Source organism: Podarcis pityusensis, assembly GCF_964106645.2.
Source record: "Podarcis pityusensis genome assembly, chromosome: 1".
NCBI classification, from domain to species: Eukaryota; Metazoa; Chordata; class Lepidosauria; order Squamata; family Lacertidae; genus Podarcis; species Podarcis pityusensis.
In genome coordinates, this window is record NC_138028.1 from 59,136,827 (window position 1) to 59,208,915 (window position 72,089).

A 72,089-nucleotide genomic window follows, 5' to 3' on the forward strand; every position below is an offset into this window, starting at 1 on the left:
AAGCAGGGAATTCCATCGCCCATCCCTTATATTTTATTCTTCCCCACCCTCCATTGCTACTAAATGTTCCGTGACTACTGAGCAATCTCAGTCCTCAAAGGGCTTTTTTCAGGATTTTTTTTTTTTTAAATAATTGTATTTCCGCAAACCTTAACATGTTATTATCATATTGTTATCATTTATTAAATTTGTATATTGCCCTTCATCTGTAGATCTCAGGGCACTTCACAACATAAAAGTACAAGATGAAAAAACACAAAATACATGAAAAACAAGAACAAGCCAATAACCCTCTCCACATCTCTCACCTTCCTCTTGTCTCCAGTCCTTTTAGCACTCGAATTAGAGGGAGTGACTGCAAGTATTCAAAGATACAAACAACAAACTGTAATAATGATTGTAAACAGAAACACAGAAATATAATAGATGATAAGTTGGAAATCACCATAAATCACAACAGATGGAATGTACAGTGGTACCTAGGGTTACAGACACTTCAGGTTACAGACTCTACTAACCCAGAAATAGTACCTCGGGTTAAGAACTTTGCTTCAGGATGAGAACAGAAATCACGCGGCGGCAGCGGGAGGCCCCATTAGCTAAAGTAGTACCTCAGGTTAAGAAGTTTCAGGTTAAGAACGGACCTCCAGAACGAATTAAGTTCTTAACCCGAGGTAGCACTGTATGTGCCACATCAGCTGCTGAGCATGGTTTCCTTGGGGGAACATAGAAAATGGCTTTATACAGAGTTAGGTCCATCTTGCTGTCTACACTGATTGGCAATGGCTTTCTGGAATTTCAGACAGGGAACATTCCCAACTCTACCTGGGGCATTCTGCGTTGAAGACAGATGCTGTAGTACTGACCTATGGCCCTTTCCCAATACTCAATGAATACCAACCATTTCATTTTGATTGTTTTTTCTTATGCAAATATAGTTTGTAAGTTTTTTGTTTTTAAAAATTGTTAATTAACACTTTCCAATTCAGGCATCAAAGCCAGTATCTTGTACTTCTTGGTACGTGTTGCTTGCATCTAGGTAGGAGGCTGCAAGAGAATCAACTAAATTGGACCTTGCTCTTTGCTCAGTGTCACCCTGTGAAAGTTACTAGTTCTCCCAGTTTCCCCATAAACAATGTGTTTTAGCAGCTGAAATGACTGTTTACAGAAGGAAATTTTGACTGATAACTTTGGATGGAATTGCTCTGTTGTTTTAGCAGGGAAGATTAGATGGATGTCTCAGCGCTGCACTTGAATGACCATGTCTGGGTCACTCAGTACTTGAAAAACTGCTCAAAAATTGTCCAAAATCTTTGTCAATTTTTAACCAGCCAGGAAAAGAAAAAGAACTCATACATTTCACTATAGAATATTTCTAATCCAACACTCTCATATACTTCCAAACTATTATACTCTAACCACAGCAACCCTGCCAGGGTAGTAGAACACAGTAAAAGACACCAATGCAGTTCAAAATGTCGCAATTTGTTTTCACATTTTGTGCCATTTTTGAAAGAGCAAAAACATGCATGAATATTGGTAGCACAAGTTTTTAACCAACCACAGATGAGAAGAGATGGAGGCGGCTTGCGGTTTTTGTTGTTTTGTTTAGAAAGGGGAATTTGTGCAAAACGAAATTAAACCAAATGCAACATATGCAGTTTCTAAAAATAAAAATGCGTCGGATAGTTCTCAATAAACTCAAGCAGTACGATAATTAAATTGGAATGTCTCATATTATATATCAGAGAAAAAGAACTCCGGAAAGCAGAAAGTTCGCCTCCTTCCTTGCGCGTCACGTGTGAAAACGCCCGACGCGTCACAGCGAAAGGGGAAGCCCTTATCCTCGTGATAAACTGTAGTCAAAGGCGGCGCGCTCAGATTCAGCTTCTCTAAAGAGACGAGGCGTTTTCGCGAAGAATACCGGCGCCCTCTAGCGGCTGACCTGGGAAGGAGCAAAGAAACGCGGCGCTGGAGGAAAACGGCCCAAAACTACACCGTGAGCGCGGCGCTCCAGCCAGTCGGGCTGTGACGTCACGAGGGAAAGCCCGAGTCCTTTGGAGCATGCGCGACGAGGGCGATCGCGTTTGGCCCCGCCGGCTTGCCGTCCGTTGCCCCCTTACGTCGCCGCACGGTGAGAGAACCAGTCGGTGGCTGGGAGCCGGTGAGGCAGGAGCCGTCGTAGGCCATGGAGGCTGACGCAGGCGGGTCGGACGCCTTCGATACCATTGTCATGGCGGAGACGAGGTAGGGCCGGATGGTGTTCCCGGGTCTGCCTTGGGCGTCCTTCGGGGGGAGCTTTGCCCGCGTCCTTCGCCTCCGCATCGGGCAGAGAGGCGCGGCGTCCCTGGGGCCTCCCGTTTCCTGGGCCCCGTTGGGCTCGTTTGCGGCTCTGAGCCTGGCTTTATAGGCCCCTCGGGGAGGAACCCGGTGCTGAGGCTGCTGCTTCTCTCTGGGAAATTGCTTTCGCTTTCGGAGATCAGGGCCCAAACTCGGCCCCATAAAAAGAGCCCTTCTGGATGATGCCTTCGGTCCATCTCGCCCAGCATCCTGTTCTCACAGCGGCCAAGCAGCATCCAAGCTCCCCTGCAGCGGTTTCCAGCAACTGGTCTTCGGAAGCATTGCTGCCTCGCAGCTGCGTTCGTCGACAGCCCTCTCTCCTCCCATCCATTTGTCTAGTCCTCTTTTGAAGCCGTCCGCGTTGGGGGCCATCGCTGCCTCCCGGGGGTGAGTTTCGTGGGTTGAGGAGGTGCTTTCTTTTGCCCCTCCTGAAACTTCCAACATTCAGCTTCGTTGGCTGCCCACGAGGTCTAGTGTTATATGAGAGAGTTTAGAATGTCATAAACTTATATTATGCCCCCCATGGCTGCTGTCATTTTAACACCTGTGTGTTAGAAATGCAGTTTCTCATCCTCCCAGAGATGCAATACGAGAGGAAAGTTTAACCTGCTAGATTTCTGCCTGTTGTGTCACTGTTAAAAAAATGAGATTGCACAGAGAATGATGAGGTGGTGGTAGTTCTGTCTCTCTCTCTCTCTCTCACACACACACACACACACACAGAGAGAGAGAGCGCACCAAGCTCATTGGTAGCCTGGCCAGTTTTTACTTTTCCTCCATTCTCTAGTCTGTAAAATAGGAGTAAACGTGACCTGCCTTAGAAGGGCAGTTCTGTGTGATTGTATTGTTTCTTTTCACTTTAATGTTGCAATTGCTTCCCCTAGAACCCTTAATGAGAATAGTAGCTTTTACAAAGTATGTTCATATTCACTAGCGTTAAGAGCACTATGCTAGTCAGTCAAGTTTCACTGTATGTCCATATATCAAGAAAATAGTAATGCATATATTCTGGCTCATCGTCATCGCTTTATTTGTATGCTGCCTTTCCATAGTTAAAACCATGCTCAAGGCTGCTTACAGCATGAAACCATTTATGTGAATGCAAACACAGCAAAAGCAAGTAAACGATACATATAAAACACATTAAAAAGTATACAACCAGATTGAAACAATTTCCACATAAATCATAAGAACTATAAGTAGAGATACTCCCCAAACAAATAACAGCAGCAGCAATGACCCCGCCCCTAAATAATACTCCAGCTCAAGAGTCTGTTCCGCAGCCTCAGCTTTTGCAGCTTTTTGCAGAGTCAGGGCCCTGCTCTGTCAGGCCAGATGGGAAAAGACCTGGAAGGCTGGTCTTCCAGTACTCACAGGCTCATATCTGCCATACCAGTTCATCTGCCTTACAACTTAGAAAATTTAAATCTATAAAACCATTTATAACCTTGGCAGTTTGAACACTTTTTGTGTGACCTGAATCAGTTTGGGCTAAAAGTGAAACCCTGTCGCCTAAAGAGCATCTAACAGCTTTAGAACGTAGCATGGTATAACTTCAGCCACCTCTCTGCCCATGGACAAGTACTTTCAAAGTGTGGGAAATTAGTAAAGTGCCTATGCATTACCATAGACTCAACACCACCTAAAATAAATACTTGACTTAAACTAAGGGAATTCAATTGCAATATAATTTGCTTGCTGGGGGAACTGCTTCAAGGAAGCTTAAGATGACTTTCTGAAAGTATGGCTTGCTGCTGGATCCCCTTGAAGCTCTTTTTCCAGAAGTTCTGTCCTGTCCTTAGGTTTTATGAATACAACAAAATATGAGTTCTTGTTGTTGTTTAGTTGTGTCCAACTCTTCATGACCCCATGGACCAGAGCATGCCAGACACTGCTGTCTTCCACTGCCTTCCGCAGTTTGGTCAAACTCACGTTTGTAGCTTCGAAAACACTCTCCAACCATCTTGTCCTCTGTTGTCCCCTTCTCCTAGTGCCCTCAATCTTTCCCAACATCAGGGTCTTTTCCAGGTAGTCTTCTCTTCTCATGAGGTGGCCAAAGTATTGGAGCCTCAGCTTTAGGATCTGTCCTTCCAGTGAGCGTTGCCGTGGCGAAGGGGCTTGAATAACTCAGAGAAAGCTATGAGCTACGCCGTGCAGGGCCACCCAAGATGGACAAGTCATAGTGGAGAGTTTTGACCAAACGTGATCCACCTGGAGTAGGAACTGGCAAGCCACTCCAGTATCCCTGCCAAGAAAACTCCATGGACAAAGAATAAGTTTTTACCGGGGGGGGGGGGACCGATATAACTAGATGACTTTACTTAACTGTATAACTGTTTGTATAACTTTATTTTCTTATTTGCCTTATTTGTATGCCACCTAGTAAAAAGTATGTAGCACTAAGATGATGTAGCAAAGTTTGGTCATACTTGAAGAAATCAACTGCACATAGTTAATCCCATTGAAGCTGGTTGACACTCAGTGGGACTCCTTTTGAAGTTAACATGCATAGGATTGGGCTGTTAGCCTCCAAGGTGCAAGCACTCTTTTGCTGCTTCAGCCTAACGGCTCTTTCAAAATCTTTCTCTCATTTCAGATTTCATGGTGAAGGCTATCAGGAAGGATATGCTGAAGGAACACGTGTTGGACTCCTTGAAGGAAGGCAATATGGCATACAACAAGGTGCAAAGATTGGTTTAGAAGTATGTGTTAAAAAATAAATTGAGCATTTTGATCAAAAAAAGCAACATGACAATCTATGTTTCTTGGGGCCTGAATTTATATTGATCTATAAAGTGAGCATCACTGTTTCTGCTGCTCTGTTACTGGACATATCCAAGTTCTATGCAAAATTCATATTGTAATAATAATCCTAGATTCAAACCGGTTTTTTTAGGCTTCATTCTTAAGTATGTTTACATGGAAGTAAGTCCCGTTAAATACATATCTAAGATTTTCTTAAATGAAAAAGACATAATTGGCATAACAAGGAAAATTAAATGATCTCTTTCCAAATTTGTAGATTGGATCATATCTTGGTTTTGCAATGACATGGCAGAAATTGCTTCATAAAGGCTCTGATGAGAAAAACAGGTAGGTTTTTAAAAATAAAGCCAGCGTATCATGCATTGGTTCTCCTTGTTTCCTTCAGATTAAAAAGAGAAAGAGAGAGAGAGAGAGAGAGAGCAGATAATATCACAGTAGAAGGAGGAGAGAGAACGTAACACCATAAGACCATAACACCAACAATAAAATAACTGGGGAGGTAGCAGCGCTGGTCACTAAGAGTGACCAGGATTTAAGCATCAAATATCTATTAATTTTATTTCATGAAATTTATACACTGCTTGGTTGTGTAAAAAAAACACACCCTCAAAACATTTTACAAAAAGATAGAACCATAAAGTGAGGGAAAAATTACAATATATTAAAACATACAAGAAGTTAAAATACTAAAACGGTTTAAAATTCACATCAGCTTTTCTAAGCATCTGGGTAGGCTTGAGTAAACAAGAACATTTTTAGCTGGCGCCAAAAATAATATAGTTCCAAAGTGTAGATGCTGCCACACTAAGTGATTGGGTTCTGACAAATGTGGAGCGAGTATTATGTGCGCCTGTAATATTATATCATACCAATAACTCTTAGCACAGTATTGTACATTGTGCCATTTTAGTTGTGTTCAGCAACATTACATCTATATCAGGATTCAGAAAACATGATTCTGAACGCTTGGCTTTGCAAATTTAGCAGTGCTCAAGCATGGTATTTGGTTGATTTTCACTGGGCAGTACAGGTGCTTTTACCTTCTGAAACAAAGGGATGTAAGTTAAACCATGTGCTCTGCTCTTTCTACCACCTCTTTATAACATGCTTTCATGCTGGTCTGGCTGGATTACCTCTGTATTTTTAGGTGTTTTGGCAATGACCACCACTAAATATCATGTGGATGCAGTTTCCATTCCTCCTTCAGATACAGAGGTGACTGTTAACTGGCAGGAATCCACTGCTAGACATTGAGAGATGAGGTCATGTGTAGGATATCAGGGTTTTTTTTATATATAGACAGCATTTCTGGGCTCAATGCCTGGCAAATGGATGCCTCTCTGACCCAGCAAGTGCCAGATTGCTAAATAGGGGTGTTTATTTATAAGTTTTGATTGCATTGCTAGTTCGTACTCTGAAAAACAACTGAAATGTAGTAATTTTTGTCCAATGCACGGCATACACGATGTAAGCTGTGGCCCTAACCCGTGTCATTTGTTCTGCTGCATTTAAGCATCTGTTGCTGAATTGCCTTCACTAAGCATGTTGAAAACCTGTGTTTACATGAATTCCTTAAGATGTATATGAAATTTTTTTCTGAGCTAGTGTTGTTCCGCATACAGGTAGAAGATATGGGTGTGGAACATCTTTGTTCAAATTCCATTTGTTCAAACATCTTTTTTAGTTACTGACTGTTCCCTTCTATGGAACAGGAAATAATTTAGGGTTGTCATTTGATTTAAGGAATCAGTTAGTTGATTAAGCTTCTCTTGGGGGGCCCATGGGCCCATATGCAAACTGGAGAAAATGAACTCTCTTACCTATTCTGTTGGCTACAGTAGAATGCTTACTTCAAACCTATTTTCAGTGGAGAGGAGACCCTATGCGCTCATGGGCACCATGTTGTGAGCACAAAGCAGGAAGGCTTTTTCTGACCAAGATCCTGTGCAAAATAGACAAAATGGAAATGCAGACATATTTGCAAAGCATTTCACTGGAGGTGAGGAAAGGTACTCTCTTCACACATTCAATTTGAATGTCCAAAGTGTGCTACTATCTATATATGTTTTGAAGATATTTCAGAAGAACAGGTTTTCAAATGGATTTCTACATATAATTCTAGGGTAGCATGGCTGCATCTCATGCTGGTCTAATAAGGGGGGCAAAAATAAATTCTGTGGATTGGTTAAATGGCAAGGCTCCTCTGTTGCAATCCCTTAGAAAGAGGCAATGCTGGTCTGGGTATCACAGTCTGACTTGCGTGATTTGCCTTTACAGGTATTATTGATGCCAAGGCGTAAAGGGCCATTGTCAAAGTGGGTCCCACATCTCAGTGGTAGATATTTGTGAACATAGCTTTGATTTTGGTGAGTTGTCCCTGGTATGATGCTGAAACGAACAACAGTAGCAAAATACATTTGAAGGGATTGTGTGACCAAAGTCTGTATTTCAATACATCAAATTCTTAAATACTGTTTGTAAAATAAAATGGTCTTATTTTTTCAGTAAAAAGATAAAAGCTCTAGAGTCATTAATAGAGATGATTCGGACATTTCCTTGTGAGGATCCAGCCTATGAAAAACTTCAGGAAGACCTGGAGAAAATCAGAGGACGGTTTAAACAGGTTGGAAACTGATTTTAGTGTTGGAATAAAAGGAGTATTCATTTCAGCTGTATTCAAATTGTATGCTATTCCCATGGAACAATAATGTAATCATCATAGCTGATATCCAGTGTTGCATGAGCAGACCCGCCCCCCCCCCCAATTCCCACCCCCCCTCCATACCTTCCCATGTCTCCCAAAATCTGCTTTGGAGAATATGGAACAGATTTTGGAGGTGTGCAGGGTGCTGTAGCTCAGAGGGAAAGATGGGAAAGTCCCACTGCATGTGCAAAAAGCCATTCCTGAGGTGTATGGACACAGTAAGATTAGTGCTTTTTGTCAGGGGGCACTCAAGGGGCACGCAGTACCGACACCTCTTTTGTTGCTGTTAAAAATGTGGCCCTTACTGTAACAACACGGCACCTATGTTTCTAGAAAAAAAAGCACTGAGTAAGATGTCACCCAATGTAACTTAACTAACGGGTAACATCCAACTAAATCATACTAAGTAAGCTTAGGTTCATTGGCTTTAATGGATCTGTTCTGAGTGTGACTGACATTGTATATCACTTGAGGATAATGCACAGTATAACTATAAAAACCATTGTTTACAATTTCTGTTTTTCATTTTAGGTTTGTTCATTGCTGCATATTCCTTCTAGTGTTAGACTTGGTGCTGAAGGATCTGCACTTACATTCTGAAAAGGACCACAAATGGAGAAAAGAACTCCCATCAGGCTACTAAAGAGGTGGTGAAATCTTGAGTGGAGAGAATGAGGCTAGAAATTAATATTGGAAATTGGACTACGACACAGTGGCTTGTTAATATACTGGTGTCATTTGTATTGAGTAGGTAACTTTGAAATGACTTCAGGTACTGTGATCTGGGTCTTGTAAACACTTTCAAAATTTCATTTGTAAACCTGACATTCTCCTGGCAATGTGTGTAAAGATATATCGCACTATATTAGTGCAAGAAATGCAGCAACCTAATCTGTAAAACAGATGTTATCCGTATATGTAGTTGTGTCCCCCTCCTGGCATGCTGTGCAGTCTAAGCTGATATTACTATAGTGATATAGTTCACAGATGAAAGCATACTTTTTAATAGATATCTGGCCTGCTGGCCCTCAAAGAATGTTTCATTCCAAAACACCACTTTTCCTTTGAAATATCTCACACACTAAGATGAGAAATATCTTCAGCACTGAGATGTGGAAATGACTTAGCCTGGCTTTAATACATTTTCTAGAAAATGCAATTAGTCTCTCATCAAAATAAGGAAACAGAAGTGGGAGCCTTTGCAGAACATTTCAAGTGCCTTTGTGGGCCAACACATACACACACACACACACCCCTGCCCCGGCTGTGGTTCTTTAAGCTTTTTAAAGGATCTATTTGGGAAGGGAACAAATTGGCCCAGTGTACCCCTTTTCCTCCTACCTGTGCCCTTAACTGGTTGCAGTTAAGGGTAAGTAAAGTAAGTACCAGTTTAACTCTCAGCTCTGGGTAGGAAAATCTACCCAGCTCTGTTCTTTGTTGCCGCATTACTTGACAACATGAGACCAGCATACATGCTCAGTTAAAGGAAGTTGGATGGTTTGCTTTCAAAAGCCAGTGTTTCCTTGCAGTTTTTGGGATTCCCACTGACAGTGTTGACTCTTTCTGCCCTACCCATTTTTAATCTCAGCATCTCTGCACTTGGAATATTCACTTTTTAAATGGAGGGGGTAATATTCCTGGTGCCTGTGAACATGATTATGTAATAACTAAGTTTAGGTGTGATTCCCCCCAAAACAACAACAACAACAAAACCCATGCATGTTCGCTGGGGACAGGGCAAAGAAGAAGCTGACCCATAGCTCTGGTTTCCCCCTATTATCTTGCTCTATATACATGTGCTGCATCCATGCAAGGAGAAAGGTATCCTTTCTGTCTTAGCTACCAAATAGATCTCCGTAAGCAAGCTGCTAGTTTAGGGCCACCTAGTGGGAAAAGTAAATATATCATCTAGGAAATAAAGATGTAAAACTGTTTTTGTGTTTCACTGGAAATTCCAAAGGCGGTTGATAATTTTTCAAGAGATCCTTTTTTCATATACAGTGGTACCTCAGGTTACATACGCTTCAGGTTACATATGCTTCAGGTTACAGACCCTGCTAACCCAGAAATAGTGCTTCAGGTTAAGAACTTTACTTCAGGATGAGAACAGAAATTGTGCTCCGGCAGTGCGGCGGCAGCAGGAGGCCCCATTAGCTAAAGTGGTGCTTCAGGTTAAGAACAGTTTCGGGTTAAGTACGGACCTCCGGAACGAATTAAGTACTTAACCCAAGGTACCACTGTATAGACATGTAATCCTCAAAACCTAAACTCCAAATTGAATGGAACGTTGTATGCTTAAACTGCTTTGGGAAAATAAAATACGGAAACCAGCCCCCCCCCCCCGAAGACCCATTTTGATGTTACGCAGCTTTCCATGTTTTTACAGCTTCATTGTATCGTGCAGTACAGTGATTTCCAGCTTTGCCTTTTCATTTCAATGAGATTTCAGGATTTTTTCCATTGCAGACAAGCAAATATTCTTCTCCCTGACATTTGTTCTGATGCAGGATAATCTTCATTCATGTCCTCTAAGTTCCATGGTGGATTGTTTAGTTGTAACCATTTACTCATGTTTTGTTCAGAACTACACCTCTTAATATTGTTTGTAATGCTGATCGTGGAACTCAAATGTACTGCATGAGATGGTCACATCCACAGCCTGTTTTGTATTGTGTCCCCCGTCTGGTGTTGGATGTCATTTTGGAATATCCTTTTCTTTGTATTAAAACCTTTTTCTTCATATTTTCTCTTGTGGCAGTCCAGTTCACTGTCTAAACTGCAGACTCATGAGAATTTATTAACCCACTTAATTTAGTCAGATTTTTGTGAGGGGACACAAATTAGCTAAAATAAACTAATGTGGGAGCACAATCAAGGGGGGGGAGGAGTCTCTAGCAAGGGGACCGGAAGTAATTTAGCTATATGCCCCATTAAGTAAAATTGAGAAAAACAGTATACATGAGCCTCCTTCAAAAGTTACAATAGGCTAATGCAACCAGGTTGTAGGCTGGTAGCATGTTTGCTTTCTCCCACCCCATCACCAGTCTTCTAATTTCCCAATTCATAGAGGCTCCCCCATCACTACCTGTTTTAAAATCCTGGTTTTTCTAGGGTTCTAAACCACATGGGAATCCTCCACAGGTACAAAAGGTTCCCCGCTACAGAGGCATGCCAGCTCTGAGTAGGAAAGCAATGAAAATGGCAATGGGGGAATGGAGCTAGAGCATTTGTTCATGTGTTTACATTTACCTATAATGGCTGAGAAGGGTGAAATAATATTGCAGATTTGCAGTCAAGGGCATGGATTAGCCAGTGTTCAGAGTTGATGGGCTTTAGAGCCCACAAACAACATGTTGCTCATTCCCAACCTAGCTAGATGTGCACCAGTGGAACTGCATCCTCCTATGCCTCTGAGAGCCAGTGTGGTGTAGTGGTTAAGAGCGGTAGTCACGTAATCTGGGGAACTGGGTTTGCGTCTCCACTCCTCCACATGCAGCTGCTGGGTGACCCTGGGCCAGTCACACTTCTTTGAAGTCTCTCAGCCCCACTCACCTCACAGAGTGTTTGTTGTGGGGGAGGAAGGGAAAGGAGAATGTTAGCCGCTTTGAGACTCCTGAAGGGGAGTGAAAGGCGGGATATCAAATCCAAACTCTTCTTCTCACCCTTGCCACTCTGGAGATGCTCCAACCCCACACGAGAATATTTTTGGCTGGTGCAACAGACTGATGTGGGGAAGAACAGACACACAAGTTCCTTTGACTTTCCAGTTGCACATTTCTGAACCCAAGCATGTATGTGTGCAATAAAAGAGACAGGCCATTTGTTGCCCAGAGACTTAATTTTCAGTTTTATAAAATATGCTTGGCTAAAATACCTTGCATTATATATGGCAGCTATCTCTTTGTTTTTCTAGAAATGGCCAACTGCAGAGACTTCTCTGCCTCCTTGACAGAAATCTGTATTGCTTCAACAGGTGAGAAGGGACTATAGGTTGGAGCACCAACATGAGAGGGCTTAGAAGGGATCCTCTGGCAGTTCCTTCCCCCACCTAATCAGGACCATTATACCAGAAGAAGATCATCAGTTTATTAAATCTGATGGTTTGATTTGTGTTGTAGGACTGATAAATGCACACACCCATTTTGGAAATATCAAGGTACAAATTGACACTTGTAAGAGACACGTTTATTGATTTAAATTTATTAAATTTATATACTGCCCTTCATCCGAGGATCACAGTTTATTTGTAACTTTAAAGTTATTTCCAAAATGATTGGTTAAGAGTTAATTTGCATCTGGATTTCTGTCTAGAGACATTTGTTGAGTTCCTTTGCTTCAGAAGTTAGCCACTGAGACCTCTACATTAGATTAATTTTTGTTAAGAGCCAATGACTGTATGTAAAAATCTTTGGTGACCTCATTGTCCAGCTGTATAGCGTATACCTTTGGAGGAATGGTTGTAAATTAGCAACAAATCCACCTGCCCCCTAATATTACAGACTAGCTTAGGAAAGGTGTTGATTCCTTTATATGGGATCTGGTTTACACAAAGGAGATTAGATTAATCTCGGTTTGCAAGGTTTTTGAAACCTAAGATCCATAAACTCTTTTATGTCTACGTCTATTGTTCTCGGTACTACCAAATTAAATATACACCATGCCAAGTGTGGAATGTCTCTTTCTAGGCGGCAGCTTTTAAGGTGAAGATTTAATTATATCAAAGACTCTACACTTCGGAGTAACACAACCTGGACCATTAAAATATATAAGAAAATGTCTCCCTTGTACAAGATATTACACTCATGTTTGACACAGACAAAAATGACCCTTGTGCTTTGATCCTAAGTAGCATGCTGCCTTTTATGTTTCCTTGTCTGCAACCCATTCTGCCAATTAGTTAATTTGATTATTTAAAAAATGGTTAGAGCAGAATAGCTTGAGGTTTAGAAGACTTTAAACGTTGTTAATGCCACTTGGCTTGATGGTCCTTTTGACTATTAGTTAGAATGCCATGTGAACTTTCCTTGCAGGGATGTAGGTCTGTACAGTTGGCAAAGTAGTCAAACCAAAGATCACAAAAATATTAGTAAATAAATGCATTAATATGTAAAGGGTGACCCTAGGCAGAGGGGGGGGACCATTTTCAGCCCGAGGGCTGCATTCCTTCATGGGCAGCCCTCTGGGGATTATGGCTGGATACATCTGTGGCTGAACATATGCCACTCTCCATCCATGCAAGCAAGATAATGTTACAGTTCAAGGACCTCGGAAGGGGACACTGTCCGGGAGGATTGCGTTCAGCCCCTAGGCTTGAGGTTTCCCACTCCCGTGTATTTACCATAAACCACTGAGGTCAGTGGAGCTTTTCCCCAGGTATATGTATATGATTGCAGCCCTATAAGTGGGGGTAATTTTCGGTGTTATAAGTTAAATAATTTCAATAGCTTTCATGAGTGCAAATATAATAGGACCTTAAAGCAATTTTGCCCAAGTGCAGCTTCATTGCTCACATTCCTTAAAACGGACCATTAATTAATTTTAATATTTTTTTACCACTTATATCCTGCCAAAGTAGCTCAATCCTGCCCGCAAGAGTGTTTATAACAATAAAAACACACAGCCGACATCTATAGAAATAACCATCCATGGTAGCTGCAAAAAACAACACCTCACCCCAAAATGAATAAAATCACAATTTCTGGGTGAGGATTAGTTACACATATTGATTTCAGTGGAACCTAAGGGTGAACTATTTATTTCATTTAAAAGCCTTCTAACCCACCATTCCTGACAATGAGTCTAGGGCAGAACATTGTGTCCCCTTTTAACGTAAACCTCTAGACCAGTGGGTCCCAACCTTTTTTTTGGCCATGCCCCACCTCAGCATCGCTAAAATCCTGACCCCCCCGACATATAATTCTTATTTTTCAAAAAGTGAACTATTCATGTGGAGGAAGCCTAAAAGGCCGTTAGCTGTTTACAACTCATTCTCAAATTGCCCCCCTTAAAAATTGCCCTCCTGTGGGGCATGTGCCCCACGTTGGGAACCATGGCTCTGGACCTTTTGCATGTGGATGTATGAGGGGTGGCAATATTCTGCTCACTTGTTCACTAACAGCATAGTCCTATGTATGTTTACTGAGAAGTGAGTCCTCCTATATCAGGGGTCAGCAGCCTTTTTCAGCCGTGGGCCAGTCCACCGTCCCTCAGACAATGTGGGAGGCCGGACTATATTTTGAAAAATAATATGAATGAATTTCTATGCCCCACAAATAACCCAGAGATGCATTTTAAATAAAAGGACACATTCTACTCACGTAAAAACACAATGATTCCTGGACTGTCTGCAGGCCAGATTGAGAAGGCGATTGGGCCCTATCCAGCCCCCTGGTCTTAGGTTACCTACCCCTGTCCTATGTTTAGTGGATCTTATTCCTAGGTAAATTGCCCACAGAACTGCAATTTGCAGCCTAATTTAACCCAGTATCGGCTAATTCTTGTAGGGAAGTCAAGCCACTTGACAAAGCACTTCATACTTGAATGAATTATTTGTGGTTTACTTTGGCTTCATTTTAATTAAATTTAACTACCTGCATTTAGGGGTGCTCTGCTTGTCTTGTTGCTGCATACAGTCTGCGCTTACCCCAAATAATGGAGAATGGTCAGGGATGATGGCTGCTGTAGTCCGGCACTCTCTGGAGGGCACAAAGAAAATTCCCCCAACCAAGTTTAAATGAATGGAGAATATTCTCCCTTATAGTTTAAAGAATCCAGTAGATCTGGAGGTTGAGTTCAGTGAATTCCTTCCCCAAGAGCATTTGTTCTCTGAGGCCAATTCCTGCCTCCTGAATTCCGGAGTTTAAACTGTGAGGGTACATTCCTTGTAGTTCAAAGGGCTGTGGGGGTAAATCAGATAAGCGTAAGAGATCTCTGGGCATCATTTGAATACCAGTAAGAGCAGAGAGCCAATCTTGGAGACGTTCTTAATATCTGGTTTCTGGGCTTGAATATTAATTTTTCACATAGTAGTCCAGGCAGGAAGCAAACAGCAGGAAAGTAATACGATTGCTGCAGTTTTTATTTCATGATTGTTTATAAACAGCAGCAAGTAAAAATATTCAGGATGACCAGAAGAATATGGTGAATACAAGATAAACAATTTGTAGAAATTATGAGAATTGAGGGAACAGTTTAGAGGCCAGAAATAAGGTAAATTATAAGGTATATAATTTGAAAATTTCATCTGCAGTATACCACTTAGAACAGTTGTGGGCTGCCCCTTGAAGAATTCTGAGAACAGAAGTTTGTTAAGGGTGCTGAGAGTTGTTAGGGGACCCCGCGGGTGGTGCTGTGGTCTAAACCACTGAGCCTAGGGATTGCCAATCGGAAGGTTGGCGGTTCGAATCCCCGCGACAGGTTGAGCTCCCGTTACTCGGTCCCTGCTCCTGCCAACCTAGCAGTTCAAAAGCACGTCAAAGTGCAAGCAGATAAATAGGTACTGCCCCAGCAGGAAGGTAAACAGCATTTCCGTGTGCTGCTCTGGTTTTGCCAGAAGTGGCTTAGTCATGCTGGCCACATGACCCGGAAAAACTGTCTGCGGACAAATATCAGCTTCCTCGGCCAGAAAAGCGTGATGAGTGCCACAATCCCAGAGTCGTTCGCGACTGGAATTAACTGTCAGGGGTCTTTTACCTTTTTTTATTCCCTTCACAAAGCTACAATTCCCAGAGTTCCCTGATAAGAGGGATTGACTGTTAACATACAGTGGTACCTCGGGTTAAGAACTTAATTTGTTCTGGAGGTCCGTTCTTAACCTGAAACTTCTTAACCTGAGGTACCACTTTAGCTAATGGGGCCTCCTGCTGTCGCTGCGCGATTTCTGTTCTCACCCTGAAGCAAAGTTCTTAACCCGAGGTACTATTTTTGGGTTAGTAGAGTCTGTAACCTGAAGCGTCTGTAACCTGAAGCGTCTGTAAACTGAGGTACCTCTGTACTCTGGGAAATGCAGTTCTATGGGGGAGGGGGGGTCTCCTAGCAATTCTCAGCAGATCCCAGCATTTGGGGGGGGGGGAGCCCTGACTACTTCAAATGGTATGGTGCTGCTTTAAATGTAGTGTGCAGTTTCAGCTCCCAACACCACCAAAATATTGGCCCAAAGCTGTTATAAGGATTGCTAGTGTGCCGTATACCAAGTGTGCTTGCCACTTGTAATATACTTATTACCAGTACAACTATTGCTTTCATCCCAATATCTTCTCAGTGTCCTCAAAGCATCTTCTACCTATTTGTAGTTCTTCCTATAATGCAGAGTCCCAGGGCCACCTCAGGCAGCAGATATTGGGGGATAAGGAATGGTCCTGAGGCGTTGAAGGGCCAAGCTGTGTGTGTTACTAAGTTAACCTGCTGTCCTGCGGTGGAGGGTGCTATTCTATCACCGGTGTTCGATAAAATTAAATAAACTTGTGAGGTGCCATATTGTCCTTCACTTCAGGCAACAAAATGTCTTGGTATGGTCCTGTAGATACTTGAAGTGAGAGGAAGAAATTATCAGCTAGGTAACCCACTGTGTGTAATTAACATGCTTTTATGCTGTACAGTTGTATGTTATGACATAAGCAGCTGGAAATTGTCAGCTAATTAACAGTAACTTTCTCAATTTGAAAACATTACAGGTGCTATGTTTGTGTGTCAAATCCTGACATTTGGGGATGTTTCTGAAAGAGTTGGATGAGAGAATTCATATGGCCATGACCATCATTTACAAAACCACACTTCTCATAAAATGATTATGGTTCTCTAGCAATAGTTTGGTTGTATGAAAACATCTTCACACAGTTTTCTTATGAATGGCAATGTCACCTGCCAATGAAAACAAACTTATCCTTTGTATACTCAACTGCCTCTGAAATGAAGCGGGAGAACTCTTGAGAAATGTCAACTTCCTGTTTAGAGAATTCCTATAAACTAAAAATTATAAAGTGACGGTGAGCACAACAAACAGCGTTGCACACGTCAGCTTTCTACTTGGTATTTGTAAGGTAGAAAAAGCCTACTCTGCACTTCAAAGGAAGCTATCAAGTACAAAGTAGCCCTCAGCCTTTTCAATTTTGGGAATACCAATTTTAGATAGACTGTGCTAAAAGCAGAAATGTTACAACAACCATTTCTTATTGTTTTTAATTGTACCTGGTTTCCCCCGAAGCGTTCATTTTCCTTTCCCCAAATAATGTTCCATCGTGCTTCCTAACTATAAATCCTGCTTGAATACATTTTGGGAGCAGCATCTATCTTTTGTCTTGCTGAATAGAATTTAGAAATGTTTCATACTGGGGCTCAATGATTTCATAGCAGACACAACAATTGTATTTTCAAATGGGTCTGCCTATTTTTAGGGCCCTTGTTGAGGAAAAGATTGTGCGATGCCTAGACAGCCTCCTTATCTAGCATTGGTACAAAATGGAGATCGATTGCATATGTTGTTGCTTTTCGTTGGAGCATGAGTGAGTGCTTTCTTCAAATAATCTGAAGGTATAATGAAAGTTTTAAATCTTTCGGCCCCCTCTGAATCTGGGGACTAATCAATATTGCATGGAATCTTTCTTGAATGTAGGAACTGTGAGTCAGCAGCCCTTTAATTTTTTTAGTTGGTGCTATTGTTCCAACAGCAAGCTTTACTGCTATTGTCCAGTGTTTGTCCAGCTCACGTTTACTGGACTGTGGGAACGGATTAGGGTTTCATGGCTCCCCCCTTCTTGCATAAACTCTTGATCAAAGACATTCCTTGGATGACAAAACACTGTATACTGTGTCACACAGTCCTGACCAGACTGCACGAACAGTAGTTTAAAAACACATGCCTACATTGTTCTCTAACTGGCTTTTAAAATTTTTTTTCCAAAAAATAAAACAAAAACCCAACACAAATTTTGGTATAGGCACACTTTTTTTAAGGCCCAATTTACTATTTTTATAAGCAAATGCAGCCACATATACAATTTGGTCATGGTGAACAGCTACCAGAGAGGTAGCCCACTCCCTGAAAGTAATGCAAGACTGCATCTTTCTATGGTCGTTGCAGTCGAGATTTGACAATAATAGAGTAACGTGCCACCCTAATCCCTGAGCAGTGCCAAAATTGCAGGGGTTCCAGGCACTTACCAAGGGTTCATGTTTCCATTTGGCACAACAGAGACTGTGGTGTCTTTATGATATAAGGTTTATTTACACATATATACCACCTGAGCGTAAGATGGAGCGTACAACATCAACACCACAAAAAGGGTCTTCTTTCTCCCATAGCCTTGAATTCAAACAGAAATCAAATGTTGCTCTGCTTCTGTCTCCAGTCTGCTGTTTTTTCTTCTATCCACCATCACTGTAACTCAACTATGGCTTTTCCTGCTAACTAACCACGAACTGGTAGAGGGGCACCTCCCATTTGCCATCTCACACAGAGCCCCTTTCCTTGGGTTCCCTTAATGGCCCATCACCCAGGCGATCACCTCATCAGGGAGCTAACCTGACTTCTATTTTAACACTTGCTGGATCCAGGGCTCAGGAAGGTCTCTGCATACAGCCTACTCCTCTTGCCCCCAACTCATAAACTAGAACATAGCAACAATGGCATAACTGGTTTGTTGACATTGCCTCTCCAGCGTATCTTTTGCCCGCAAGAGCTATGCCATGTGATGCAATCTGTAAAATGTAAACACGGACCACACTTATTTTTTAAAAAAGGTTTCTGTGAGTTTATATACTCTGTTTTAAATAGGATATTTTATATGGTTGCATGTTCTAGAAATGCATTTTCTCCTTCATAAAAGCAAGATACTGTTATATAAAAACTGAGCCAATTCATTATGCACTTATTCCATTTTAAGGTACATAAGGACCCTGGATTTCAGTCTGGTGATTCCCTAATGCGCCTTGCAACAGATTGTGACAAAGCAAATTAACTCCTCTCTTGATGGCAGGGGCGGCAAAAGATATGCTGGAATGGGTCTGGGGAGAGAATGCCTCTGGTTCTCTGGAGTTTGTTCGTTTGTTGCTACTGCTGTCCATGCAGGGTCCATGGTGGCAAGCCTAGGCAGGGGAAACAAGCTTCTCTCACTGCCCAGGAAGGATACTAGGAAGCACTGGAATTAACAGGCACCAGTTGGGGAGCATCTCCTCAGTCAGGCTGGATGGAATTATCTTCCAGGGTTATCTCTGAGAATCCAAAGAGAGGCTGCCTCTAGACTTGTGTCGCTATTTTGTAGCAGGGATTCGAGCACATGGGTTTGCACAAATAAAGTGAATTATAGGGCATGTCCCAGAGCAATAAATCTACTTAAAAAATAAATGCATTAAAAATGCATTGGATGCATCAAAAAGTGTGGGATGAATGAATTATTGACAGGAAGGTGTGTAAACACCCTGTAAGCAAATCAGGATGAATGCTCATTGCTATAGCGTAACAACAAAAATTAAGGGGAGAGTTGTGAACTTTTTAATATGCTTTTACACATGCAAGACCTAAAGAGACACGTAAAAAGATTAAGTGCATTCTTTTTCTTCTGGACTCTGAAGACACTCAAACCCAGGATGCAAGGGAGAAACGTGCTAAGAGGAAGGCACGCTTGGCAAATCCACACCGTGATCAACTCCCACCCAGAAACCAATGTCCCCACTGTGGAAGGATGTGTGGATCCAGAATTGGCCTCCACAGTCACTTACGGACACATTGTTAAAACCGTGTTTATGGAAGACAATCTTACTCGACTATGAGTGATTGCTGAAGATCTATCCAAATCATCCATATTCCGAAAGTTACAGTTGAATCAATATCACCAGGCATATACAAACGAAAAATAAAATCAAGTACATAACAAAAACTATATTCAATCTATAAAAACTCAAGTCCAACAGAGAGCTTTCTTAACCCAATCATCTTAATCTCTTGATCTATTAAAAGGTTTAACACTTCATTTCAAACATTCATTAACCTTTCTTATAATAAACCCAATATGTTAACATCTGATTTGCATTAATTCAGCTACCCAAATATATTAATATAGTGTATGCCCAGAAGACTTATGTGGTCCCAAACGGTGTCTTTTTGTATTGTAAGTAAATTTCTACCAATTTGGCAAAAGCTTATTTTGTCTATTTTCTGCTACTATATAGGGAATTCTTTGTCTTCTGATCCCACTGTTTGACATACTTTTTTTTATAATTGGGCATAATAGGATTTCATAGGTAACATATTTGTGATTTATTATCTTCCGATATTTATTCACCATCTTGCACTTCTACCACATGTGAACCCCCCCCATCTCTTCTTGACATTTTCAACATAAGGGAGAGTGGCTCTTACTAATTTTATGTACCTTGGCTGGAGTACTATACAATCTTGTCATTACTATAGTTTCCTCCTTATGCCCATGTTCAAAGAAAATTTGTGAGCCGCTTCCCGTACGTTTCTACCAAGATCTAGGTGAATACTCTCTCCTATCATTTGCACCCACTTAATCATGCACTTTTCAATTTGTTCTGGTTCTGTCTGATATTTGAATAAAAGTTGATATATTTTTGCTGGCCTGTGTGTATCAGCAACATGACTACAGGAGTCCAGTTGAGCTAGCAGGACTTGTTGCATTGGCTTCTGCTAGTGTTAGTTTCTGTATGTGCAATTTCTAATGCCTTATCATTCAGATACTGAAAAGGAGGAAAGTCCAAATTGTTTTTAATTTTTAAGTCCAGCTGCAAGTAGTACATGCTCCACTTTCTCACACTGAAATAACGAAGACTTTTAAAAGTGCTTACCTTTGAATGGATCCCCCCTTAAGCCTACGCATGTTGCATGGCCTTGGAGGATTAAATTTGGAACCAATTTTTTGAGTTTGGACAAAGGAAATCCAAGTTCAAATCCTTGATCAACCATTATGTTCACCTTGCAAAGTTGTCTTGAGGGTAAACGCAGGACCAGCACCAGGGGTTGGCATTGTTTGGCATCTTCCAAGATGGCACCAGGGCTGGGTCCTCACTGTCATACCTCCTGGAGTCCCCTGGCTTTTGCTGCTGTCAAGTACCTTCCAATGGGCAATTGTGTGGACTCCGCAAAGGAAATGACTGGGCAGTGGTAACTGTGGGGAGGAGGGCCCATTCAGAGGGAGCTCCATTGAGAGACTCTTGCCCACCAGCATAGGGTGATCATAGTATCAGGACATGTTGTAACTCACAGAATCAGGCACGCAAGAGAACCACAAGGACCTAGACATCAGAAGACTGTATTGTAAAGGTATGAGATGTGGTCCACATGTTAAAACTAATATAATTAGTCAGAGCAGGTAGAGAATCTAGTGTTACACTTAATAGAAAAGTGAAAGCTTTTTAGGTCATGTTTAACAAACTGCAAGAAAAAGCTGGCCCATATATTTCATTAGGAACTTTGCAAAACGCTGTCAAGGACTGAGACAACCTTGTAAATGCACCATGTTTATGAAATAAAGGCTTCTTTAAAAAATGTGATCCATTATATAGAAACTTTGCATTGTGTTAGTGAGTTTGGGAAGGATTGTGCCAAGAATATATTCTGATCATTTCATTATTCTGTCAATGTGTGAAAACATTACTCAACATCTCAATCTTTATAGAACAGATACCAAACTGAACTATATTGAACCATGAACACTTCTAATAAAGGATAATTGAGTGCAGCAGATTTGTGGTTCACAAACCGTCCCCACTGAATAAAAGCACAGGACACAAGCATTGGGTTTTACAAATTTATTTCTAGACTTTTAGGGGAGGTCTTTATTCTTCTTTCTTTTGCTGGAAACTTATCTGTTACAGGTCTGTTGGTGAACATGTGCATTTCAGACCAGTGATGCCAATAAGTACAATATTATTATTTTTTTAAAGATACAAATCTGATTTGTTTTGCTTTCTATAGATCGTTATAACAATGTGACAAATAAAGCATCTCTGTTGGCACGTGAACCCGCTTAACAGCATTTGGCCTTTTAGTACATACAATACTTAAAATTTTGCAGTACACGCTGCCGCTTCTCAGTGAGCAACACATAATATAACCAACAACCACTAACTCAATAATCTTGTTTGGTTCAGAGACACAGAGATGCCACAAACAGAAATGTCTATGAGGTAAGCAGTAAGAAATGTTCCTGAAATTTGGACAGAATGAATCCAGTCCTCGTGGGTCCTGCGAATGCTAGAAGCCTTACAAGCCTGCTGTCCTTTTCCATTTGAATAAGCTTAGGTAGGATCTTAACTGCGTTTGCCCTCAAAAATGAAGTTCTAATTCTGTTTTGGTTTAGCAGCATACAGGCAACTAGATTATTCTTCACCATACAACTCTGTTAGCTGGCTTACTTAATGAGATTTACAGGTTGTTGTTTGTATTTTTTTTTTTAAATTAGCATTATGCTATAATTAACATCAACAAAAACCCTAATATATCATAACAGATTAAACACACACAATACTTAAATTCCAGAAGATAACCTATCATACCGCATGATGATTCCCCAGTGATGGAAAGCATCGGGCATATATAAGAGTTATATTATAATGCACCTTTCATATATCAAATGTGGCTAATAACACAGCTTAAAAACTACTATGATAATAAACCCCAGATCAGAAAAAAAAGAATCCACTTTATAAAAAACAAAACAAAAAAAAACATAACCAAAAGAACCTGACATTACTCGATCTTCTGAAATGTCTGCTGTTTTAACATTAGCACAAACTAGTTGCAAATCGCGAGACCCATTCAGAATAATGTCCAATGCATTTCAGCTTGCAGTAGAACTATGAGGCATTGTGAACGAACATTAAAACCTGATCTAAACACGGTTAACTGAAGGATGAGGTATTGTGAAGCAGGAACCTTTTTTGGAATAGAGCAGTAAATCACATTAAGTAAAAATTGATCACATAAAAAAAAATCTACCAAAAAATGTCAATAATATAATTTTCTATGAGAAAATTTAAAACCTATAACATGGCAGTATATGACATTGTATTACCAAAAAAAAAAAAAAAAACCAAAAAAACAAAAAACAACAACCACAAAATAGCAGCAAAACACAATGACAAAGATACAGAAAAGCAATGTTAATTTTTCTTTTCAATTCATGCTGGGAATTTATCCATAGCAGCTCAATAAAAAAAAATGGGAGCGTCCGCTCCTTTTTTTTTTCCTTTTTAAAACTTTTTTTTTTGTTTTTTACAATCAACACCTTAGCGGCAGTTTCTCACATACATTTTGCCATCACATTCTCCTCAAGCATCAACTTCAACAGCTATGTCCACGTCCCTTCAGCTACTTTCTACAATAATAATAAAAAAGATACATAGCCAAGATGTGCAAATTTTCTATTTGTAGCTAAATTAAAAAAAAGGAGGGGAAATACACTGGATTAAGAACTTTTCTTTTCTTTTCAAGTACACCAATTCTACACTTTTAACTATGGTGCTTTCTTGTGGTTATTTTGGAATCATCTGGGCCGAATGTAGTACTATCTTGACATGTCCTCATTTCTTAGTAAGATGAGTTAAAACTGCAACATCAAGGGCAGAAAGATCTTTTTGTTTTCTCAGAATCAAGGGGGTGATTTATTTTACAAATTATACTGGCCTTCTGAACATCCTCTGCAATAAATATTCTTTTTAGCCTTAACTATAAATTATATATTTTAGTGTTTAATAGCCTTCAGTTGTACAACATCTAGAGACAATTCTCAAAATATGTGTCCTATAGGTAAACCTTTCAGGCCCCTAAATTTATATTTTTTTAAAAAAATGAATTGGCACCAAAAGATTTCTAAACATCTCTTCTATTGAAAAGGTTAGGAAGATATCCTGGCAATTTTGTGAATGCAATTTCTCTGACTGGAACACAACCCTTCAGGAAAAAACAACAACCCCACCTTTCCTCACACCATAGTTAAATGCACTTGCTTTGCAATTCTGAGTTTGCACACAAGCACTTTATATATATATTTATATATTTATATATATAATTTCCAAACCATTCCATTTGAAGAAAAAAAAATTCCCACACACAAAAAAAGAAAGTATTTCCTATACCTAATGAACTGAAAGTGCTTTGAAATGGAATGGTTTTAAAACAATAATAATAATAAAAAAGAAGATAAAACTGTGGATTCAACCTGGATATAATTAGGCTGTGTATCGTTTGGGTGAAAACCAGCACGTTTTTGTACACTACAAAAATAGGAAGGTTACAAAAATATATTATATAGCTATTGAAACTTCTCTTTAATGTTGGAACAGAATGTCGGATCTTTTCCTGGCCATGCTAAGCTGGAACCCCTAGAAGCCTTACACACAGGTAATCCACAGGCACAGAAGATTAACATATAATAATGCTGATTGCTAACATATACTAACGTAAAGGTTACATTAAAACCATTTATAAGGTGAAGAGGATAAAAACCTAAGGGGATAAAATAAACATTTACAGATGAATTATAAAGTGACTAAATGCATAAGCAAGCAAGATACAGAAAAGCCTAGAACTGCATTAAAGCTATGCTTTTTAAAGGAAAAAAACACACACCCAAAACACATATAACCTATCTAAAAAAACACACCCTCTTCTACTTTAAAAATGGTTGGCTTTTTAATATGCAAGAATCAAATCTAATACCTCCCCTGGAGAGACTGTGTGTGTGTGTGTGTGTGTGTGTGTGTGTGTTAATGCCTATTTTTACAACATAAAGACAAAAACACTTTAATATATAAAAAACTAATTGATTATTATTGTATAAAATCTTCTATTTTTGTAGCACAAACCCCTGGAGATCATGCAAATACTATTTTTTTTTTCTTTTTAAGACGGTTGAGAGTGAAGGGGGGTTGTCTGTTAAGAGTCACAAAGGGTAGGAAGGAATAGCGAAGAAAAGAATGAATGACATTTTCCCTTCTGGTATAAAAAGTCCTGGAGAAAAGGTTTTCCTGGGTGGGGGGAGGGAGGGGCGGGGGGGGGGGAGTAGATCCTGATTCCACTTCCTTCTCAGATGCCCTTTTGTTGTTTGCTGGTACTGCCAAGCAAACCCAACTGCAGAAGTCCTCCTTAAATATTCACATCTCTAACATCAGTGGGTGTGCAGGAAAGATCAGCTTCATCTTCAACAGTCTTTGTTTCTGAAGATATGTTGTGTTGCTGTGCCTGGCGTAGACTAGATTCAAGGAGGGATTCAATCTGTTCTTGGCAGGCTCGTAAACAATCCTGCGAAAGAGAAGGGGAAAACTCTTTAGCAAAACAGAGAGAAGTGTGCACAGCCAAACAGCTTATCCCTAGAAAGCATATAAACAAATGGAAAAGTGTAAGTCATAAGTAAGCCATAATAATTCAGAAGTGGCCACCACTGTGGTCTCCGACTCAAAAGCCCAATGCATGTGTAGATATGAATTTGGAGGTAGGTAGAAGAAACAGGAGAATGCCTGGTGACTCTGGCCCCTGATGTTCACACTTTGTTATTATTTCCTTTATTCCTTGTATCCTGCTTTTCCTCCCCAAGGAAAGCCCAAAGCAGCCAACAACCAACAATTCAATTCACACAAAATATTGAAATAATGAATACAGGTAGCAACTGTTTTGGGCGTGCCTGATATGTGTGCTCCTTTTGGTGCGGTGCAAGCTAGGTGATTCGCAGGGCCCTGCAGCACCAAAAGCCATGCATTTTTTAACTCTGTGGTGCCCCACATAACAGCTGACTGTTGCGGCATCGCAGCCGTGCCAGCCAGTTAAGAGATGTTAAGTGCCAAACATGGTACCCAGATGTCTCCAATTCCTCGCAAAAGGCTGGCTGCCAGTTGCGGAATGCACATGTAACTTCCAAGTCACCCAAGGCTGAAGACGCAAGTATCACCCAAGGCAGAGGGTGCGAGTATTCATTTCAATAAAAGGTCACCACTAATTAATCTAAATGGTCCACAGCTATTATTCTCAACAGAATAGCCAGTAAGCAAGCAGACCACTGGAGCATCTTCTCTAGGTCTCCTTACAGGACAGAAGTATCATCAACAGCTATGAAGTAACCACTGGAAGATTCACCAGCTGGGTTTTGAGGCTGTGTCTTTCTTTTCAAAGGCACTCTGATTTGGGCTTCTCCAGCCAGTTCAAATGAAGTAGCTCCTTTGCACTTACAACTAAATGAGTAAAGAAGTCTTCCTGTGGAGTAGGGGTGGGAAATTCGTAGCCCTCCAGGCCATAGGGAACTGTTGGGACTCCAGTTCCCATCAGCCTCACCAGCATTGCTCATGGCTAGAGATGATGGGAATTATAGTCCAGCAATGTTTGAAGGACCACTCTCTCCCCCCCCCCCCCCCCGGTAGTGCGCAACCCAGTCAAGAAACAAATCTGAGAACCTGAACTTTGAATCACTGTCCATATTTGCTGTGTGAGCCAGCCTTAAATGCTCGTTGCAGATATAGGCTTTTTCAGGCAAATGTATTCTGAAGTGAAATCTTAGTGTGACGCTAAGCATATTAAATAATTCTGCATGAAGCCCAGAGCCATCTTTAGTTTCCCATTAAATGGCTATTATAATATATACCATTGGTTTTCAACTGATGGGTCGGGACAGAGTACCAGAGTATAGCTTGATCTAAAGCAGCAGAAGCAAACAGATAGTAAAAAATTAATAAATCCATGTTTGGATTATAGGTGGGTTTCTGGTCTGAAATGGCTGAAGACTATGGATTTCATATATACAACATGAACTAGGCCATTTCATGTATGCAACAGATCAGAATGTATAGAAAGCTATTAACATATAGGGTTGGGGGGGGGGGTTTGCCAGTAGTTAAATGGTAAGCATTCATTGATGTCTAACTACAGGAAGGGCTTTAAAGAGTACATCATAGCTGATGAACCAAGCTATTTTGTTGAATGTCGGCAGTGTAAACACAGCTCAACGAACTTAACATACTCTGACAATATGGCATACTTTTCTATTTTGAAAATACTACCCAGAGCCCCTTTATTGTATTTTATATGGCGACCACTTAGTACTCATCCACACTGTCTGAAAGGAAAATGCATTGAGATAGGATATTTTAGGAGATTTGGAAATGTTTAAACAGAATAAGAACAGCAAAAAGGAGAGTTTTGACATCTTAAGAAGAGTGACAAATTGAACGCGGCATGAACTTTGGGTGCCAAAGGTCTCTTCCTTGTTGTTTCTGCAACAAACTTAACATGGCTACTTTTCTGGAATTGGTCCCAAAAGGATCAGCCATGCCAACTAGGAATTAAGACTGGAATGAGACCTGGTTGATCACCAGCACATGCATCCCTGTTTGTTGGTGGGATACCTTCTTCAGTGCCAAGTGCTTTAAATAGGCAAAACAAACAATCCCACAGCAGTCTGCCGAAATTCCTTTGGCTCGCTGTTTACTCCTGTCTTTCTAACAAACACCGCAGAAGCTTTTTTCAATATGTTTAACTCTGTGTATTAAGAACTTTGAAGTTTCCTTTTGGGATTGCCTTTTCTGATTTAACCTATGACATGTGCTAGCCCTTGCGGTGAACCCAGTCTTCCATGATAAATTGCCGTCAAAAGTGTTAGGATGTGCATGACTGAGAATGAATGTTGTTTTCCTGAGATGGTGACCTGCCTGCTGTTTTCTTTATTTTCCTGTTTCAATTCTGCCTTCATTCAGAAGCTTCTTGTGTGACCTACCAGCTTTTCACTGATTCCGCTGCCACAAGAACCTTCTCTACCACATGGCATTTGGGGGGTAAAATAAGATTAAAAACCCAAGCAAACAATTCTCTGCAAGCCTCTTCTGAGAGAGAGGGAGGTTAATCCTACCTCTAAGCAGATCAGACCATCAGTTACAGCTCACTGAAAACAAATAACCTTTGACCTTTACTGGTTTAAACTCTAGTGTAATATTTCCTCTTGACAGAGAGACAGTATTTTAAATTGCAAAAAGAAACACCCTATATCCTAAAGCAATTATGCCATAGGCACCCTACACAGCGCTGGCTTTTCTTAATAGATACGAATATGGTGTTTCCATACCTACTCTGATCTCACACATTCTTATTTAACCCAAATAAGAAATATAAAAAGAAATATATAGGCATTTTCACAAGGATTTTAAAAACAAATTCTATCACTTTCAGAAAGTTTGGGGAAAGTTGTGAGTTTGATTCAACCATAACTGAACAGTATAGTCAACAACTCCATATTGAATGAAAGTATATCATATTTTTCTCATATTCAAATGCCACATGTGATACACTCATCACTTGAAGGTCCCCTGATGGGACTCTGTTAAGCTGAGTGGCCAGACCAATTCCACCTATCGGGAGTTGCTCCCAACCTAGTGAGATCCAGGTGTTTTGAACACCAACTCGCATCAGCCCCAGTCTGTAGGGCTGTGCTGGATGGAATTGGTGGAAGCTGTAGTTCAAAACACCTGCAGGGCGCAAGGTTGGGAAAGGCTTACCTATAACACTTAAGAGGAACTCATATTCACATACATACACACACACACACACACACACACACACACACACAAAATTAACAACTGAGAAAGCATTATCAAACCTATAGACGTGGTCAGAGTTCTAAACAAAGCAAGACCTCTGGCGTCCACAAATTCCAGTTGCTCCAAGGGGGCACAGGTCTTACCCCTAAATTCATGCTGTAGTTTCCAAAACTTAGCATGACATCAGGGACAATCCTCAGCCCCGTCCCATCTCTATGCACAGTAAGCATGCAGTTCATTTCTGTCACACACTTCCAATATGGCAGTCGCATCTTAGAACTACGGTGTTGACAGAGACTATCCCCAAACTCTTCTTCTAAGCTTGGAGGTAAGGAACACAATGGTCTCGGCAGTCATCATCACTACTACTGTTATTTAGTTATCCTTTGCCCTTTTCCCTGACGGGGACTCAAGTTGTGAAGATACTTGAAAACACAGTGTAATGTAGCCCCCAGTTCTGCTCTTGTATTTGGAAACCACCACACACACAAACACATGCCCACCAGAAGATGCCTTTGAAGCAAAGTGCAATGTTGGAATGATCATAAGAAGGATCTCCTAGATTAGGCCAGTGGCCCACCTTGCTTAGCATCCTGTTTTCAAAGTGGCCAACTAGAAGCCTGTGGGAAACAAGCAGATACCTGAGCACAGCAACATTCCCCCGTCCTAAAAGCATACTGCCTCAGTCAGTGGTGGTAGAACACAGCCATCAGGGATAGTCGCTGCTGATAGCTTTCTCCTCCGTAAATATGTCTTCTAAAGCCATCCAAGTTGATGGCCACCCCTGCTTCTTGTAGGAGCAAATTCCATAATGGAATCCCTACTCCCTTCTCCAGCTCCAAAGGCCAGCTGGGGCCTGCTCTTGTCATGCTGAGTTTCCAAAGTGCAGTCCAATTGTGGAGCTGATACCCCAACATCTTCCCAGGATTTGGGCTGGAGGAATGCTGAAGCTCATCAAGCTTGCTAGAGGGTGACTAGACACTCACAAGATTTGTAAGAACAAACAAAACTGGGTGCATAGCACATATGGTTTTAGGGATTGTGACCAAAAGATTCGTTGTCACTGGAGGGGACCTGCAAATTTTAGCTCCATGCTGCTTTTTCTCCCCAGTGATTACTGGCAAGTCTTTCAGCAGATGCAGGGAACTCAAGAGTTGGTATTGATGTCTGAAACTCAATTTTGAGCTTTGGAACCAACTAGAACCTTGCTGTTTCTGGCTTTCCCTTCTCAATGCTTGACATGAATGTCAAGGGAGTTACCATGTGCCAGACACTGTGGAATCTCAAAAATAGCAAGCAAAACTCATGCAGCATCCCATCTTCTCCAAAGCCTTGTGTGAAGTGTAGGGCTGCCATACGTCCATAATTTCCCGGGCATAGCCAGAATACGGCAGTCGGAAACTGTCTGGGTGGAAATCACTGGAAAGTATGGCAAGCTCAACAACTTTGCCAAAAGCTCTCACTTTGCACTGTAGAAATAAAGGTGGTAGAATTAAAGTTACGTCTGGCAGTGCTGACTTTGTGATTATATTTTTGGAATCCTGTTCCTTAGAAACTAATATATATTTGGTTGCATTGGGCTACAACTGCCTAGTATTGAATTATTGGCACCATCAATCGATAATGACATTAAAACAGGGAACCTGTGGATTATGAGAATTGTAGTCCAACAACCTTTAGAGGGCATCAGATTCGGGAAAGTTTACTTAGAGCTTGTTCAGACCAGGCCTGAGAGTTGTGAGAAAATGAGTGTGCTCTACTAACATAAAGACATAACTTTTTACTATAACTAAGCTGTGATCAGGCTGTATGTCAGTCAATTTGGGATTTGGAGATCAAAGAAAAGTAACAGAGACAACTTAAGAATCCTGCAATATTTATTGCCTGGTCCACTGTGGTTACAGACAAGATGCTCCCAGTGTGAAGCCACACAAATTCCAATGTATTTAACAGATAGCATTGAAAACAAATTGAATGTAGCAATTTTCTGGCCTTGAAATGAATGTCAGGAACAGAGCCGATGAAAGACAGCCCAAGAGTCTAAGGGTGGCTATCTGACTTCTAATTACCACTGATCAAAAGCAAAATGGGAAATTGGACTCCTACCAAAATGAACCATAAAGGAATTTCAGTCAGGTGCTATTAATTTTAGCTTTTACTTTCTCGTGGTTAAAAGTAAAAAATTAACCGTAAATTATTATTTTTTTAATCCTCTAGGTCATCTATTCCAGCCAAGAATTTTAAGTATATTTTACGATGTTCAAATGAAATGAAATGTTGATCTCTGTGGTTTTTAAACTTTAAAGTTGACGACTGTGTGACACATTATGAAAACCCATGCACTTGTAGAAGATAAAGTGCAAGTTCTATGTTAAGCAACCCAGAAAAACTTGGGATTTTTGTGCCCTCCTGATTTTTGGACTGCAACTCCCATCCATCTAATGATTATGGACCATCAGCCTCAGCCAGGAATGGTGGTAGCTGTGGAAGGCCACAAGTTAGCTGGTCCCCTGTGCAGACAATGCAGCAGTGGTTTAACTTTGTTAAAGGCAGGCTGCCATGTTCCTACAGTTCAGAAGCTGCTATTAGATAAAAACTGAGCTTGGAAAGGGGAGGCATCACTGACATTCAGCCCCTACTGCCAAAGGGTGGTAAGCTTCAAAAGCTGATAAAAATGTTTTATTTACAGAATAACCCCATTTTTCCTTTGACCACTGCATTTTTAGTACACCATACTCCTTCTTGGAGACACATAAAAACAATTCAAAAGTATGACAACATAAAATTTAGCAAACTGCAATTATGTACAGACACATCAAGCCATTTCTTTTTACAAAAGAATATCCATGGAACCTCAGAGATTTTTAAGAATGTGTTTCTACATAACGCTCATGTGCCAAATTTTATAACAGAATTGCTTGAATCACACTCTTGTCTGTAGCTGTGTCTAATGATGAACATAGTAACTCAAAATGCATGAGGCAAGAAACTGAGTGCTTCTGTAAATAAACAAACCACAAACCATTTTCTCTAGCACCTTTTGAGGTTCACCTCCTTTCTGTGGTCAGGAAAATTGAGTCCCAGTGCATACTGAACAGAGTTCTCTGGATCATAGCTCTTTTGAAAGACACTGGTGGGTTGAATCCAAAGAACAGAAAATCTTTGGAAAGCAGCTGTGAATGCTATTCCCAAGGGCTTAGACAAGTGCTAACAGAAAGAACTGCACCGTGCTGTAGGTACTAGGCTCCATAGAGATTCGGCAAGTAACCAAACATCTTAGGTTTTATATTTCCTGTGTAAGGTAAAAAGGTAAAGGACCCCTGGATGGTTAAATCCAGTCAAAGGTGACTATGGGGTATAGTGCCCATCTCGCTTCAGGTCAAGGGAGCTGGGTTGGCATTTGTTCACAGACAGCTTTCCGGGTCATGTGGCCAGCATGACTAAACCGCTTCTGGCACAACACAACACCGTGACAGAAGCCAGAGAGTGCACAGAAATGCCGTTTACCTTCCCAATGCAGTGGTACCTATTTATCTACTTGCACTGGTGTGCTTTCAAACTGCTAGGTTGGCAGAAGCTGGGACAGAGAAATGGGAGCTCACCCTGTCGTCCGGATTTGAACCACCAACCTTCCAATTGGCAAGCCCAAGAGGCTCAGTGGTTTAGACCACAGCGCCACCCGCTCCCCTGTTTCCTGTGTAACACTCCAGTGTGATGTGTAAAACACTCCTTCAGAAGAGGACCTTTGGATCCAAACCATTGTTTTCAATTATAAAAATCCCTCTTTCTGAGAAAAGCTCAGATATTGACCAAACCACATAAGAATGTATTGTTTCACATGATTCAGAAGACCACAATGCAATAGACTCCAGTTCCATCTTATGCATGAAAATATGCTTAAATATAATTTCCTTTAAAATCACGATCAGCGCAGGATAGCAGGTCATTTAACTGCTGCGGAACCCCTAAGTCAAATGTATTGCACTGGACAGAGGCAAAGTACAGTGGAGAACCTACTTGGTCCATAGGTAGACAAGATTGCAATTCAGGTATTAAAGCCAACTTAAGTTTACCACACAAGTTGAAAGACAGCAGAGGCAAGGGCACTAACTCTAACTCCCATTGGGCTTCAAGAGTTTGAGGTCAACAGGCTGCAGTAGAGACCCTGCTCTTCCTAGGCACACCCCCTAAGCAATGTATATCCTGGAAAATCAAAGTTCTGCAATGCTGATTTTCATGTCTTGACAGCCACCCTCAAAACTCGTAGAGAGCAACTGGGAAAGGGTAGAGCAAGTGTGCACAGCCCTGCTCTCCTTGTTCACATGTTCTACTTATTTGTAAGTTCAACATCTGTATAAGGCTGACACCACTTTGTTTCAACATTTGAAATGAAGCCAAGACATAAGGAGTGAATTTAGACCTGGTGCCACTGAAGCGCTTCAGGGACAGTCTTCAAGCTGAAGTTGTGCCACTGAAATCAACCAGTTTTGAGCATGACAAGGTGACTCAATCCACCTAGCACTACCACAAAACACATCCTTCATTCAAGACAACAGGGGGATCATTTGCGAGCTCTGCAAAGGCTTCATGAAAAATGAGGAGAGTAGATCAGGCTCAGGTAAACTGCATCCTGCAACCCTGACACTAAATGTAAGTTAGCACTGCCTTCAATGAAGCGTTCTTTCTACAAAACAAGACACAGCTCTGTGGTGCTTTCTTTAGCTCCTAATCTGGCATCAAATCAAAAGTAGGCAGGATGTGATTTAAAAGAACCTAGTGCCAATATTGCTTCGGCAGGATGCTTTTCTCAAAGTGTCTTCGCTATTCTCTCTCTTTTGCTATGCAGGCAGATGATGGATCAGCGCAGGCATCTATGTTGCTTGCACTGACTGAGCACATCCAATCCTGAAAAAAAGACTGCCTATAGCCAAAACTTTGGCAGCTTGAAAGCCAAATAAAAAATAACATCATGAACCCATGTATAATGCAGCAGTGAAGCAAGCATTTGCAATCAAAGTACCACAACATTCCATTCATTATGAAGTCTCAGGATGCTAAGGAGCCTCATTGTAATTGCGGCAGCTCTCGATTCTGCACTCTTATATTTTCTATATATTTATGGACGTATGAAACAAGGAATGTTTTAGCCATGCCTCCAAGATTTGGTTGCAAGCCTCAGGGCTGATTTTATTTGACTCATTGTTGGTGCTTGGAGACCTCACAAGAACCTTTTCCCAAGCATCTTTTTATTGGGCTTTCACATTGTTCCAGCACAAAGCTAAACTCTGCCCCAACTTCACACACCATTAGGGCATGGATCATTGACTTTAGGTCTTCCATGTAGGCTCCCTTCCTGCCCATTCATTCATGAAACGTTTATTGCTCACTAGTTACTGATGAGCATCTCCAGGAAGCTGCGGGGCAAAAAGAAGAGTCCTATGAGGACCATCTACCTTTTCATGAAATAATGGGGCACTTAAAAAACAAAAACAAAAAACAGCTGGGATGGGGAGGGCTTGGAATTCAGTATGATCTACTGTGCAGGTCTACCTTGTTGTAAACCATTAAAATTCTGTTAACATTTTCCCCACACATCTTTTAGCAATATAAAGAATCTCAGGAGTGGTTAAAAAAGAGAAAGCTCTGTTCACTGCAATCACTAGTTCCTTGACTTACTTTTAAGAGCACTTGTCCACACGATTTAATTATCTATAGATCAATACAGCCTCTGAACTTGTCCTCTTAAATTAAGAGTTTCTCTTTTGCTTTCTTGGTATTTCTTCATTGAAAGGCTTGGAACTAGTGGTAGCATTCAGCCCACACAATACATAAAGGAGACTTTTGGGTACTAATGTAGACAATAAATCAGTGAAGATGAAGAAGGTGACAGATGTGAAGCAACTTTTGACCCTTGCTTTGATTTGAGGCCCACAAACAGACTAGATGCCCCCCCAACCAGGAGGCACCAGGAGTACGGATCAAGCATCACTTACCGGGTCACATTTGATGACTTTCGAGAGGAAATGTGTGAGGCATTGGTAAGAGAGGAAAGCGTTGGTGTTTCCAAGGTGAAGGCCTTGCACAGCAGCTACCACACTACCAGCTGCAATCATGGAAGGTGGATTTGAAATAAACTTAACATCTGTTGGGGGGAAAACAAAGAAATAGAAGTGAGCTTGCATATACATACCACCCTACGCTCACGGGTGCAAATAAAGGCGGCTGACCCAGTGCACAAAGGTTTCCAATGGGCAAAGCGTGTCCATGTGAACATATGCATCTAGGCTTACTGCTTTTCTTACAGCATCTCTTGGAACATTTTTTGGCCCATCTCTGTGAACAGTCCCATGAAAACCAACCTGCATATAAATTCACCCACACAATCATTTCCTTCAACGAGATGTGTTGGTAGTAGCATCCATGTTCTGCTTGCAAGCCTCCCATAGACATATGGTCAGCCACTGTGAGAACATGCTGATGGACTAAATTGGCCTTTGGCCTAATCCATCAGAGCTCCTCTTCAAATCTCATGTAGCTGCATAGATTTAGAGCTTTGTGGTACTTTATTGCACCAAAGGCTGTAGCAACTCCTTTGAAACTGGACCACCACCTTGCATCCTATCGTTTTTCAGGATGGTTCAGTCTCCAGCAGCTAAAAGAACGCATTCGTCATCAGACCATGAGCTTGCAAGCAAAGCCAGTATAGAATCCCCCCCCCCAAATAACTTTTAAAACTAGAATAGAATCCTGGTTTCAACTCTGTTCAGAGAGAGCACATTTAGAGGGTTTTCTAATTTTCTGTCCAAGTGGTTTCATATAATCAATCTATGCAGAACAGCATCCAACAGCCCAAATGTATAGTACTTTTTAAAAGCACTGCTGAGTCCAATGAGATTAACTCTGAAGTGAGTGGGACTGCAGTTCAAGGTTCCAATCCTCCATTAAACATACTTCTGGCCACATACGCCAACCAAAAATTTTACTCTTTCTAATAAAGGTGGAAACTTGAACCCCACATATACAAGAACTTCACCACTACAGTGAAATAGAGAAATCGGATGTAAATGGGCACTTCCTCCGGTAAATGTTTTGCTTCAACCTTCCCTTATCTGCGACTGCCTTCCATCCGGGCAATGGGGACTTAGTGTAAGGGGGTCCTAAGAACCGGCAGACAATAAGCTACATTCTGATATGACACCACGCTGACAAGAGCCCGGGCCCACTTCCAAACTGCATTGCTGTAGGTCTTGCGGCAAAGCCACTCCCATGATTGCTTGGCCTATATAGCTGCCCTAGAGAATGTTACAGCAACAAAAAAGCAATCATTTACATTTTGAGGCTAAGGCTCCTTCTAAGCAGGCATGTTTGATTCATGCCTTCATTTGACCATGACCAGGAATTAAGAGAGGGAGAACATGTTTCAATATCTGATTGTAAGGATGAAAGCAGAAAATGCCAACCTATGTACATCAACTTAGGAAACGCTCCCAGCAGCTTGGAGGCAATCCATCTGCTCACCTACAAACCCCAAACAATCTATAGAATTGCAATTTCCCTTCCAATAGTCCACTGTGCTGAACACTTTCTTAAAATCGTAAATATTTTAAATTGTGATTTGCAGCTGCTCTTCAGGAAAATCAGTGTGAGAATATTTTATCAGCAAAATCACCTCCAGGACTATGCAAAAATCATTTCTTTCGCATTCCTTGTTAAATGTAATGGCTTGCATTCAATTAAGTCTTACTAAGAGTAGATCCATTGAAAATACCTTAGTTTATCATGTCCCTTAAGTTCAATAGGGCTACTGTGAGTATCCCTACCCAATATTGGCACCTTATTACAATTTAAAATGTTGACAATAGGGCAATATGCCCTTTTAAAATATTGGGAGATGAGAGATGGCTCAGTTGGTAGATTATGAGACTCAATCTCAGGTTTGTTGTTGAGGGAAATCACAATTCAGAAGCATTTGCACACTGCGGTGCAGAGCAACACACATTTAAATGCTCAAAGCCTCAACTCTTAAATGATCCCCTAAGACATGGACTATATGTATTGCTATTTAAACACTATGCCATGTTGCCTGAGATTACCTTCCTACTTTTCATTTTACAAAGGCCTGTGCCTAGGCATCAATAAATTTTCAACTTCAGCCCCACTGGATGAATACACATCAAACCAATTAACTGCTGCAGAGCTTGTAAAGGGTTTTGAAGAAGCACAGAAATGACCACCCTTATCTGGCATTCTGACTTCTACATCACCCAGATTCGATTCTTTTTCCAATCTTGGAAACTTTGCTTTTTTTCAGTTTGGAATGAAGGCCCCACCTTTAAAACAAAACCAAACCAAAACTCCAACTCTAAAATGGGCAAAGTGATCATGAGATCATTCAAAGAGTAGCAAGTTTGGGAATGCACAAAGTACTTCCTTTTAAAGTGGCGAGAGAAAAAGGAAGAGGAATTCCTAGTCACACCCTCTTTCTTCCCAAGGTGGAAAAGCAATAATGAAGTTTAAATGACCGGTTTGTGCCTGTCCCTATAACCACTCTAGACAAGCGGCATGGACAGACTTTTTGTTGCGACACAACAAGGAATTATTTGTGGCAGAGACCACTAATTTCAGCATATTAATCAGGGGGCCCCTCTCGGCTGTAATTGGATGCTCCCAAGGGAAGAGTGTGGCATCATTGTCAGCCTCCATTGCCTCATCTTGCGCTATTGAGCGCTCAGGAACAAGGGGGCTTCGGTGAGATGAATTAGACCTGACACAGCTACAATGGGGAAGGGGGCCCCTCAATTGAAGCACACATCCCCAGTAGCCTATCTGAGACTTCATCCAAAAAGAATAAACAACTTCAGTGTTGTTAAAAGGAGAGGAGGGGGGGAGGAAAGAGGAGAGAGAAGAATGCCAGCCACCCTGAAGGGAGGACAAAGCAGGCATCTAGGCGCTGTAGCGCTTTAAAAAAAAAAAAATTCCTAACAAGGCAAGTCACCCCCTTTTCCTTTTTAAATGGAGCAGCAATTCCATCCGTCTGGAGAGCTGGGGGCTATGAATGAAAATCTTTTCATTGAGGCAAATCAAAACTCCGAACATAAATCACTGGCTGCGAGATGCAACAGGTTTCAACTGGTCGCATACCTTGAGACTTCCAATTTTAGAAAGGCTCGCAGAATAGGCGAATTGTGGCAAACGCATTTCAAAGGGAGGGCTTTTCTCCAGCAAAATCACATTAAATAATGATAATAATCCTCCGCGGAAGAAAAGTGATGGGGGGCGGAGCAGCAGTGGCAGACCCAATTATGTTTAGACAGCCGGAGGAACAGAATGAAACCCCGAATCTCCCAATATTTGTCCCAATTAATCGTTCTGCTTGTTTAGAGCAGGGCCTTTTCCCTAAGCAGTGGTCTCAGCTTGGATCAATGAAGCTCACTTCATTTGTGTGATCTGTGCCTTCCTTGGCCATGCCAGGGCCCTATTCATTAGGCTAAACAACTCGTGGTAATTTTCCCCCCTTCTTCTTCTTCCGTCCCAAGCCTCCCACCACACAAAAGGAGTCTTTGGAGAAAACATATTCAAAACAAAACAAAACAACACACACACATGTGAAAGAGAGAGAGAAATTACAAGGCAAATCCAGTCTGGTTAGACAGAGAGCTGAAGGAGGAACATAAAAGGGAATTCCTTTTAGCATCACCTTTGCTTGTAATCTTCTTTATATCTAGAACAAAACCACACTTCTAGAAATCCTCAAACATTTGTTTTACCCTGCCTTCACCTCATTTAAACTTTTTCGCCCACTGTTTAAAAGTAAGTAGTTCTATTGCAAAGTCCTCTAGGAACCTTCCCCTTTTATTCCGCATGAAGTGGAAGCCGTGCTCTAATGGCCAAATGGACCTTTAATTCAATGGGGTTTTGGATGAAGCCTCAGCAGTAGTTAATAAAACAGGGTTTGTAACTCATCCAGATGGGAGCTTGGCAAATTAGAATAGCAGAATGAGGAAACAGTAAAAACCAATCCTATCTGTAGAAAGGCCATGCATCCATTTCCTGATCTCTGTCTCAGCAGCCCTCAATTAATTTTCTTTCTTTCTTTCTAAAATGTGGCTGTTAAGGATAAATTCGCCAACATAAAACCCTATTAAACACTGTTTACTTAGGCAAAATTCCCACTGACTTCATTAGGATTGGGGGTTCCCTTGTTGACCTCCACACACTTCTTTTAAAAGCCTGCATAGAACATTTTTCTGGACAAGGTTTGCATTCACCAATTCATTTTCCGGTTCTACGTATGGCGTTTAGAACAATGTTTAAGATAGGCCTCTAGACGTGCCTTCTAAACCAGAAACGTAACAACACTGACAGCAGATCAAAGACCTTGGCTCTTTGCAAGCCTCCGACCTTTGAACTATTCTTGTTTTCATCACTGCGGAACTGCTGCTGCCAGCGCAATAACCCAGGTTAAACATCCCCATATCCAAAAGAGGACGCTGTTTGGGGGTAAGAAGCAAACAAACAAACAGGCTCGAAAACCCACTCTCTGGTTACAAGGCTTGTCTCACCATTGGGACTTGCCAGCTTGCTCTAAACAAATCTATTTTCTATCCCAAAACTTGATTCTTTTTACAGAGCACTCCTGTTCATGTCTACTCAGCGGCAAGTCTCAGTGGATTCAGTGGTGCTTACTCCCAGGTAACTGTGCTTAAGACTAAAAACTATTTTTAAAAAAACAAATAAATGCCCTAATGTTTTTAAAGAGCATGGTGAGGAATGCATTTTCTAGAAAACCCTGAGCTGCATACAGTGCTACAGTTAGGCTCAGGATGAAAGGCGAGATTGAAAAATATTTACAATATTTACATATTTCTCTTTGGAGAGTCTGCGGCTACCTCTCTAAACCAACCCCTGCAGTAGGAGGGCCTGTTTAAAATCAACAAGGGGAGGTGGAGGGGGGGAAATCTGCTTGTTGTTTTTCTTGGATCTTTCCACCAAATACATCTCAGGTGTGACATCACAAACTGCTGGGCTTTAACCTCAAGCATCAACTTGGATTTTAAGTGCAATTCAACTTTCCAAGCTCAGGGAAGTCTATTCAAGCTCAATTGTCCCATGCCAACCTGGGATAATGACAAATCGCATTTCACCAATATAAACTCTCCCAGAATGTATGCAAAAAACACCGGTTTGATCCTCAAGAGTCAACACTGCAGGCTTCCGTTCAAAGGAACGTGAGCATTGGTGACCTTTGCTTCGTTGTCCTTTAGCCATTTCCAAATCATTCTTGCCACACTGGAGGAAAACTCATTTCCCTCTCCCTTTTTTAATATTCACACCCCCCCTTCCCCACTTGGCCTGCTGCAAAAAAGCACCAGCTGTGCTACCTGAACATCAGGAATGCAAGAACACATTTCCAGTCTCAGACTCCTGCTTGTCATTTAGGGGGTGAAAGGAGTAAGGAATAGGAATAGGGTGACTGGAATAAGGAATCAAGGAAATGAAACGGCAACAAGGGAAGTGGCAGGGCGGGGGAAGAGTGCTTAAAAGCGCTGGCATGCGCACGCACACACACAAAGATTGCCCTTGAAACAAAAAACCAGTCCCCTCTCTATGAAATCCTGGAGCTTTGTCATAGTCTCTGGCTCCTCCCGCGGTTTCGAGCGCACATGGCTTCAGCACAGCACGTGGTCAGCAGGGTGTGGACAGCAGAGACTCAGCTCTTGGCCAGAGAACTTCTACGTTGGGCCCACTTCTACGTCTTTGCTCCTGCCCTCTGCCAGCAGCACTTAAGGATTGGGAAGGGGCGGGAAGAGGTTCAATTCTAAATGTTCCAGAGGAAGCAGACACAAACCCTGCACCCCAATGACTTTAAAATGGCAAGAACAGCAACAACAAGAGAGGGAAAAAACAGGTTTCCAAGGCCATCCAGCCCTGAAGCTCTTGGGCAGACCTCTGAGAGCACGACGCTCTGCAACGGACAACTAATCTAGCCACTTTCCCCCAGGCTGAACCACACTCCGCAAAGCGATTTTCAGCCTCGAAACAGAGAGGAAATGCCTCTTTCTGGCAGACTCACCTTTGGCAAAAGTAATCCGGGTTCTGGAAAAGGAGACACCTGCTTAGTGCATGAGCTAAGCTGAAAATTTAGTGCCCAGTTTTAAAGGGTGTGCCTATGGGATTCTGGGCAGCGGGTAAAGGGAGGAGGGTGTGCTTGCTGGGGTACACAGACACACAACACGCCTTCTGGAGAGTGCAAGGCTCATACCTGTAGCACATAGAGCCACAAAAGTCTGGGCGTGTTTACGGATGATCTGCTTGCTGTCCTCAGCCACAGGCATTTTACTTAGAAAATGTTCAATAAAGTCATGAGGGGTCATGGCAGCCAGATTCCATTTCAGCTTATTCACCAGAAGCAGTTCCATTTGCTACAAGGGGGGAGGGGGGGGGAGGAAGAATGGAGAGAAAGAGAGAAAAATGTGATTACAAAGTTCCCTTTATAAGCACCTGGAAATGCAGCGTTTGTTGGCAGAGTAGCTATCCTAACACTGTATCCTGAAGTCTGCTTCACTTTAGGTGCCTTGCTTTGTGCAGGAGGGCGAGCCTTGCCAGCAAAAAATGGGCTCTTGCCAAACATGGCAGCAGCCATAATGCCACCGGAGGAGAACAGAAGCAGGCGGGAAAGGTGCCTTTCCACAGGAAAATTACATAATTCTGTTCCCTCCCTCCCCCCCCCACTCCAGCCCCACCACCACCCAGCTGCTCTGAACCAGCGCTCCATTAACCAGGCATGCGGCCGGCCAGATGAGTTTCTACCACAAGAGGGCGCCAGCCACCCATTTTTCCGCCTCTCCCCCATCTTGTTACTATATTTCTCCTCATTGTGAGTTAATAATAAGGGTTTAACATATTAGGGAATTTTCATTCAGTTATTCTACTGCACAATATGGGCTGCAGCCGTCCAGAGGTTGTCTTTATACACCGTTGCTAAAAATATTTGTTTACTCCCCGCCACAAAAAAAAAAGTGTGCTTAGGATTGCAGCTCAGCAAGTCTGTCTCCTTGACGCATGTTTACTTGGAAATAAATCCTAAGGAGTTCAATAGGGCTCACGCCCCACAAGGAATGTGGAAGGGATATTATGCACCCCTGGCTTTGTCATTCAGAAATCTCAAGAACCATATTGGCCATATCTGTTATTTCCATTCAGCCAGTCTAGAAGTTTGTCTGGATAACGCGGGAAGAGCGCAAGCCGGGGAAAGCCAGACACAGTTCTCAAACCTCAAATGTGAGGTGTGGGTTATGATGGGGATATAAATCTATTTCTTTTCCTTGGTGAGGTTTATAGCTTTGTTTCCCTGATGAAATTAAATAGGAAATTACCAATAATTCGTTGGGTCTAATGGAGTTATCAGTGTAAATACACAGTTTTTCTGCAGTTAGAGGAATGGTTTCCTTCATTTTCGAAGCCACAAACATGCAGGTAGCTCCCAGCAGTTGCAGGCGGGTTTTCTTGAGGGGTTCGAAGGAGAGATATCGGTCCAAATAGTTCATAGCCAAGGGGAAAACCTCCTCTTCACATTTCTGCTCCTCACAAACCTGCAGGGGAAAGAAAGCCTGTTGAAACTAGCACTTTAAAAAGTAAAATTAAAAAACCTCAAGGAGTTCCCCATGCCTTCTGGCAACCAACTTGCTTTCAGTGGCTATGAGGTGGTGAAGGGGAAAAAACAAAACAAATTAAGTGAATTTCCTCGAATAAAAACAAATAAACCGACGAAACAGTGCAAGAGAAGAAATGAAAGAGAAAGTCGCAAGTTGAGCAAAATGTGGCTTTCAAAAACGTGGTCGGCGTTCGGGGAAGAAAAAAGAAAAGAAAATTGGAGCTTTTTGGGGGGGCCCTATTGAACGGCAAACGCCCCCGCAAAAAAAAATTGGGGAAGGGGGTTTCAACCCGTTGGGGGCCATGGCCTAGATGCCCCCTATTGGCTCCCCCTGACTTGGGAGCTGCCGACCCCCGCTTTCGTCGAGACACAAAGGTGGCGTCCAGTGAGGCAGCTGCAAGCCTTTTTCCCCAGACGTCATCTTTTCAAAAAATATTTAAAAATATTTAAAAAATCTGCAGAGCCCCCAAAAGAGTCTGAAAACACCGCCGCGGGGGTCCTTTACCGATCCCCCTTGGGATGAGACCCGGGGGACTCTCTAGGGGGACACCCCGAAGTCAAACTCTAGGGCTCCCCAGTCCTCTTCTCTCTCTCCCTCAGGAAGCAACGTGCGACATTTGCCAGCGCCCCGGCTTTCAAAAATTTATTAAAAATAGACCGCAAGCCCGCAGGTCTTCGCAAAAGGGCTGAAAATGTAGCCCAGACGCCCCTGGTCCTGATGGGAACCCCCACAAACACGTGTCGCCGACGGAAGGCGAAATCCACACCGGTTTTTGCCGGGCGACCTTGCCGACAAGTTCGTGCAGCAGAAGCATGTCTTCCAAGGGGGAAGCCCAGAGGCTCGCTTCTGCTCTCTGAACAAAGAAAAGTTTCCAGCAGCAACTCCCCAAGATCTGCAAGCCAGGAGCCCGATCCCCTCTGCTCGGGGTCCCCCCGGGAACCCCACTTTCCTCTCTCCCCCTCCCGCGGGCTCCTGCCTTTCTAATTATTAATAAACACTTGGCCTTTGCAATAAAAGAACAAAGATGGCGCATAATACTGGCACGGGGAGCACTTGCATACGTGTCCATGGATATTAATTTAAAATAAAATCCTAGTCCGATTCATGGCAAGGTTGAAGGGCTGCCGAAGAATCCGGAGGGGGGCATGCTCCAGGGATCTGCCGATCCCACCTTTAGGATCCCGCAGAGGCACGAGGAAGGGGGGCGTCTTTCTGAAACTTCCAAAATTCGTTTCCCCCCTCTCTTTTTTTGCACGAATTGACTCTATATACTAACTCGACAAGCCCCCTGTTATTGGTGACAGCGTAAAGGCTGCATTCTAGCTTAACTAGCCCAAGTCTATAGGAAAGAGGGGAAAGGCGTGGAGGGTGGGGGTGGCGGGGGGTAGAAATCAATGCTTCACAGTATGTTTTAGGGTGCAGGAAATTGGAGGGGGGTAAAGAAAGACAGAAAAGAGAGGAAGAGAGACACTGGGACTCCGGAATGGTTTTATTGCGAGAAAGCGCAAGCTTTTGCAAAGCGCGTTTACCAACCTCCAACATCCAAGTGGCCACTATTTTCCTCATATATGGTAAGATCTCCTTCTGCACGCACTTGAAGTAGGAGACCGAGGGCGAGCAGGTCTCCTCTGCTTTCAGCATCGTCTGCAAGACCCTGTCATTGAGCAGGTTGGTGTCTTGGTAGGCTCTCCTGATGGTCTCCACTTCACAGCAGAGCAGCTGATGTTCCATGTCTGCCGCCTCCGCCTCCTCCTTGCTCCTTCTCCTGCAGGCGCAGCTTTGCTCCAAAGGACTGAGTCAGATTCTCTGGCTCTTCCCCTTCCAGGAGTCCCTCAGATGCTGCTTGCTGCTGCTGCTGCTGCTACTGCTGCTACAGCCCTCTGGAGGCTGCAAAACTTTCTAACTTCCAACAAAACTCTCCTGTATGAGTCCCCCCGTGACGTGACTGTTGTTAAGCAGAGATCAAAGCGCGGGGAGAATGCGAAAGAGAAGGGAGAGGGAGAGAAGCCAAAAGCAGGGGGCAGAGCCCTAAAGCCATCCCATAGGCTGCAAGTCCTTCCCCCTTTGCTTAGCGGAGACAGAAGCAGGGCTTTTAATGCAAATGCAAATGAGGACAAGGACTCGCTTTCTTTCTTTTTCTTTTTTCCCCCTTTTCGGCTGAAGGAAGGAGGGAGAGACAGAGACAGAGAGAGGTGGTGGGGGAAGCCCAAATTGTCTTTCCACTGGATCAGGCAGAATTTTTTAAAAATGGAGAGGGCTCCGGCAGCCGAATGATGAATGAGACTAGGCCACACACAGACACGGACAGGCAGTAGGGGCTTCGGGCTCCTTTTCCAAGTAAGGGACCCCACCGCCACTACGGTGGTTTGGAAGAGATCATCTGCGTCGTGGGCCATCCATCTAGGAAACCAGCATTCTTAGCCGTATTTATTTTTATTTCATTTTTTAAGTTATTATTTTAGAAGGCAAGCTCATTTTCTGGATAAGTTGGGAAAAGAACCCGGGGCAGCTATTCTAAATACACTTTCTAGAGAGTAAGCACATTGGGCTTCTTTGTATGAGTATGTACGTACTTAGGATTGCACAGAGGGCCGAAGTTATTGCCACTGGCTAGAGAAGATATAATAATAAAAAGACGATCCAAATTATTTGTGGCGTTTAATTTTGAAGTCCAAGCAGCCTGAGTCTAAACTCATTACGCGCAACAAAGGCTCCGCGACTTCCGTAGATTACGTCTACTTCGACGTAAGTCTCATTATTGTCAATGGAGTTTAGTCCCAGGTAAGTACTGCTGCATATAGAATTGCAGTCTCAAACTTTCCTTGACTTGGATTTTGGCTCCAGGGTGCTATTCTGTCAAAAAAAAAAAAAATGCAGCCTTGCATCTGCATGCATTTGCTTGGAAGTAAACTTGCAGCCAATGGGGTTTCCAATTTAATGTATTTTGGAGCGGGGCAAGCCCTTCGCCCGGAAGATGTGGCAGATCTTTTGGTAGCCTGCCGTAGAAATGCCATAAGCATGGCATAAGCAAAATGGTGGCCATTATTTCCTCCAACGTGCTTAGCCGGAACCCAAAGAAGGGACGGGAAGTGCACTTTTCTATCCGGCCCCCCCCTTTCAGAGTGAATTTAGATTTCATTTCTGTAGTCGAGGGAAAGATACTTTGAACTGTTAATTTAAATGCATCTAATCCCTTGCGCCTTCATCATAAAACACGTGGTAAGTAGGCGTGGGATTCCAATCCATTTGAAATATTTCACGCCACCCAAAACTTAATATAACGTATCATTATCATCTAGGGAAAACTAAAAACCCTTCCAGACTGGAGAGGGAAAAGTAGGACCTTATCAACCACTTTTGGGGAGATGTTGTTTCATTGAACTCAGTTGGAGGTTCCTTCTGAGCAGACACATAGGATTGCAGTACGCAGCCACAATTATTGAGCAGTACTGCAGAATTCGACGCTTATCAAAACCGCCTTTATAAACTGGCTCCCTGGCTTTCACTTGAACATCCAAATGTGGTATACGTTTAGGTATGGGGACGTGCTGCTGTTTGCTTTGCATAAGGCATTATCACCGCATTTTAGGTAATCTTACTTAGAATTAAGTCCCAATGACTTCAATGGGGCTCATCCAAAGTAAGAAAGATAGAGCCGTCGGGCACGGTTCTATAAGACTAGAGGATATAATGGAGAAACCCTATGGAGGAGGTCTCACAGCCCAGTCCTGTTTACTCGGAAGTAAGGTCTGTACCAGTCATTGGAGCTTCCTCCCGCGTAAATGCGCAGAATTTGCAACCCCAGCTTTCTGCGCATGCCCAAAGTTCGAGTACATCGCTGTTTGACATACGTGAGTGTATATACGGATATGAATGTATATATATATATATTTCCTGTGCAGCTTCTCTGTCTCCAGGGTGCCTTCTAATTGAAGCGCAGCCTGGCATTGTGAAACGTTAAGTAAACTCCCCGCAAATTCCAGGCACGCCTTGATATGCAAACTTAAAGGATGTGTTTTTGCATAACCTTCCCAAGTCTTTTGGAATCCCCCCCCCCCGGTCTCTTCGCTTTCCCTATTTCTAAAGCACACTAACGTTAGATGGTCAAGAGTGTCTCCGTCCTCGTTTTAAAAGCTCTTCGTCCGCTTATCTGCGACTCACATTTTTATTTCTTAATTTGCGTTTAGTAAATATAACTCGGGTCAGTGGCCAGCTGCGCGCACTCCCTTTATACCGAACAATATTTGCTTTGTAAAGTCGGTTCCCCTTTCCAGTCCTTTAAAGAAGAGGGGGGAAAGTGGCGGGGGGGGGATCCACGACCAGAGCAATGTTGTTGTTTTTTTCATTCATAAAAATCTGCGTCGGTGTGGCAGGAGCCCTTGATTTATGAGACGGAGCAGTATCAGCTACAGCTTTTCCGGAGCCCCCCTTGTACCACCACCCTCCAGCTGAGACGGCTGCACAGAAAGACCGGCTTCTGCTGCGTGTGGCAATATTGCAGGAGCGAGATCGCCCACTTAAAACAAAATTGGCTCTAATTCCTGGAGGGAACTCCCCCCCCCTTTCCCCAACTGGGCTCCAATACAAGAGGAAACTGGAATTAGCATTAGCCAATGGGGGAATAGATCTGTTACCAGGCGGATCAGGCAGATCTGAACTAGGAACTTGTTTGATTTCTCTCTGACAAGACAAAAGGGGTTGAGGCAAAAGTGCGAGAGCCGAAGAAAAACGTGAACGCTGGAGTTGCAACGGGGGGAACAGGAAACTTTTGATGGAAGCTTTTTTCTCACGTTCACAGTTGCACTTTCCCGCTTGGTCAACGATCAAAAGGAAAAACGGAGAGAGCCGACATGCTCTTTATTTAATGGCGAATAATAATTGGGAAAGCGTTGCCAGCCTTGCAGACGTTGAAGCCAGAAAGGGGACTTTCGTAGTGCACGTGTCTGGTTTAAGAGATCCCGTAAAAGGGAAAGTGTAGGGCAACCGCAGTTTGGGGTGCGCGCGCGTGGGGATGGTAGGTGGTTATGTATGAGTTATGAAACACAGATTCCCATTTGGACATTCGCCCTTTGCCCATTCCCTGCATGGATTTGGGATTACTCAAATCAGCGATTACCTTGTTGTCTTCCAGGGTAGGAGGGCCGATTGCCCTTTCAACTGGAAAAGGGACCATCCGATATACCAGCTTCGCATATGCGCTCCGGCATTTCTGCCCCTTCAAATGTGTGCACTTTCCCCTCGATCCCCAGCGCCGGGAACCAGCCTTCTTTTGTTTGTAAGAATGCCATAAATTAAACAAACCACTTCCCACATGTGTAGGTGGAATCTCACCTTGAGCGAGATACCTGATCGGCAACTTTAAAGGAGTTCGTTGCCCACTCCGCTCCACCCCCTCCTCTCCGCGCTTTCTCCGCTCGGTCAATGTTTTCCATTGTTAAATCTTTCCAAGGCTCTCATTAAAAAATGCAGCTCCTTTTAGGTCTCACGTTCCGTTTTCACATGGTGTTGGCTAAAGCGCACCCCTCTTTCATTTTTCACTCACGATTTTGATGGGGGGGGGAATAATCAAGAGCTCGAATATAAACGGCACGTAAGTTTTAGGTCTGTTCTGACAGCTTTACCGAAGTTTTTAGAAAAAAACACACCTCGTAGTTGCAACTCGGGAGGTGGCGGCGAGATCTTTCTGTCTGTCAACCCCCCCCCCCCAATCCCTTTTTATTAAATAATGGTTGCAATCAGTGGGTCTCTTTTAGAATACAACTTAGGAAGAAGAGTGGGGGTATCACTCCTGAGGGACTCGGAAGGAGAGGTGGAGTGGGGGCGCTGAGAGCCCCACATGATGCGACTGTTAGGGGGCTGCTGCAGGCGATCTCGCCTCCTCCCTCCAGCCTGCATTGGCTTCGGAGTTGGTTGCTGCTCCGCTCGTCTTCTCCTCCGAGGAGGCGCGTATGAGGAAGAGGCGCCCTTAAGGGCACATGTGCTGCGCGCTCCTAGGCACGTTTACTCGGAAGTAAGCTCCCCCCCCCGGCCGCCTCGTGTTCAGTGCGACTTGCTCCTAGGTAAGGGGGCAAAGGACTGCCGTCTGTGCAGATGACATTAATAACCAGTCGAGCGGCGGAAAATGTTGCAATTACGCACACTGGCTCTCCCTAACCACCCCCCTCCCCCGTGTGGATTCTGGCAAGCGTCTTCTGAGTCCCTTAAAAAACCCACCCCCTTATATGTGAAAAGGTCTTTGGCATTCTAAACGAAACAAAACCGGCCACATATTTGGGAAGGGCCCGTGGTTAGATCTGTGTCTGTCGGCACACAGCGCCGCATGGGTTGTTGTACCTTGGCCGGGCTGCGCGGGGGCGCATACTCTTCCTGAGGTTTACCTACCACACCGCGGCGCGCACGTTTGCCAGAGGCTTGCTGCGTCTTGCTTGCCTCTGCAATTGTTTGCAAGCATCGTGTATCTTGGCCAGCCGCGCTTCTCGCAAGGCATTGCCTCCCAAACCGACCCCAGCGACGTGCTTAATGCGTGAAATCCTCAACCCACCCAGCCACCCCCTTCCCGCTCTCGCTGTGAGAAATTCTGCCTGATCTTGCTTGGATTGAATATAGCAGCAACATCAGGAAGTTGAAACGTGTGTGTGTGTGTGTGTGTGTGTGTAGAAGAGGAATCTTGCAGGCACTTTCTCATGATGTAATGAACATTTTTCCTCTTGTGTCTCTCCCCCCCCCCCTCCGCCTCGCTTTCCAAAAAATAAAAAAGGAAAAAGTATATGCAACCTTCTTCCAATCAGGGGGATGCAAGCAAGAAAGCAGAAGTTATCTGTTGCTGCGCTGGAGAGTTGCGGTTAAGACGAGTTTCCTCTCTCAGCTTTCTCGTCTGGCGAGCGAAGCTACATAATCTTGGGCTTTCTTTTGCGCATTCCTACTTAAAAAAGCAAAATAGCAAAGGGTCCCCCTTACGTAAGGGCCACTGCCTACATTGTACTTGAATAAAAGAGATGGATCAAAATGCAACCGGATAATGCATATGATGATTGCGGCGGAGTTGGGGGGGGGGCGGGGGAAAATCTGGGCTCTTTCGATAATTTCCGAAACTGTGAGAGTGGGGAGGGGAGGGGGAGGGGAAGCTACCGGTTTCAAAGTGCTTTTGGAGATGTTTAATATACGATACGTCTGTAGTTTGCTCCCTTTGTGTGTGTTTTAAGAGCGGGGGGGGGGCGCTGAACAACATCTGTATTTTTATAAGAAAAGACGCTGCTCATTTAATGCTCCGGTTCTCCTTATTTTCCCACGCTAAACCGGGAGGGATCCTAAGCGCGTTAAAAGTTAACGCCGAGGCTCGTAGGTTAGGCAAGGTTTGTGGGCTTTGTATCGAACCCGAAGCTGGGAGAAATATTGGGCGATATCGCTTTAATTGAGGCTTCTGTGCTCTGATCATTAAATGGAAGCGCTGCGAATTCCTATCATTCCTGCCTGCGCCTAAGTTAACAAGCCCACATGGTTTCTCTTATCACCACCGCGCACCGTAATGTCTCTAAGACGAGGACCCGTCGGAACTGTGAAAGGGATTCACGTCAGCTCGCTGTTTTCACCGTAGGAGCTGCTGTTTTCAGAGCATTGGAAAACTTTCCAACAATAGTTTTTTTGTTTTTTTGTTTTTTAAGACTAAAGGGAAGGTCAGTTTTTTTGTTGTTGCTAATGCTGTAATAGAGCCTGGTGCTTTGCTTACCAGCAGTAAGCTTTATTATTTTTAAAATACAAGTTTTAGGATTTGACTGGGAAGTAAACTGAACAACGCAGTTGTAGGGGTGTAGAAGAAGAGAATGTAATAATCTTCCCTGATACAGAAGGAGTCACTAAGAGTCTTCCTGCTGCTCTCATTGGCAAAGGAGCCCTATGCACATATTGTGCTGTACTCTCCCTGACCAGTTTGTTAAGCGCTATTATACTTAATTGTGCTTGTGAATCGGAAAGGGAGTACAGTAAATGTCAAGCAGTATACAGTCATACCTCGGGTTACAGATGCTTCAGGTTGCATTTTTTTGGGGAGGTTACAGACCGCCGGAACCTGGAAGTACCGGAACGGGTTACTTCCGGGTTTTGGCGGTCATGCATGCACAGAAGCACTAAATCGCATTTTGCACATGCACAGAAGCGCGAATCGCAACCTGCGCATGCGCAGACGTACCGCTGCGGGTTGCGAATGCTGCGGGTTGCGAATGTGCATCCCGCATGGATCACTTTCCCAACCCGAGCATCCACTGTACAAATCTCGTAGGCATACAATTGCATACAATATAGTGGGTTGTGTTTTTGCCATACATGGATAGCGAGTCTGGTGCCCTTGAATCCAGATGTTATTGGACTCCGATTCCCATCATTCCCTGATCCTTGGCCATTATGGGAGTTGGCATCCAGCAACATGCTGAGGGCCGCAGGGTCCCTCACCGCTGTTCTAAAGTAACCCCAAAACCAGGGTTGGAGCAGCTTCAGTTCTTGAAGGCTCCCATTATGATCATTCTAGGGCATACTTAGGATCTACTGCTGGGGAATACCTAGTCATAGAACTGGACTCAGATAAAATATATTTGGTAATACTATTTGTTACTGTTCCAAAATTATATTTTTGCTAACATAGATATATTGTAAGCTACTTTGCCGAGCCCTCTTTTTTGCATTGAAAAGAAGGCAAAAATATCTAAGTAACAAATAGGTTTCCTTCCCCCGCCAGAAGAAGATGGCAATCCAGGGACAATTTCAGGTGCTGCAATGGGAGTAGTCATAGTTCAGCAAGAGAGCACATGCTTTGCATGCCAAAGGTCTCGGGTAGAATCCTTGGCCTCTCCAGTTAGAAAAGCAGGAGGTAACGTATGTGAAAGACCTCTGCCAAAGATGCTGGAGAGCTTCTGCCAGTCAGAGTAGCAATACTTGGCCAGGTGGCCAAATAGTCTGACATTCACGTGTTCCCCTTACCATGCTTCTACAGTGCCCCTGAGCAGACCCCTGTACTTTTTGCCCAACTAAGTGAATGGCTGCCATTTTCTCCTTTACTACTAGCATTCTCCCTTGGGAGCATGCCTACCTCCTTCCCTGGCACAGGTGGGAAGGAATCATAATGTTGTATCTTCTATACCCAGGTACTGATTTCCTTAACATCCATGATGGATTGAATTCAACCAGCTCACCTACACCCACGACCCCAAAGTGACACTTCACATGGACATGCAGCTCAACATGGTTCTCTTCCCTCATATTCCAAGAAAATTACTGTCATTAACACACACATTTTTCTAGCGTTAGATCCTTGAGACAATCACAGTGCAATCCTAAGCATATTTCCTCAGAACTAAGTCCCGTTGAGTTCAATAGGACTTACTTCCTACAAGGTTTGCAGTTGATTGCAGCCTCAATGCAGTCAGAATCCTATCCGGCACGGAGCATGAAAACTCCATAGTTGTCCCCTGCTCCTTTTTCTGTCCTCTAAATGAAAGAGAGAATATTTAGAAAGTCCCTTTATTTTAATTTCATTAATTTTTCAAGAAAAATATGAGCATGCACATAAAAAACAATACAATTGATTTCCCCCCTTCCTATCCCCACCCCCCAAACAGAAGACTAATGCATCAAATTTCTCCATAAATGTGTAGTTGACGGTTGCCAATCATCAGGGTTTTCGTTTGAATATTGTATAATAGAGTGTCATAATCCAACAGGATTGTCCATATTGGATATGTCATTGAGGGCGTCGTCCGTGACAGGACCTTACGTTCAGGGGTACCTTTACCTTTTTACTCTATTAGTTAGTGTCTCAGATAAAGCAGTTGTCCATATCTTCTGTTTCCATTGTGTGATGTGCAAGGGATCAAGTCATTTCTGGTTCTTTGCTATAAGTAATTGTGCCGCTACCAGAAGAAAAAATGGTGAGTTCCTTGCTGAATATCTTTGAAGATTGTTCATAAACCTAGGCATGGATTGAATTGCACATCCTGGTTTGTGATTTTGCTTTGTTCTGTTTTGTAAATATCCCTTCCCAAAATGGTTGCACTCATTCACATGCCCACCACATATGAAAAGTCTTGTACCTTCTGCTGAAGAAAGTCCCTTTATTGATCCATGTCACACTCAGGTAGGAAACCTGAACTCACCAGTAAAACACGCCAGTAGAGAGGAATAACAAGAACTCACTAAGTAACTGGCATTTAGAGGGAAAGACCAAAACCATCTTGATGACGCATTGTAAATACTTCAGATAGCTGAGAAGAGTTGATCAGTCAAGCACCAGGTTGTGACTCAGCTGTTCCAGGACTTGATAACATCAGTATTTCTGAAAGGTTGGTGATTATTTCTTTCCCCTCCCCCCTAGTTTGCAGTGTCAAGATAAAATGTGTGGATGCATATATGCAAATGTGCAAGCCTGCTAACGTGTCCCTGGGAGATGCCAGCTTTACTTTATTATTACTTGCAATTTATATATAGCATCTAATGACTGTTCATCAGTGTGCCAGGTGAGTTGTGGAGTTCAAACCTTCACTCATTGCCTGGAACTGGGGGAGAGGAGGGCACAAATAACCCCTGGAACTCTCAGCAAAACATGTTTAAAACATCTCACATTGCTACCTTGGTGCAACCTCCATCACAGGGTGGTTGGGAAGAGAAAGTGGGAAAGCTGCTTGTGTGTCATCCTGAGCAACTTGTAGGAAGCATGGTGCAGACATTTTTATTTTACTAATTGATTGCATTTATGGACTGCTTTTCACCATAATGCCTTAAATACAGCAAATTCACACACTTATTTAGTATAAAAAAAATAAAAAAATTCCTTCCAGTAGCACCTTAGAGACCAACTAAGTTTGTTGCAGTATTGGTATGAGCTTTCGTGTGCATGCACACTTCTTCAGATACACTGAAACAGAAGTCACCAGACCCTTATATCTAGTGAGAAGGTGGGGAGGGTTATTACTCAGAAGGGTGGTTGGAATGGGTGATTGGAATGGGTGATTGGCTGATAGGTGTGGTAAACCTGTTAACGACTGTTAACGACTGCAATTGGTCTTACAGGAAAAAGCAAGGGGTGAGATGGTTTATTTAGTATAAACATTAGAATGTAAGAAAAGCCTGCTGCATCAGGCCCACTAGTTCAGCATCCTGTCCCCACAGTAGCCACAGAGCGCAAGTGCATTTCCCCCTCCTGCAGTTTCCAGCAACTGGTATACAAAAGCATTACTGCCTCTGACCATATTGTGTGATTCGATTGCTCCATTTGCACGTGGGGCTAAATCAAACCATGACACAGTGCAAACATGCCGGCTCCTAGACATTGCATCCCCTTTGCTCCTCCCCTGGCCCTATTAGCTTAGCATAGCGTGGCAGCTTAGCCCAGGTTTGGCATAGCATGGCACAGGATCGTGGTTAAGCCCTCTTCTCCCAAGCCACAATTTGTAGCCAAGACTTGTTCTTGATTGTATCTGAGGAGCGTGCTTAATTATGATCCTGTTCAGACCAACGCTAAGCCAAATCCTGCACGATGAAATCCTGCTACACAGAGCTAAAATGACTGAGGAGGAGCCAAGTGGGTGCAAAGTCCTCTTGGGGAGTCAATACGTTTGCTTGGTCCCTGCATAAATCATATAGTGATGGGCAAGGAACAGGTGAGTAGCTTGCGGGTATTTCTGAATCTGTTACTCAAGGCTCAAGTGGCTGTGGTGGCATGAAGTATCTCCTATCAGCTTTGTCTATGCTTTGGTAACCTCTAGGTTAGATCATTGCAGTGTTATACATGGGCTCAGGAACTTGAAGACTGCTCAGAAACTTCAGCTAGTGCAGAATTCAGAGGCCAGGTTGCTCACTTGGGCAAGATGGGTCTAAGCACATAACACCAGTCCTGGCCTGACTGCATTGGTTACCAATTCCCCCCGCGCGCGCACACACACACACACACACACACACACACTTCTTACAATGTATTTAATGTAGGATTGCTCTCTCAATCGCTGGCAAGGATGAGGAAGAACTGTATTCTGCCTTTTAAAAACAGGTAGCATTTTAAAGGCTTTTCAAAGAATCCTAACAACTCTGTGAACAAAAGAGCAATAAGAGGTTAGGGACATGGGTGGCAGTGTGGTCTAAACCACTGAGCCTAGGGATTGCCAATCGGAAGGTCGGCGGTTCAAATCCCCGCGACGGGGTGAGCTCCCGTTGCTCGGTCCCAGCTCCTGCCAACCTAGCAGTTCGAAAGCACTTCAAAGTGCAAGTAGATAAATAGGTACCACTCTGGCGGAAAGGTAAACAGCATTTCCGTGTGCTGCTCTGATTCGCCAGAAGCGGCTTAGTCATGCTGGCCACATGACCCAGAAGCTGTATGCTGGCTCCCTCAGCCAGTAAAGCGAGATGAGCACCAAAACCCCAGAGTCGTTCGCGATTGGACCTAATGGTCAGGCATCCCCTTACCTTTAATCAGTGTTAAGTGAATTTGTGAATGCTTCCCAAAGTGAGATGCATCTCAAAGTAGCTATGGAGTGGAGAGGTTGCTTTGGATAAATTCTATGCATAACAAATGTGCAACCAAATGTTTGGTCTGAATTACAGAGTTGTCCTACCTCTGCTCTCCCCCAGTGAAATAAAATCTGCAGCAGAATTTGGGGCAAGTAAAAATTCCCCTTCTCCCTCACCGCATCAGTATATGCAATTGAAAATGAAAATGAAAACTTTAAATATGTATATGGTTGAAATACTACTGAATGGCTTATTTCACAGACTTGTAGCGATGGAAAGGAAATAATCTGACTTTAGTTCAATGCAGAAAATCGGCCACAATATAACTTAGAGTTGGTCATTCACGCTCTGCGTAAAAACCTCTAGCTATGAGTTGCCACCAGTTTCTGAGGCAGTCTGCTTTTAACTTTTAGTCAAAATCCTCTTGTTCATTGAACCCGTTCTTTTGGGTCCTAACCTTTGGAGCATCAGAAAGCAAATTTGCTCCACCATTTATGTGACGCTGTGGTTTGTTATTGGAATATCCTTTTGAGGTTCACTAAACGGTACCTCAGACTGAGAACTCCATGGGTGATTGGGGATTTGAACCTAAAACTACCCAATATCCTCAAACTTGATACTCGGAACAGTTCACCAACTACAGTACACTGGCTCTCAAGTACTTAAAAGAGAATAGCTGGAATGTGGCAGCTGTTTAATTGATTTTCTTTTTTAAAAAAATAACAAAATCACTTTCGTGTCCTTGGTTTAGATCCTATTTTTGTATGTGATAACAGACGTTTTGCCACCAATATCAACCCAAGTAGAACTGGGACCTCTCAATAGGCACGTAGGGTCTTTTTGAAACTGAAATAAGGCTAGCCCAATTATTAATATAATTTAGCAAAGTGCTGATCTGGGGTAAAGATCAGTGCCGACCAAGTCTTTGGGAAGCACTTTTCAACTTAAATGCCAGGGTGAGTTCCATTGATTTCAATGGGCTTTAGTTTTTTCCCTAACATTCTCCAGATTGCCCCCAAGACCTTAACTGAGTTTGTTCCCTAGTGCCTCCTTTATTGATTCACTCCCGCCTTCCCCATAATCTCATCTTTATGATGGGCTGGCATTTATTTTTTTACCCCCCTATTCTTTGTGAAGAAGTGATGCAAAAGTATAACTTTCACCGGAAGATTATGAACATTTGCAAGTCTAATCGAAATGTCTTTCTTTTCTTTTCTCGCACCTCCGTAGTCTTGGCTGCATATTGGTTTTCAAATTTTCCCTCTTAATTTTCATCTGGCATTTAGCCAGCTGCAATTTACTCTGCTTTTTTATTGCTTTTACTAGACTTGGATTTCCTTTATTTTCTTTTTTTTTTAAAGGCACTTGGGTGGCTTGGTTAACCTTTTGAATGTTGTCATTTAAATAGACTAGCCTGAGTGGAGATGAAGGAAGGCCAAAGAGGAACAATAGTCACTTTCTGTGAAGGGCTTTAGCATATGAATGCTTCAAAAGACAGACATGCAGTTATAGGAGAAGGGCACTTGGACATCACTGCAGAGTCATTAATTGCATTGTGATTCCAGAATGTAAATAACAACAAATGTAGGCCAGGATGTTAATAGTTAAAGTGACTCAGCACAAGGACACTGGACTGGAGAGTACCTTGGGTTTTGTTATCTTCTGAAGAACACTTAAAACTCACTTTTCTTTGAATGAAGAAAGGGAACTTTTGGCTTCATCTGTGTTGATAAGGTCTTCTTAGGCTATGACAAGAGACATGAAGAAAAAATTGACCCAAATAGTTTAAAGAAAAATCAGCTTTTGAATTTGATTGATTGACTGTATGTAAAACAAGACACGGCCAATTTTTAATTTGAGCAGCGTTTCCAAGAATGTGTCAGTTTCCTTTGAACGCATGCATGTTTTTCCTGTGCATTTGAACACTCTTTGACTAGCAGCACAATTCTACTCAAGCTTAGTGGGACTTGTAAATGTATATAAGATCACAGCTTTCAAGATATACAGACCTGGTCAGTAATCACCATTTAACTTTGTCATAAGCAGAATTGTACAGTGGGAAGGAACCCTAAAGGGTCATGTTGTCTAAGCCCCTGCTAATGCAGGGAATTAACTACTACAACATCCCTGACTGGTGGCTGGCCAGCCACTGCTTTGAAATCTCTAACCACCTTTCTCAGTCCGCCTGATCTCCTGAGAAAATGGTCTGCAGCTAACTGGTTTGGGGGACTTTCTGGGAGGTGATAATAATAAACAGGACTGCCTTCAGATGTCTTCTAAAAGTCTGGTAGTTGTTTTTCTCTTTGACATCTGGTGGGAGGGCATTCCACAGGGCGGGTGCCACTACTGAGAATGCCCTCTGCCTGGTTCCCTGTAACTTGGCTTCTCACAGTGAGAGAACCGCCAGAAGGCACTTGACCTCAGTGTCCAGGCAGAACGATGGGGGTGGAGATGCTCCTTCAGGTATACTGGACCAAATGATAGCTACCTAATTTATTGTGGCTGAGCCATAGATTGAGGAGCTCCCCTACATTATCAACAGCTTTGTTTCTAGGTACCCTTTCCCATAACTTTAGCTCTATGCTTTTCTCTGCTTTGTTTAGAAGTCCTGCGCTGCGAATCTGTTAGGATCACCACCAGAGGACAAGCCACCGAAACCTTAGACCAGATCCAACCCAATGTGGCTCATGAGTTCAAAGGCCCACTCAGCCATGAAACGTACTAGGTGGCTATAGGCTATAGGCCAGTCACCATCTTTCATGGTGTATTTGTATGAATAAAATGGGCAGAGGCACAATCATGTATGTTGCCCTGAGTTGCTTGGAAGAAGGGCAGGATAAAAATGTAATATAGTAATTATGTGTAAACAGCTGTAATAAAGTATTTGGAGTGGGGGGAGAGTTTAAAAGTTTGTTTATACTGTATAAACTTAACAATCAATGCATAGCTAATTTCCAGGTCTGTACTTCTTGCACTGGGTTGAGAAAACATTTCCTCCCAAAATAAAATACATTGGGAAGAAAGTGGCGCAGTCTCCCTTTTTCTGAACTGTAGCTTGTTTTCTCCTGGGTGCTTTTACACGCTGGTATTACTGTTGTCTATTGCATATTTTCAATTGCTGACCGTGCCTAATTTGAAGGCAGTTAAGAGACAGAGTTTGTTGTGATGTGGCTTGGACTCCATCATTGCTGCAGTCTGGGCCAGAGGTTTCTCATAACTCCTGTTTACCGGAATTGTTTTGGGTCAGTTTCAGGTTTTGTTGCCTGAGAGGATGCAGACAGGATCCTTGGACAAGTGTGTCTGATAACCTGCCAAGTTACAGCCCCTGCAGAGGTATTCACCTACTTTTATAGCATGGATCATCAACACTGTGTGTTTACAGGATCCACCCAATTCCCAGGACCGTAATTTGCTTTAACCATTTCTAATACTGGATTTTAAATTGTTGTGACATGTGGACTTTGTGGGGCTATTCTTGAGGATTCTAAACTTACTTTATTTCTTAATGCTACTGATTTGATAGTTATCAAGCGATGGATATCACTGATATGCTTTGGCACTTTGGTTTCCTGGCAAAATCCAAGATGCTAGTTTTTCTAGGGATAGCCTGAACCAGCCATGCATCTTCCCATTTGACACCCTTCACCAACCCCCTGCATGGTAAGGTATTTCAATGAAGCATTACTCTTAGCCTTTTCTGTTCCGCTCTTGCAATTGTGAAACTTGCTTCCTGGGTTTACTTGCTAGTGCATGCCGCCTTTAGCTGTTAGAATGGAAAGTTAAACATGGTTTTGCAAAGTATTTCCTTCTCTTAGTCTGTCTATTCGCTGATCTATATACCACCTTTTAAAGTGTGGTTGCTCCTTTAAAGTGGGGTACCAGATTTCGTAAGATACAGTAATCAGAAAACATAATCAGATTAGAAGCAATTACTAAAGTTACCAACATTAGCAGCAATGACTTACGGCAACACCTTTTACCATTAGAAGCTATTGTGGTTAGTTGTGGGGGTTTTTGTATTGGTTGTACAGATGTTTGTTTTCTTACTTAAATATTTTATTATATAATTTTAATGACTGTTCCACTAACCTACTATGAGCTTCAGTTGGAAAAGCAAGACATACATTTTAAATAGATATGTTTTTTAACAAAAGAAGAAACAGTGGCCATATCTGTGGAAGAAACTTTGAATGTGCCAGTAGACAAACATAGTTCCCCTCCTTCCATCCCGGGTACAAACAAAATCCCATGTATGCTATAGGCATAGATCATCTAGGTTCACAGTCATCAGATCTGTGTCTCTGTGCCTGGCTGGGAGACCTCCTGGGAACCATGGAGTGCTTAGACTCATGTAAGGCAAGGCATCCCATTTTTGCCGAGCTCTCCTACCTATTTTTGTGTACCCAATCCGTGTGTGCTGGTGAACCCTCTGGAAGGTGGCACAGAGTACTGCAGTTGGTGGTGGGCACCGATGCTTTGGATATTCAGTGCTTTGACTTGGACGAGAGGAAGTGCATTCTGCAGGTGCATCAACCTGCGTATGCCGCCTTGAATTCTGTTGATGAAGGTGGGATATTGATGCAATAATTTGAAAGACCTTCCCAATAAAACAGGTAAAGATAAAATACAGTCCTTGTGAAGGTTAGAACCATTTACATCTAAACTGTCCCTAATACATTCCAAGGTTGCTGTTTACTTTGAGGTTTTCAATAGAGTCCTCGAAGATGTGCCTTGTTCCCCAATCCGGGGAGTTTTACCTGTTCATTTGCCCATGGAAATATAGTTTGTGACAGCAGGGAATGCAAGGTATGATAATGGCCTCCTATTTAGCCCAAATGAATTTCTTTTGTTGGGTAATCTTCACTTGGGAAGGTGGGGCCTTTTTTTTTTTTTTGCTTGCTTGCTTAGTACTTACAAGTGAATTAAATGAACAAAAGATTAGGGATACAAAGGAAAGGCAGGAGTATTTATGTTAATGGGGGGGGGAGAGAGAATGAGAGTACCAGTTTTCAATAGCATCTACATTACATCATTATTTTGGTTAACAAGGTTTATATGGGAAACTCACATATGGACCACTTATATGTCACCTTTTATTTATTTGATCAACAAAACAGGGTACCAAATTATACATATTCTTCTTCTTCATAATTGAAAAAATAGAGTTTCCTTGGTATTTGACCCTTGCTAAATTAGCAAAAATGTAAAGAATGAGGACAAAAACTTGCTGGAAATGTAAAGAAAAAGAAGGTAACTTTTATCATATGTGGTGGATATGTAAAGTAATTAAATTTTGTGGGGGGTGTATAATGAAATGAAAAAAATGTTTAAAATAACTTTTGTTAAAAAACCAGAAGCTTTCTTATTAGGAATTATAGGTACCGAGATTCCAAAGGACCAGAAAAGATTGTTCATGTATGTGACAGCAGCTACACGGATACTACTAGCCCAGAGATGGAAGGAAGAAGCAGCCCTGACCAGAGAAGAATGGCAAACCAAGATGATGGACTATGCCGAAATGGCAAAATTAACTGGGAAGCTCAGAAATCAAGAAGACATGAACTTAAAACAAAAAGGGGAAAGTTTATGATTTTCTTACAAGACCACTGCAAGCAGGTTAAAACACTGGCAGGATATTAACCACACTTGTAAAGTAACAGAAAGTATGGATAATTTAGAAGGATAAGAATTTGGATAAATATTGATATGCAGGTGTAAATATTATCATCAGGACCCATGGAAAGGATGGGGAGAAGTCAGGAGATTCAGAATAATCTTGATATTTGGATTTTGAATTGTTGTTTGTAGTGTGTTTATACTATTTAAAATCTTTCTTTCTTTCTTTCTTTCTTTCTTTCTTTCTTTCTTTCTTTCTTTCTGGTCCTACTTCTTGCAGTCATTGCCTGTTCATGTTGCCTTTCTGGGCAGGCAAGCAGTAGCAAGAGTGAGAACAGCATCCTCCACCTTCCTCCTGATGGTCTTTCTGGGAACACTGGACCCAGAGGGAGTGTGTCACTGAATGGGCAATGGTGACTATGGTGAAGAGGTGGGCCAACTCAGAGAGGTCTGATACAAAGTATGGATTGAGCAATGTGAGCCACCATATATCAGGGGGACCTTCCCTTCTATGTTGTTGAATTTTAAGATAATTATATCACATTAAGACAACACTGCTTTACTTAATAATTTAATTTGATTCATGGACGTAAATTATCAAATAAAGCCTAACCTAACAGCAGTATTGATTGCCATATTGGCAATAGGATTTCACATTTAGGATACCTTCCTGTGGATGTGAAACCCCATTAGTAATGGTCATTTTGAAAAGTACACAGAGCAACACATTATGCCATCTCTTTCTTTAGGGTAAGAGATCTTGTTGCAAATCCAAAGCAAATTCAAGATGACAGAATTTTACTTCAAAACCTGAATTATTATTATTGGGCCATTATTACAAATACTCTTGTGAAGAAAGTATATTTTAAGAGGAAATCTTATCACATATTTTCCACCCCCTACAGATATTTTAAAAATCAAGTGTATCTGCTTTCCCTAAGATTTGATATAGGTCAGCCTGTTCTTGGACTAACCTGTGAGGGTTTTAAATAGTTTCATGGAGATGCAGACTCTGTCTTTAAACCAGTGCTTTTCCCCCTTTTTTTCCCTTCTAAAAAAGTGTTTAGTGGTACTCTCATTTTCCTCCTCATATTGAAATACTGCCCCTCAATGAGGCCAAACTTAGATTCACAAAATGTTTAGGGATATGCGTACCCATGCATCCACCCCCAGAAAAAAGCACTGCTTTAAGTTAAAGTGGAACTCCAGACAACTAGAATTCAGACAACTTCTTTAAATATGTTTGTAATGCAACTGTTTTCTCTGATGAGGGCAGAGAACACTGATAACAAGAGTCAGAGGGGATCCCAATGGAAGACTGGTCTGTATTTTCCAGTCATAAGCAACAAATGTGTGCTCTGAAGAGAGACCCAAACGGAAATAAAATGAAGTTTCGGTTAGAGAACTGATTTGAAAATAAAATAAAAAGTAACTAAACTAAAGTGGTATTATTGAGGTTCTTACTAGTGTTAAAATATTTGATGTCTTTCAAAGGAGCTAATAATAATGGCTTGTTTTTCAAACTGAAAATATTCAAATAAATAATAACATGTCGTTTGGCCTACTAGCTCAGTCATCTTCAACTTTCTCAGACTCAGAGCCCATCTTTAAGTCAAACATGCATTTGGGGCCCCATATATTTATATGGTGGTAGTCCTGTTGTTGCGACCCACATTAGATCAGGTGGCAACCTAGTAGTGGCTCTCAATGCACTAGTAGAAGACGTCTACCTCACGATTCTTTCTTTTTCTTTAATTAGTTTTTATTGAAGTTTTTTTTGGTATACAAAACAAGCTTCAGTATGAGACACTATCTCCTTCATGGATCACTGCCACTGGTCCCATCACTTCCTGGCAAATAGAAGGGGAAGAAATGGAGGCAGTGAGAGATTTTACTTTCTTGGGCTCCATGATCACTGCAGATGGTGACAGCAGTCACGAAATTAAAAGATGCCTGCTTCTTGGGAGAAAAGCAATGACAAACCTAGACAGCATCTTAAAAAGCAGAGACATCACCTTGCCAACAAAGGTCCGTATAGTTAAAGCTATGGTTTTCCCAGTATGGAAGTGAGAGCTGGACCATAAAGAAGGCTGATCGCCGAAGAATTGATGCTTTTGAATTATGGTGCTGGAGGAGACTCTTGAGAGTCCCATGGACTGCAAAACGATCAAACCTCTCCGTTCTTAAGGAAATCGGCCCTGAGTGCTCACTGGAAGGACAGATCGTGAAGCTGAGGCTCCAATACTTTGGCCACCTCATGAGAAGAAAAGACTCCCTGGAAAAGACCCTGATGTTGGGAAAGATTGAGGGCACAAGGAGAAGGGGACGACAGAGGACAAGATGGTTGGACAGTGCTCTCAAAGCTACCAGCATGAATTTGACCAAACTGTGGGAGGCAGTGGAAGACAGGAGTGCCTGGCGTGCTCTGGTCCATGGGGTCACGAAGAGTTGGACACGACTAAACGACTAAACAACAACAACAATGAGACACTATTGCCGCTGCTCATACCTCTTTCAAGACATGTTAATTTGTTGTTGTAATAGCACCATCAGTCAAATGTACTTCTATCAGTGAATTTACATATTCAAAAGGAAAAACTGATAACATTCTAATGGTCAAGCTGTATTTGCCATGCAGAGTGTGGGCTACTTGCCCACCTCCAGCAGTAGGGTTCATCCATTGTCCATGGCTACAATACAAGTTGGCTGAGCTAGCCACTCATTGTAATAAGGAGCCTTTTGAAGCCATCTGAGTGTCTAGCCCAGAGATGGGGAATGCTGGTTCTCCAGATGTAATTGGACACCGATGCCCATCAACCGCAGCCAACGTGAGCAATGGCCAGGACAATATGAGTTCCCCATCTCTGGTCCAGTTTAACAAAAATTGTGGGCTTTTTCTGGAAGTTATTTAATGTAATTATTTTCATCATTTATATTCTGCTCAACACTGTTGTTTCTAAGCGGTGCTTAATCCTGTAGTTTCCAAGCAGGGATGCAACATACATCATGAAATAACTTAAAATTAACCATAAGAGCAGAAAACTGACTTTAAATGCATGCCGAAATAATAATAATAAAACACTTCCCCAAAAAACAACAGGGCTGGGACTTGTGTGATCTCATCCACAGTTTGGGGCCCACAACAGTGAACCCAGGGGTCGACTTTGGTAATATGGTGCCCTGAGCAAGGAAAAAAAATGGCTCCCCCTTAATATAAGAAAGAGGTTGTTGTTTTCTGCCCCTTGGCTTGGTGCCCTGTGCAGGGGAACCACCCGCATCAGCTAAATCTGGTGCTGGTGAGCACATGGCTCCTGCTATGGGAGACCACTACTAGCGGCTCTCCCAAAGACCCCAGTGATCAGGCAGGGATATGAGAAATCAGGCAGCCCTTAACGCATCACTGATCCCAGTTGTAAATGGCCTTGTGAATCCTTGAACAGCCACTGCAAGCACCAGAAGAGTCTAGACTAACAGTCTAGTTGCCAACATGGTGCATCAGCTGGAGCTTCTGGACCAAGCCCAATGGTAGCCCCACATAACATGTATTGCCACTGTCCACAGGGCTGGGCAATGGTTCTGTGGCAGCTGCTGGGTTGAAAACAGCTGTCTAGCCTGCGCGCTCAGGTAGTTGGCCTTTGGAACGATAGTCTGAGACCAGCGGTGTCTATGCTTGCTGCTGCACCTCCGACTTTTCAACTTAGACATTTCTGATTAATAGTATTGTGTTGCTGTTGTTGCTTTAACAAAATCATCCTAAGCCTGCAAAGCTCTCTCCCTGTCCGCTCCCCCAGACTCTTGCTGAAGGCGTCCCTGAACCTCCCATTGCTCACGGAAGTGGGAGGCAAAAACAAGATTGCTCCATCGCATTTTACTTCACTGTTTTCTGTACTGCTCCATTCCGTGGCGTATGTAGCCCTGCTCCCCTTTTCACTGCATCTTCTTTTGATGTTTTAGCCCACCCCTTCCTCTCATTGGCTTAGCTTTTGCTTGTATAGTCTAGTAAGCTTTGTGGGGGTGAGCAGAGCCTGAGAGAAGCAACAGGGCCAAGGAACATTGGGCAGTAAAATAAAGTCTTGATGACATATTTCAGATTTTGCGGACTATGGGTTATCTGATTGTCAAGGGCATTGCTATAGTCTGGGAAAGTATGAAAGAATTTGCTCCTGTTTCTGACTTTAAATGCAGAGCAAAAGCATTTCAGGCCCTGGCTTCAGTTTCTTTCTATCTGCAAGTGTGCATTGTTTATGTGTTTTTTAAATGCTCAAACCTTTATCGCTCATTTATTCCCCCTTTTATGCTGACTTCTTATGGATTGAAACTGAATGTTTTAAAAATACACATGAGACCCAGAAAATAATTGCGCCACACTTAATCATTTATTCAGCATTTTCAGTTTGCCCGTAAATTACCAGTGTTCACTGCATTTCCTCTCACAACAGTCCTGTGATGTTGGTTACTTACTATTCCCATTTCATAACTAGAGTAAAGTGTTCAAGCATATTGCTCAAAGTATAGGAAGAAAAATACATAAATGCTGCCTGACTAGACATTTTATTGCCCTTTTCCCCTTTAAAATGTTTATTTGGGGGGGGGCATGTTATTGGGTTGTTGTTTTATTTTGATTATATATTTCATGGTTTTATATTTTGATTTTGTTCTGTGAACTGCCCTGAGACCTCCAGGTATATAAATTCAATAAATAATAAATAATAATACTTTGCAGTTTGCGCCTGATCACAGTGGGCATACATTACTCAAGTGTTGTGTGCGTCCATGTCCTTCTGATCCCATGGAAATGAACCATACTCAACTATCTTACGTAGCTTTCCTCTTTCTGGAAATAGCACCCCTAGTAAGAAGTGATTATGCTAGACCCCTTTCCCAGCTGAGGAGAACTATAAAGAGCCAGGGTGAGTTGAGGGGAGGTGCTTAGAAAAGTGGGGGTACCAGCTGAAGTGCAAGCTGGCTAGATGATAGTGTGGCATAAGAAACAGAGTGTTGTTATACCTGGGGGGGTGGGGAGGGGAGAAACCAAGATCAGAATTCCTTTTTCAGCCACAAAGCTTGTTGACTTTAGGCTTCTTTTTATATATCATTCTAACCTACCTGTTGGAAGGGTAAATAATGCTGCTCCTTGTTTTGAAGTTATCTGACCTGCCATCACCATCTCTGATTTTGTGTTCTTCGATCATTATTATTTCATGTTACGTCCTCGGATGCTGGCGGTGTGGGGTGAGCTGCCTTGAGCGCTGTTCTTCAGTGGAAGCATGGGATATAGGTAACTATGAAAAGCAAACAAGGCAAGAACCCTAAAAGCTATGGGAGTGTTGGACTAGGACCTGAAGAGTATGATTCCAATGCTCTCTTGGCCATGAAACTTACGCGGTGACCTTTGGCCAGCCACTGATAGATGGATGAAAAATAAAATGGAGAGGTGTTAAGTCGTGGGTGAACATATCAGACGACACAGCGCTCCAAACAGCTCTTGTTTATTCACAGGTCAGAACAGAACTGAACTGAATGGTTCAGCCAGCCTGCTTATATAGAGCTCCAGTACAATGTAACTGTAACACCTTTCTGTAACTATCCAATCACTGAATGTCACTTTCGATCCCTTATTTGCATATGTGGACCTGAACTATCTACAGTATCCCCCTGCTGGCCCAGGGTGAGAACTTCAGTACATAACGAGGTACTTTCCATTTTCTTATTTTCCGATTCACCTCTTGGCCAAACATCTCCTAAGGTAGGTCTCACTAAAGTACCTCTCACCAAAACACCTTTGCCCACGCCATCTGGGGCTGACTGGAACTGAAGTCCAACAACATCTGGGGAGCACCACGTTGGCTACCCCTGCATGCATCAAAGTCAAGAAAGACCTGGTTAGCGTCTCTCTTTTTGCAATCAAATGTGTTGCAGGCATCACTGTGGACAGGCTAAGTGCTCTGAAGGCTTTTTGGAGCTGCTGTGCCTTTCCTTAACAAGCTTCCAGTTTGTACATCCTGCCCAATTTCTTGTAGCCTAGGAAATATGTTGTAGCTGAGGCATCAGCGGAGAGAAGCTTTAATTACTGTTTCCCCCTTACATTCTGTATGCTAGTTCAATATAAAAATGTCAAGGAAAAAATGTGAGGAAATCAGTAATTAAAGCCTACTCCCTACGGGCCAGAAACTGACGTGAGGGCAATTAACAGTGCAATCTTATACAGGTCTACTCTGAAGAAATCCCTGCTGTGTTCACTGGGACCCCCAGATAAGAGTATAGGACTGCAGAGATTCTTCCAGTGGCGTAGCGTGGGGGGTGCCAGGGGGGCCGGCCGCACCGGGCGCAACATGGGCGGGGGGCGCGCTCGCACTAGCAGCTCTCTGCCCCTACTAAAATCCACGGGTTAGGGAGCCCGTGCTCGCTCGGCTTGGCGAGGAGGTCGCGGAAGGGGGAGAGCGAAGCCTTCTGCCGCGGGCAAAAAAAGGAGAGGAAGCCGGGTGGGCGGGCGGGCGGGCTGGCTGGCGGGGGTCTGGCTGCGCCTGCTGCTGCCGGTGCAGGGCAAGGCAAGCAGAGCGAGGAGGAGAGAGAGGGGAAGGGGGGGGAAGCAGCTAGGAAACGCTGCGGTGTGGAGGAGGAATCAATTAAGGAGAGAAAGCGAAAAGCCTTGGAGAAAGGGAAAAAAGGAAAGAAAAGAGGCAGCTCCAGGAGAGCGCGGGGGAAAGAGAAGCCTCGCTGCTGCTGCTGCTGCTGCTGCTGCTTGGGAGAGTAAATTACTGTACTTGCCTTGCCCCGGGTTAGGGGGCGCAAATTACTTGCCTTGCCCCGGGTGCTGATAACCCACGCTACGCCGCTGGATTCTTCCAAAGACAAATAAAAGTGCTCATCGCTAATTCCCCAGCCGTGCTCAACAGGAAGCAACAATACACAGGACCTCGGAATTTTAAGTTAAGATTGGAAAGGACCTTTGTTGAGCTAGACTTCCTTGTGAGTAGTCAGAGGAGGATTTGTGTGGCAAAAGCACTGCTGGAGAACATAGCACTATATTCTGTGCTAGTGCTGAATCTCTGGGTGCTTCCAGACACCCTGTTTTCCTGGGCATTCATCCTGATTTGTTTGCAAGGAGTTTAGATGATGTTGGCTTACCTCACAGGGAGGTTAGACAACGCTGGGCCAAAGCATGGGTTAGCCCACAGTTTCCAGTCCTTTTCCCTGTCACTTTCCTTATTGCCAAAGAAACGGGGGGGGGGGTAATTTTGGGGTGGAGCTGGTTCATTGTGCAAGACCTCCCAATCAACTATCATTGTGCAACTTAAATTTGCTGGTATAAAAGGAATCCCACCCCAAAACAGCAACAGACAAGAAGCACCATCCATTTAAATGCCACTGCCTCAGCTGCATTCTAGCATGGAAGCCTTCAAAAGCTATCTCTTTTTCAAAAACACATTTCTAGCTTATCTACCACAGCAATTTTCAACTTTTAAATTCTTTGTACAAATACCTGAGAATATGGTTGAGAGGCAGTGTAATAATAATAATAATAATAATTTTATTTGTTTGTGCCATTTATGTAGGTTGCTCAGTAACACCATTTTTCTGGGTGGTTTGCTGGCCTGGACTTATTTGGGAGAAAGGATATAAATTCAATAATTATTTGCTTCACTATTATTCTTCTGTAAGATGATAAACAATATTTTATTTATGTGGTGTTTTTTTAAATGAAAAGTGTATGTGTGCTTTGCTTGAAATGCTGGAAAAATACTGTATTTTCAAAGATTTGCTGTGAACCCTTATATGTGCAAACATCACAATACATACATTATTTTGTGGACGGGATACACATGCACACATGGTATCCTAATAAGTGAAAATTGGTTATTCTGGGCAATTCAAGATTTTATTTCAAATTTAAAAGAGATATACAAATAGGTGCATATAAGGCCATCAAACAACCCCACATAGGCTGCACAGTGATTCCTATGTGGAAGGACTTTCCATACAGAGCTTTGTCATTTTGAAGCAGCCCTCATGCACTTCATAAACCTGAGTCTGAGTGGCACGTCATGCTAAAAACATCCAATAATAACTTTCACAGACCATTAAGTTTTAAAGGTACAGTGTAAGAGTTTATTACAAAGGGACTTGGTTGGGGTGTTGGACTTTTCAAATATCAGCATGTGCTTTAAACTAGAATGTGGGCTTTCCCCAAGGGAGTTATTTGTCCTGAAGTATGAGGTAAGATTTTGCTTTGGCTTTATATTATTTATGGTCTGAAAAAGACTGCCTTTGCCTTGCACTGTCTGTTGCAGTGAAACCAGAAATCCAGCAGCAAAGGAGCAGAATATGGGGATTTACACGGCAAGACGGGAATGAAAAAGCCCCCCCCCCCATTGCACAGTGTTGTTGCTTCTAATCTCTACTCTAGAAATGTAATCATTGTAGTACCAAGGCTTGACAAAAAAAAAAAAAAAAATTCCTCCTCTTGAGGGCTTCCTGATGTCTGATGTGTACATAAAAAAGTTGCCAGTACCATAACGTACAGCAGGGTTGGGGAAGCTGTGGCCCCCCCAAATGCTGCTGGACTGCAGCTTCCATCAACCTAGACTTTTGGGTCATAATGTCTGAATATAATGGAGGTTAGAGTTGACAATAGCTGGAGGGCCACAGGTACCCCACTCCTGCCCTAGGGAAACACTTGGTAGCATTTAGCTCCTGTGGAGGAGCAGTCTTGGGCTATGCACACACTATACTTCTGAAGCACCTTCAAAACACATTCTTTCCCCCCAGCCAAAGAATTCTCAGCCCTATAATCCCAAAGAAACTCAACCCCTCTCCCTCTAGCTGGCATGGTTCTGGAGAAAGTCACTCACTGATCCAAAGACCTTCAGCCAGGGACCTTGAGTTGAATGACTTTCCAGTGTGAATAAAGATGGCTGGACCTCATCTTGCATCATACCTGATTATGGGCTAAGCTGGCTGGGGGTGGGGGGAGTTGGAAGCCATCAATATCTGGAGGGCCACACATTCTCCATTCCTGGTAGAGTGGAGTGTCAAAGGAACGAAGGCCCCAGAATCCCCCAATGCACATGACATGTATCGTGGTAGTGATTGTTATATGTGTAGAAGACCCAGGGGCAGCCCGGAATATTTTGCCACCTGAGGCAAAATGGGAAGGGGCCACCCTTGCTGAAACCTGCTTACAGGGGTTGTGTGACTCTGGCGGTAGCGGCAAGTTTCAGTCTTCAGGGCCGGCCCTGAAAAGACCCTTCACGAGGAAAGTAGTTTTACTCTTTTCTAATATGTTTTGTACACCCGTTGTCTCCCCCATTCCGGAAGCATGGAACTTCATTTTGACACACAAAAGAGAAAAGAAAATGTTTCCAACCTTCTTTGCACAAAATTGAGATAAACAGAAGACCAATTGGGGAGGTTTGAGAGGTCATGCAGGCGCATTCCTAACCAGGGAACTATCAGGTAAAGGAAGATTAGACACTCTTGCAATAGAGTTTATCAGGGATGGTTAAACACCTTTACATACTTCTTCAACCCCTAACAACAACAACAGCATTTTTGACTATGGTCAAAAGGCTAAGCAAAATTTCCAATCACCGGTGAGACAACAGGCATGTTGAAATGGAAGCCAAATGTGAACTGAGTTCCTTATCTCCCTTCTAAATAGTTCTGTGTCAATGTACCTAGGCATTCCAACTCAGTCAAACAATAATAGAGGCTCTTGGGAATATTAGGGGTAAGAGCCCACTGTGTCATAGTGCCCTCTCTTTTCCTTTCGCCTATCTTTGCTCACCCTCACCTGCCCCTCCGAAGAGGTGATGTATTTATCTCAGAATGCTGCTGTTCACATGATTTGCACATATCCAACCCTTTAGTGATTTTGTAAAACTTGAAGGCAGGTGCCATCACTGCAGGCCTTTAAGCAGGTCCTAAAAACTTATTTGTTCATTGTGACTTTCTCACAATATTATTGGGATGCTGTATTATTGGTGCTGCTTTTTATCTGACAGTACCTGACAGTAAGAGCTGTTCGACAGTGGAATTTGCTGCCAAGGAGTGTGGTGGAGTCTCCTTCTTTGGAGGTCTTTAAGCAGAGGCTTGACAACCATATGTCAGGAGTGCTCTGATGGTGTTTCCTGCTTGGCAGGGGGTTGGACTCGATGGCCCTTGTGGTCTCTTCCAACTCTATGATTCTATAATTCTATCTCTAATTCGGTTATTACATTTGTATGTTTTTACTGGGCCTAGCATTTTAAGGTCATTGCTGGTTCCTGTTGATTCATCGTCATGTTTTCTTCAATTCATTATATTTCTATATTGATCGTATTCTGTTGGAAGTCACCTTGGAACGGTTTTGTCCTAAAAAGGCAGCTTATATATTCCCTTTTTTTTGTTTTTTTGTTTTTTAATTTTTTTAAATAAGTTTTTATTGTTAAAATAGTTCATCATTAATACACATATACAAACATACAAACATACATTTCATGCAATCCTTAAAAGTGTTCAAACATACTTACACTCAATCCCACAAATAATTCCTTTCCCCATCACCATCCACCACCCCTCACCCCACCTTTGTGTTTGACTTCCAATCTACTCAATTACAATTTCTTTCCACTTCTATTACTTTCTTTCACACACCTTTAGCCTAATTTCATATTTCTTTTTCTATTACACATTGTTATCCATCTTATTTGATATTTCAGTATTTGAAATGGAACTTGTTTATTCTAATAGGAGTTCTGATTTTTCGATATGATTTTGCAAGTATCTTTTAAACACCTTCCAGTCCCTATCTATCTTTTCTTTTGAAATCCTTCCAATTTCTTCCATTGTTTTGGATATATTGTAATACTCCAATAATTTGGCAAGCCACTCTGTTTTTGTCAGTATTATACCACTTTTCCAGTTTTTCGCAATCAACAGCCTTGCTGCTACTGTTGCGTATAAATATAAGGTCTTATCGTCTTCCTTTAGGCTTCCTGGTACTATTCCCAATAGAAAACCTTCTGGTGTTTTCCTAAATGAGTATCTAAACATTTTTTTCATTTCATTATATATTATTTCCCAAAATTGTTTGATGTTTAAACAATTCCACCATATATGTATCATAGTACCTTTTCCTGAATAAATCTAAAGTTAAGATGGTGAGACAAAGATTGTCCCAGTTCACAAGAGGTATTTTGTGCTTTTTAAAAATAAAAATAAAAGATTGACAATATGTTCACCAGCCACTTTACCTTCAGGTTTTAAGAGAGTACTCAGGGTGCACCAGCAGCTTCTTCACTGACTTGGTAAGTAGCCGTGACGCTACTGTCAGGAGGCCATTTTGATGTGCCACCGACCACTCCTGTTATATATGTTCAGCAGCAAAGTATATTTGAGTGCATTCTTCATACATGACAATCCATGCCATTTTCAAAATGCAAGTGCTTTCAGCTCCCAGTGATCTGACACATACTATTCGGGCTGACATGAGAAGCTTCAATATTTTTTAAAAATTATTTTTTATTCATATAATTGTATTTTTTTAAAAAAATGCATTACATAAGGTTAATTCATTAATTCAAACAATCCATTATTAAGCTTCCTTCAGAATTTGTTTTACCATCCAGATGTTGGGAGGTTTGCTTTACTTTGAAATGTATCAGCTTTATGAAAAACAAACCAGGCCTATGCAAATAGTAGAGGCTAGTCAAGAAGCAGGAATGAAGAAGCAAAACGCCTGGAGTTTCCCATGGCCCAAAAGTGACTCCCTCCCTGGCTTTGAATAGCCACAGGTATGCCGTTAATTTTCAGTCCTCTGGCCAGAAGGCTATAAAATGTCTTTTCATCTTCTGTTATGTAAGTATCTACCATATAAGAAGGCTGTTATTACAAAGGCAACCACACTGAAAAAGGTTTCATTTACTTGGAATATCTGCATTAGAGGGTTGTGATGTTTCCTTGTGCTTTCGAGGTTGCCGAGTTGCTTGTGGAGAGGGGAACAT

At 42.5% G+C, this 72,089-nt stretch overlaps 2 protein-coding genes across 3 annotated transcripts; one reads left to right on the forward strand and one right to left on the reverse strand.

Moving 5' to 3' along the window:
* Positions 1-2,087: 2,087 nt before the first annotated feature.
* Positions 2,088-10,552, forward strand: LTO1 (LTO1 maturation factor of ABCE1). Of its 2 annotated transcripts, none has more exons than XM_080984446.1 (5): positions 2,088-2,247; positions 4,937-5,042; positions 5,363-5,433; positions 7,612-7,729; positions 8,342-10,552. In XM_080984446.1, the coding sequence occupies exons 1-5, from the start codon at positions 2,189-2,191 to the stop codon at positions 8,408-8,410; spliced, it is 423 nt and encodes a 140-aa protein (XP_080840572.1). In that variant the 5' UTR covers positions 2,088-2,188; the 3' UTR covers positions 8,411-10,552. The 2 variants fall into 2 exon arrangements, with proteins under 2 accessions (XP_080840572.1, XP_080840573.1); XM_080984447.1 differs by having other exon boundaries at positions 4,937-5,022.
* An 11,010-nt stretch (positions 10,553-21,562) lies between these two features.
* Positions 21,563-44,037, reverse strand: CCND1 (cyclin D1). The gene is made up of 5 exons (XM_081004140.1): positions 43,534-44,037; positions 41,722-41,937; positions 40,608-40,767; positions 34,339-34,487; positions 21,563-25,070 (listed from the first exon to the last, which is right to left on the reverse strand). Exons 1-5 carry the CDS (start codon positions 43,729-43,731, stop codon positions 24,915-24,917), a joined length of 879 nt encoding a protein of 292 aa, XP_080860266.1. The 5' UTR covers positions 43,732-44,037; the 3' UTR covers positions 21,563-24,914.
* Positions 44,038-72,089: the final 28,052 nt, after the last annotated feature.

Excerpts from the sequence above, each read along its gene's own strand:
- CCND1 (XM_081004140.1), bottom strand. The coding sequence starts at position 43,731 with ATGGAACATCAGCTGCTCTGCTGTGAAGTGGAGACCATCAGGAGAGCC. Across the intron at positions 34,488-40,607 it reads TGTGGCTCTATGTGCTACAG|ATGTTAAGTTTATTTCAAAT; the intron begins GTATGAGCCTTG and ends TCCCCCCAACAG. Across the intron at positions 25,071-34,338 it reads AAGTCATCAAATGTGACCCG|GATTGTTTACGAGCCTGCCA; the intron begins GTAAGTGATGCT and ends TCTCTTTCGCAG.
- LTO1 (XM_080984446.1), top strand. The coding sequence starts at position 2,189 with ATGGAGGCTGACGCAGGCGGGTCGGACGCCTTCGATACCATTGTCATG. Across the intron at positions 5,434-7,611 it reads GGCTCTGATGAGAAAAACAG|TAAAAAGATAAAAGCTCTAG; the intron begins GTAGGTTTTTAA and ends TTATTTTTTCAG. Across the intron at positions 7,730-8,341 it reads TCAGAGGACGGTTTAAACAG|GTTTGTTCATTGCTGCATAT; the intron begins GTTGGAAACTGA and ends TTTTCATTTTAG.